The following is a 72,089-nucleotide window of genomic DNA, read 5'->3' as shown; positions in this document are numbered from 1 at the left end:
AAATAATGTGTAACTTGGCATAGAAGTACCCATCCTTTCATCATCAGGGGTTGTAATATCTGGCAAAACCAAGCAAAATTGAGACATATCTTTTTTAGAATGACATTACTAACCTGCTTGAAAGGATCGTGTTTTCGCATTTCTTTCTTGTTGTTACCTGCAAAGATTCCTGTCATGAAACTATGTACACCTAATTGATATGAAGCTCTGTTGTGATTCATATTAAAGTAAGCCTGGAACACAGATCCACGAACAGTAAGATACACTCACTGGAAGCCGTGATTCCAGAAACTTTTTTTTTTTTGTGTAGAAGGCAATTTATGAAAAGTGGAACTCTGATAATAAAAAAAACACCCCCCAAAATTTGATGAGGACTTGTGTTTGAACCAGGCCTGGAGGAGTATTTTAAGATTTAATTACCATTAATGAGAACATATTTCAAAGCGCCAAAGCTCTTTTTGGAGTTCAATAATGCATGGAGAAAAATACTAAAATGTGGAACTTCTGTCAGAGAGAAGTACTTGGGCTGGGGGAGTTTGGACCCCAGAGGCAAGCGATCCAATAGGTTAAAGGTCAGTGGAGAAGCCAGTGGCTAGACAACCCTCTCTCCTGCCCCACATCCCTACCCCTCTCATTAAACCATTATCCAGCATTCCAAATCCTCCTGCCTGTGCCAGCAATAATACTTGAGCTTCTGGCACTGAGAGAACCGACATAAAATGTGTGCTCAAAGAAGCAAGGCGGCTTCGAGAACCATCACCCAGCTTTATTAACTTCTTTAAATGTTAATGCAGTGGTGTTGAGAGGTGCTGGATGTAAAAAAAGAAAGAGGGAAAAAATGCATTTAGCGAGAATTAAGCATAAAAAGGAATTCTGAATCCATAATACGTAACACTATGCTGCCACTAGAATGGCCTTGCCCCAGCACCAAACCAAATCTCCCCATTCCTTCATCAAGTGTTGATACACTTCCTGGCTACTCCAACGTTGTCTGGAATATTCTTCAAATATTGAGTACCGTATTTTTCTGTGTATAAGATGACCCTATTTTGGGGGACCCCAAATTTAGAAAATGCACATATGCACTATCTGTCTATAAGACGCCCCCAGATTTTTAAGCTTATTTTGAAGTAAAAAAACAAAGTCTTATACACAGAAAAGTATGGTATCTGCATTCATTCATTTATCTCAAGCGTTTTCATATCCTGCCCCTCCTGCAGATCACACCACCTGGCGTTATTTGATTGAAATACCTGCTATCTGACCACTGATATTTATTATTATTATTATTATTATTATTATTATTATTATTACTATTGTTGTTGTTATTTTGAAGCACAGCACGTTCCTAGATCCAATCCTGTCATGGGAGGCTCAGGCGGGCTCAGTGACTAGGACTGCTCTGGCTGGTTCATAAGCTATGGCTACTTTTGATTGGTGATGATTTGGTCACTGCACTCTATGCCTTGGTAACTTCCAGATTATATTATATCATTGCAACACTACTAGTTTCACCTGGATCAGGGCTATAGAGTAATTAACTATCCATCCATCCATCCATCCATCCATCCATCCATCCATCCATCCATTAAAACACCTATATTTACAATTCTGTCTTCAATTGCTGCCTACAATTTCACCTGTAGGTGAAGCCTGTGCTGAGCAGAGGTGTCAAAACCTATGCTTGGTTTTACAGTGGTACCTCGGGTTAAGAACTTAATTTGTTCTGGAGCTCCGTTCTTAACCTGAAGCTGTTCTTAACCTGAGGTACCACTTTAGCTAATGGGGCCTCCTGCTGCTGCCGCGCTGCCAGAACATGATTTCTGTTCTCATCCTGAAGCAAAGTTCTTAACCCAAGGTACTATGTCTGGGTTAGCGAAGTCTGTAACCTGAAGCACCTGTAACCTGAAGCGTCTGTAACCCGAGGTACCACTGTATTGTAAAAATCAAAGACTTTTCTTAGTACACTGTCTTTTTAAATGACCCCTGAACAACCTCGACCTGAAACTCTTTATTTTGATTTAGAGAGCATCTTCTGAAACCTGGAGCAGAACAAATTGTGTATGATTTTTGCTTGAAGCTACAATAGATGATTTTCTGATGGCTGTGGGATAAACAAATAATTTTTAGAAGAGAATATTATCTCGACACCAAAACCGCTATTTAAGTCCATGAGCAAAAGCTAATGCAATTTACTGAAGATTTGTGGCTGTTTGCCAACAAGTCAGAATTAAAAAGATCGTAATAAATCACTTTTCCAAAGGCACACAATCTGAAATGCAGCCAGATTCAATCTAGCAGCACCACTGCTTGGACAATGCTAACAACACAAAAACAAGACAAATAAAATATTCATTGTTAAAACCAAAATGGTAACAAAGTCTGTTTTCTTTTTTTGCAATCAGTAAATTTGCCGTCTGGTTGTAAATTTGTCCTGACTGATGCAGGGCCCAAAATGTGGATGGATTTTGCTCCCCCTGTAAAACAACCATGTCCACCTGGTCATTCCCCCCCCCCCCCACAATTTTGTGAAAGGTGTTGCGGGATGAGAGAACATGCGCCCTGTTGACTCAGCAATCAGGCTAATGCTTGCTCCCTCTGATTGGTTATTTAGGGAAGAAGTGCATCTCGGTAAGGGCATCTGCATTCATGTGGACATCCACATGTGGAAATGCAACACCCCCCCCCCACTGTTTTATTCTATGGAATGTGCATTTGGCTCAAAAATGCACATCCTGCCCCTTTAAGTCTGTATTAAAGCTGTAGCAGGCAAAAAATATTGCCCTCTAGTACTGGCGAACAATGGAATAGCCACTACAGTGGCAATGGAAGTATCAGCTGGGTTATCCGAACAACAGAGAAGCCTTCTCGCTTCTTTCCTTTCCCATTCAGAGTGAGGCAATGGGGGCTTCATTTGCCCTCAGTGACAACACCACATAGCCCAGTATCATTAGTGATATGGCGCTGTAACATTATCATGTGCATTCTATAGACCCTGATTGGCTGGGATTTTCCAAAGGAAAAACCTTTGTCTTGTTTTGTTTTGAAAGGCCAGTAAAGCAGCAGGAAATAGGGAGCCATGGCACTGCAGCAAATGCAAAAATGCGCAAAATAATTGGGGGCTTCTGCAAAAGATAGGTGTGCAGCTGGGCCACCAGCCAAATTTGACAGAAGTCACTCCGCACCATTGAGGCCACCTGAGCCTTGAGTGACAGCAAAGGATCCAGGAGTACCCCAAGCTACGTACTCACTTCTTCAGAGGGCGTGTAACACCATCAAAGAGCAGATAACCTCCCATTTATCTGGTCTAGGGAACCACCCACTAACAGTGCCTCAGTCTTTTTTGGGTTGAGCTTCATTTTACATTGGTACCTCGGGTTACAAACACTTCGGGTAACAAACACTTCAGGTTACAGACTCTGCTAACCCAGAAATAGTACCTCGGGTTAAGAACTTTGCTTCAGGATGAGAACAGAAATCGTGCTCCAGCGGCGCGGCAGCAGCGGGAGGCCCCGTTAGCTAAAGTGGTACCTCAGGTTAAGAACGGTTTCAGGTTAAGAATGGACTTCCAGAACGAATTAAGTTCTTAATCAGAGGTACCACTGTATTGGCTCTTATCCAGTCCATTAAATGAACAATACATTTCCATTCACCATATTTCTTTGATTCTTGGAAAGTGCTTATAGTCCCAAACCTCCTGATTTGACAGCTGCTTTTACTGACAGAAAATTCTCAGAAACATGAAGGGGGAAGGTGGAAATAACAATAGTGGATTAACCTTTGTATGACTCACTTCTTCTGCTACTTTATTTCCTTTGTATAATTACACATTTCTGATATAGACACACATACAACAGTATGGTAATTAAAGTTCCAGTTGTTCTGTTAATCTCCCATTTACTTTTAACAAAAGAAAAATAAAACACACACGTAATTAGCTTAACTTTGTGCAATTAGTTCTGGAAAAAAATGGTAGCCTCTTAACAATTTATATAAATCAATAAAGCTGTGAAAAGTTGCCAGAAATTGATAGTACTCACTTTGAAATGATAATATTTGTTTTTTGCACATGCTTCCTATGCATGTAATGGCTTTTATGCAGATGAGGTATATGTGAATTCTGCAGTATTACTGGGCATTTTCCGGAGAAGTAAAGTTCTTGAATAGCCTTTTCACTTTCCTCAACTTTTTATTTATGTACTCTACTCCAATGCATGCTTTGTTTTGTGATAAATCTAACATCTGCTTTCTCAATTATATTTATTTTTTAAAAAACCAAAAACACCATAGTGATTGCTTTTCAGAATAATGCTGCTTTAGGACCAAGCTGTAAAATATGCACTAGAGGAGTTTTGCATCCCCCCCCCCCCATATTCTTGCTAGCAATTCCTGCTTGGCTATAATTTCATTTCATTTTTTTCTGTAGTGTCCTCCATTGGCAACCATTAAATAACTAGAAAAATCTTGCTGGATAATAGTTAAAAAAATTATTGTTTGTATCCCACTCTCCTACTAAATGTACACGGAGTGGCATGTGGCATAAGAATAAGACCATATAATATAATCACACCAACACAAGTACAGCTAACAACCCATTTCTAAAAGCAATCATAAGATATACTGTAACTTAGCCTTTCTCCAACTTGCATCCCTAAGTGTTGCTGGACTACAAGTCCCATCACTCCTAGTCAGCAGGCGATGTTGGCAGGGATGACAGAAGCTGTAGTCCAACAATATTTGGGGACCCAAGGTTGGAAAGTCAGTGATAGCCTAAAGCTGAGCTATCTGTCCTCACCTCATATTCATGGGACCTTTCATACCCTTAGAGCTGATGACTTGGTCAATAATCCATAATGAGACAGGTGGTGAGATGTTAACGGATGGAAGTGCTACTAAAAAGGTGGGAAGGAATGGCACAGATGATCTGCATTTGCAAGATATTCCAGGCCAGAAGCACAATGGTTTTCATGATGTCCTGTCTGCAGACAGTCTCTAACTTGATGGATTTAGCAGTTTCTGTTGCCAGATAAAGATCTCTTTTTGCTTGCATCTTGATTAATAAATGACAATCATCTAGCTATTGATCTCTGACATGAAAACAAATCAATCCTCAATGTGTAAGATACCAGAAGGCATGGACGTGACACTGTTCCTTGCCTGGTTGAGGCACCATGCCCTCAGCCAGCATGAGGGATGGGGGAGGAATGCAGTTCAGCTTGCATTGAAAAGTGAAGCTGCCCAGATTGAATTCTAACTGTTGGCACTGTAAACTAGCCAAGGGATGGTTTTCCCATATGTACCGGGAATGCCCAGAGGTAAAGGAATTCTGGAATAAAATCCTAAAGGTTATTAATGAACTGTTTAAAGTGAAGCTTTCAATAGACTTTGATTTCATGACAATGGGTATACTTGGAAAGACGGCTACAGAGAAAGGTGACCAGCTTACCTTCAAAGCTATGATATTAGCGGGAAAGGCAACGATAGATCTAGGTTGGAAAGACAGAGAAAAATGTGGAAGGTCAAGTCCACCATGACAAGGAACAGATGAAACCCCTATCTTCAATGGATAGAAACTACTGGAACAAAAGACATTTAGTGGAAACTAAAAACGCTATGCCAGTGGCTGAGGATAATTGTTTGAATCCTTCCAATGGATATGGGGGGTGGGAAGGGAGGGGAAGGAAAAAACTGTACGGGAAATTTAAAAATTGGAAGGAGATAATATAATGTATGTAAAAATCCCCAAAAAATTAAAAGAAAAAAGAAAGAAAAAGAAAGGTGAACCTGCCTTAATGTCAGACTTCAGGCAATCCGATCCCCCTCCCTCATGGGTGGCAGCCAGAAAAGGGAAAACAAGAAGTTCTTACCATGGTATTTTATTCAATATTCAGAGAGAGAGAGAGAGAGAGAGAGAGAGAGAGAGAGGGAGAGAGAGAGAGGGAGAGAGAGAGAGAGAGAGAGAGAGAGAGAGAGAGAGAGAGAGAGATATGATGCTGACTCTCAGATAATGGCGTTGCTCCGAGTAAAGTCCCACCCCTCTGTCTCTCCTATTTTACATCATCCCTGTGCCAGCTGATCTGTGCTTTCTGCCTCTGAGCTTTCTGTTCTACTACTCTCAATGCACTCCGGGTCCTGGGAGCAGGGTGGGGTCAGGAATGCTTTCCAAAGACACTGTGTCTGCCAGCTGTCTCTCCCCTGGTGCTTCTTCTTCCTGCTGCTCTTCCAATATTTCCCAGCTTCTCCCCTCTGCACCCTCTGAACTATGAACTTCTGCAAACCACTGTTCTAAATCTATACTGTTCTCCTCTTCTCGGGAAGGTTCAGGAATATGGTGGTGGTGGTCCTCATTCCTCCTCAGTCCAGTCTCTGACACTTAATCACACCTCCCCAAAGAAGACATGAACTGAAATGCAGCCATCCTCCCAAAATTGCACTTTTACAATGCAATTCTCCAGCCAAGTAATGTGTATAAAAAACCATATATTAGGGTAAAATGAGGAAAAAAATGCATCTAATGTTAATAATAACATACAAAAATGCATTCTATTAGGGAGGTAATATTGGCAAAATTGTGTCTAAGAGGCAAGATTGCATGCAAAACTGTGTATATTGGAGAAATCTGATACTGATGAAATTTCATGAGAACTTTTAAAAAACAAATTTGCAAACTAATGAGAAAATGTGGAGAACTGAACTTAAGACTGGGGGGGGGGGGTGAGAAAAGCTGAAATTGATAGATTTGCCCATCCCTCACAGCCACTCAAACCACACAGCTTTATTTCTCCTTGTTCAATCAGCTGATGAGCAAATGCCACATTCTGGATCTTGGGCTCCGCAGCAGCAGCAGCAGCAGCAGGAATTCTGGAGCTGAAACTCTCTGCTAAGCGTGGCCAGGAATTATCATTAAAAACATATGGGCTAGGAAGTTTCATGTGTCCTGCCTGCCAATTTGCTTGAATAGCAAGTAGTGTAAGTCCTCCCTCTCCTTGGTGGGAGGTGACGCCAAAAATAGCAAACCAGGAATTTGCTCATGTTATTTCTGGGATTGCACCACGGACCGACAGCAAAAGAGCAGCATAGAAACAAAGGAGGCCGGCGTTGGTGGAGAGCACTGGTGGGGCAGGTCCAAGTTTTGCATTATATATTTTTAGGAGACCAATGCAGTTGCCAGCTGTTAAGAGAAGCACTTTCAAAAGAATAAAAAATAAATCTAAGATGAACACACAAAGCCAACAGCAGACATCTGTACACGATGGGGGATGTGACAGACAGGCAGGATAACTAAATATTATCAGCAACTTGAAAAATATTATTAATATATTCACAATTCCAGGCATTTTCCAGAGTGACCTAGTAAATGCAGACATATAAGTGAAATTGGATCATTTATTGAAGGCACTTGTTAAAAAGAAATCACATCAGTACTAGATGAGAATTTTATTGTACTGCAAGGCTGGGCGGGATGGGGGGAAGGGTTTTACTAATGTACCTGAATAAATCCTGACATTCGACAGGGAATTTTGGAAATGAGCATAATATTTGGCCATTGTGGCTGTACTTCTGCCTCTTCCCCTCCTTTTTAACATGTAGCATCCTACGCATTCAGCAGCCTCTGGGAATATGTAGCATCTTACTCCTGATGTGGTAGCTGGACAACCTTTTGGGACCACACTATTGTTTTTTGAAATGTATTACATATTATGGGGTAGTTTTCTTCCTGATCACACACACATATTACATAAGTTGGCCTTGTGTTTTCTTAAAATATATTTTTATTGGGCTTTACATAACAAATTTAAATTCAAACATTAAACATCAACACCGTCATTTAGGATCCCCTGAATCCTTCGACTCCCCTCCGCCCTTCCATGGTTACCATTATCAATCTTTTTTCAACTGCTTCCCTTATTTTCTCTATATATTTTTTAAAAGGATTCATTGTTACCATAGTTTTTCATACATTACAAGCATTACTCAAATCCTGCCAAAGTTTTTTATTGTTTACAGTGTTCTCTTAGATACATTATAATCCCCCCCCCCCATTCCTTCTTAAAGTTCTTCTCTTCCTGGTTTCTGATTTTCCTGGTCAATTTTGCATAGTCCATCACCTTCATCAGCCATTCGTCTCTGGTCGGGACTTTATCTTCTTTCCATCTCTGGGCCAGTAATATCCTCGCTGCTGTCGTCGCGTACATAAATAATCGTTTCTGCTCTTTCGAAATCTCTGCACCTAAAATGCCTAGTAAAAAAGCCTCTGGTGGGTTTGGGGTTTTTTTACATATGTTGGTCTTGTTAATAAAGAACCCTCAAAAGGCTTGAAAGGCTCCAGGTTTCCTCAAAGGGTTTGAAATCACGGCTGTGAAAGATCAGTTTGCTACACACATCTCACATGCACCTAGTAACAACGGCTGTAGTTACCATTTCCATTACACTGTGAAGGATCCAAATACACACAACATGCTGAAACATTTATCTTTCGAGCTTAAAATATTTACACTTTGTCTGTGCCAAAGTTGATTTTTTTATTTTTTTAAGTGTCAGAGCAAAACCCGCAATTGTGCTTTGTTTTCTGTCATTAAGAGTGCCGGAGCGGAAGGAGAGAAGAACCTTCCAGTTCTCCTTATACAAAAACAAAGCTCTTTATTTGGCAATGCCAGAACAGTACACAAGCTGGCAACACTTTGTGTTGAAACCTAAAGAATGCCATGTGACTAGTTCCCATGCTCTACTAAGTTTGGAAAAACTGCGGCCGGGGAAAAAAACAAACTGCGAAGACTTGCAGACACGCCATGCATAGTAGAAAAATCTGCCGAAGCCGAAACTGTGATGTTAATCCAGATGTGCAATGTTTATGTGTGCTAAGTGTGACGCTTTGGTTTTGACTAAGGACTGAATGAAGAACTCCATACAGTAACCAAGGGTGATAGTGAAGTGTTGGAAAAGACTCAATAATGGGGTATGGAGAAGCACAGCTACTGCTTTGGAGGCAGGTTCCTCATGGACAACTATCAGTTTTTTGGCCACCTAGGAAAATGATCCATGGCTTAAGGGGCTGTGCATGTTTTTAGGCTCATGATTTTGGGAGTTCATCTTGAGCTGTGTTTTGTGTGTGTGTGTTTCCAACTTTCCCTTTCTTTGGCAATTTCATTCCCTGTCTGGAAAACAGAAAGCGCACCATTCTGTTAGTCTTCTTTATCACCCGATTTATTTGCAAAGCAAATTGCAAAAATGAGCAGGAAAACCACCTACAGGAGTCAAAAAAGATGAGTGTGTAAAGATTGCCATGGTGATCACTGTATGTAAATATTCATAGCCTGATCAAAATGACTTTTCCTGCTTAGCCCAGGCCCCCTAAGTCTGTATAAAAACGTGCTTCTGTGTCAGCTTATTTTAAGAGTAATCTGCCATCCTAACAGCTATATTCTTATTTTCTAATTAATTTAAACCACAAGGGGATAGGAAAAGTAAGCTAGCATCAAGGTACATGCATGTAGGAAACAGATGGCCACCCGATAGCTCATTTCCACCCAGAGGCGTACAATCCGTTGGAATCAGAATTTTGCAAGAGGGGTGATTATAACCAGATGTGATTAGCTGTAAGTGATACCCAGGGAATCTTGGCAGCAGGAAAGTGGGCTCCGCCATTTTGAGCTTAAGGTGCCCTTGTCAAGGCCAAGTGCTGGCTACGCACACTTCTTCTCAGCTACCAGACAGAGAGGTGCAATTAACTGTTCTGAAGTATATCCCTTCACTTGGGAGATATTGTGTTGCTCCCTCAGACAAGTACATAGAATGGGCCTGAATAAAACCAAGGCTGTATTAAGACACACAGGACTGGATTCAACTAACCTGGTGCACTATAGCAATGGGGTTTTCCTTCACCGCTCCTCATACCATGCACCCCTGCACCTCCCCCAAATCTGCTCTGGAGGGTTGGGAGAACCCTAGAACAGCACATGAGGCAGATTGCTTTCTTGGGCAAACAGATGTTTATGGTGATGGAACAATCTTCTTAGCGCTATGTTGAATTCCACGCACAATACCTTATAGGCACAAGGACCTGGAAGAAGCACCTTAGGAACTGATTTATACATGTGTTAATTGCAGCTAGAATTGAAGGGGAAAATCTCCAAGCCACCACCATAACTTTAGGAATTGCTCTATTCCACAGGCCACGGAATCCACCTTGGATGTTGGGTGGGGACCTGGACAATGGATATGGAGTAGACGTTGTCATCAACCATGTCTAGAACATCACGAAAGCATGTAGGCAGGACAACAACAGGGTATACTTAAGGCCAGATCTTTGGGCGTTTATGACCTATTAGCTGTTAAATACTACATTGTGTCTCAGTTCTAGTGCCTTCAAAATGCAAAATAGCTAGGTCTTGATGATAAATAAAATAATGGACTCAACAGTCATGAAATGAATGAGACATCCATCCCATGAGAACTGGCTGATCTTTTTACACCAGAGAAAAGAAAACAGTATCCATATCAGGTCACCTTGCCCCAATTCTATTAAAGGAATAGATTTTTTTGTTATAGAATCTGGTCATTGCACGAACCTCAAAAATTGCTTTCTAACATGGTGATGGTTGGGATACCTGAGCTGGATGGAGTCAAAGGAAGAAAATTCATAGCAATTTTCCAGCAGCTGGTCCTGAAACTCCACCTCTCTACATTCTCCTGGCTGGGGCCCTGAGCAGCACAAGACATCTGCACTTTTTGATCTCCAGCCCCAGTCTATTGTAGAGTTACATGTTACAGTGTGGCAGCTCTTGTCAGCAGCCCTTCCCTTCTTGATGGTCCTTGGTCTGGCTGCCCACAGTGGCTTCATACTTGACTTCTTTTGTATGGCAGGTAGCTCAGTGACAGTGGGGGAAAGCAGCATCCCTCAATGGAGCAGAAAGGAAGGGGAGGCTGGTTTTTCCATGCTTCAAGGTAAGTGCTAGGCATTTGTTCTGCTTTTGGGTGTGGCTGCCGGCAAACCTGCTACAGCCAGCCCCTTACAATGGGTCTGGAAACAAACCAGCAGCCTGTAGAACATGGGAGTAAATTGCTCTGTGAAGGGGATCCCACCCAACACCTCAGCTGTGGCATTTTGCACTAGCTAAAGTTTCCAAACACTTTTCAAGGGCTGCCATATGCTGAGTGCATTGCAGCAAACGAACCTGGATGTGGCTGAAGCATGTGCAGCCAGATCTTCTCTCCCCCCCCCCCCTGGAAAGGGCTGGTGTGTTAATCAAAACTGTTCGGACATCTTGCCACAGTTAGCAACCTGAGCATTGAGGACCAAAGCTGGACAAAGAAATACCCCCCATTCCAACTGCAAACCAGATCCTTCAAGGGGAGTGCAAGCCCAGTCAAACGAAGCTGCACTCCTAACTCCAGATTAGCTTTCATTTTAACAGAACCTCTGTTTGGTCCGGATAAAGCCTCAGTTTATTTTGCCCACATCCAGCCTATAACTTTTCAGGATTGCTACAACCTCTCTGGCATTAGATGAAAGTATTGTCTGCATATTGGTGATACACAAACCTACATCCCTTGAAACTTCCACCAGGGCCTTCATGTAGATATTTTGCTCTGGTGTGGATTGAAGTTTAGTGATTTTAATCCACTGCTTAATGTTGATTATGATCAACTAAACATGAACTCTGTACCATGAATTGAAAAAAAATGTTTAAAATAACTTTTGTAAAAACAAACAAACCCAGAAGCCTTTTATTAGGAATTGTAGGTACCGACATTCCAAAGGAACAGAAAAGACTTTTCCTGTATGTGATAACAGCAATGCGGATGCTACTAGCCCAGAGATGGGAAGAAGACAAAGTCCCTACCAGAGAGGAATGGCAAACCAAGCTGTTGGACTATGACGAAATGACAAAACTGACCGGAAGGCTAAGGAACCAAGACCAAAACTTCAATGAAGAATGGGGAAAATTTATAATTTATCTAGGAGACCACTGTAAGCAGATGAAAACCTTAGCAGGATTTTAATAACACTTGTAATGTAGCGAATATTATGGATAGTATGGAAAGATATAAAATGTGGACTATGAAATAATATGCAATTGAGAAGGTGGACAATAGGATCCATGGAGGGGAAGGTGGGAAGTCCAGAGATTTGGAGAAATCTCTAAATAGGGATATGTAATTTGGATTGTTAGAATTCTATATTTGTAAAATCAAATAAAAATTATTATATATGTAAAAAGGGAGGCTTGGGAGGTGGTGAGTTGGGGCGGCACCTTCCCATTTCATATCGGGTGATGAAACAGGATGGCACTGTCCTTGCCCGTCCCTCAAAAATGCCATCTAAGAAGAGGAAAGCAATTCCTGCAGCAGGGCACTTCCCCTCCCCTCCCCTTCTTGAATGTGGTGAAATTCTCAGCATGTTGTACGCTGAAAGAAAATTATGAGAAAATGATGTACCGGTGGTATTTGACTCCTAGTAAGCTTGCAAAAATGTATAAGACAAGTGCAAATATCTGCTGGAAATGTAAGCAAAAGGAAGGCACCTTCTATCATATGTGGTGGACCTGTAAGATTCGAAAAGCATTCTGGGAAATTATATACCGGTAAATCTCTGTCCACACCGTAATTTTCATCTGTGACCAAAATATGGGCCATGAGTATATGGAAAGTTTTATTAAGTGTTAAAAAGTAAATCCTAACTCCAAAAGGATTGACTTGGTGGGCAAAGACTATTTAGCTCCTTGGAGAATAGGCTTTTGAAAAGTCACCAGGCTCGAGGTATCGTCCTTCTTTCCATCATTCTGCATTTTTGTAGCTACAGTCTGGATTTTGTTACTGAGTGCTGAAATTTATCAGGTTTAGTCCACCCCATAGGTACAACTGAGCCTTTGGAGCCATGCCAGACCATCCATTAGCATCCCCTTGGCAAATAGAGTCTTGTACAGTCCTTTTTAAAAAAGAAAGTTAATCCAAATATAAGTAAGGGAAGGGCTTAATTACTACTGGTCATGACACTGCAAAGATTGGAATCGGTTGGATTTTAGATTTGTTGCACACTCTTAGTGACACGTTGTACTTCTCCAGGCTGTCTTGCTCCCCAGCGCTAAACTTTGCATGCTGAATTTTTGTGCTGGAATCTATTTATTTAATTGTTCTGTGATTGTTATTGATTTTAATGCCTTATTGTTTGCAGATTGCCCAGAGTGCACTAGTATTGCGTGGCATATAAATGTTGTTAATAAAGAAACAGATGAATTAACCAAATGAATTAACCAGAGTTTCCTTCTGATCAGCATAAATTAGTGAAGCGCTAGTGGAGAGCTAAAAGGATGAACAGTATGAACGCAACAGACTTATAGGCCAGGGATAGCGAAGCTGATGCTCTTGAGATGTTGGACTGCATCTCTCATCTTTACTAACTATTGGCCATGTTGCCCAGGGATGCTGGGAGTTGGAGTTCCATAGCTTCTGGACAGCTGAGCCATTCCTAATACAGGCTCTAGGTTGCATAATCCCATGCACTAGATTCTTGGCCCTGGAAATGCCCGAGGCTTTATAATATCCAGCTGCACCCTGTAACCGACAGTGCTGCAGCCAACAGCAGCACCATTTGCTAGGTCAACAAATAATAAGTAATGGGCTGTGATCTAAGCCTGTTTATTCTTGTCATCAGAATTTACAGGACACATCCAGAGGCCTTTGTTTTGTGTTTTAAAAAGACGACCGGCTGGAACACAAAGTCCAACCATAAATTTCACTGGTGACAATGCATGTCTTAAATGGAGGACAGCAAATCCAAAGGAAGAACACCAGTTCAGAAAAGCAAGATATCCAGCACATAGCACGTTTTTAGGCAGCAACTTGGTTACTGCTCACCAATAATATGATGCCTGCAAGTTTTTTTTTTAAAAAAGAGTATGCAAGTTTTTAGGTGATTGTGAATTTCATGTGGCCAGAGCCTTCACCACCAGTTGGTGCTAGCCTGCCTTCCAGCATCTCTGGAGTAGGACTTCTTCCCTCTGCTAGTGCCCAGCCCCCTGCCCCTCAAGGCGGGGGGAGCAGGGGGGCACTGGACACCTCTAGGAATGGCTGTGGAACTCACTCCCAGAAAAGCTTCATTCTAGAGCAGGGGTGGGGACCCTCTTCCAGTCTATGGGCCGCATCCCTTCTGGCAACCTTCTGAGGGTCACATGCAAGCAGTGGGTGGGGCCAGAAACAAAGCTGGGCACAGTAATCAATGTAGAAATTTCCTTTGTGTGGCAGGCAAGTTTTACACACGCTCATACACCCCTCTCTGTCCTCCTTCCAGGCAGGCAAGAGACATTGTTAGAAGTCAAAGACACACTCCAGTCAGGCAAAAACATTCAAGGAAGGTGCAACAAAGCACAGGGGAAGGTTGTGACAAGCAATGGGCAAATCTGACAATTTCAGTTTCTCCCTTTCTCCACATTTCCACATCAATTTGCTTTTTTTTTTTAAAAGGGCTTCATAAAAATTAATTGGCATTTTATTGCAAATTTCTCCTAATGTGCACATTTTTGTATGCCATTTTCCCCAATCTACACATTTTTGCAGAGCAATTTCCCCCTAAGATAATGCATTTTATGTATGATTTTCACTAATGTGTGCATTAATGCGTGCGCACACACACACACACACACACACACACACATATGCATTTTTGTACATATTACTTGCACATGTTCACGCATTGTTCACATATTGTTTTGGGAAGTGCAAATTAGGTATGCCTGCCTTTATATGCAAGCTGAGCTGAAATGCTCCTGCATCCCTAGTTCTGGCTGAGTGGGACAGTAGCCCAAGGAGAACCCCAAAGGCCAGACCGTGAGACTTGGTGGGCTGCATTTGGCTCCCTAGGCTTGTGGTTCCCTACCCTGTTCTAGGATGACACCATTTTGGAAGAAAGGAAACATTCTCTGGATGAGGAGGCCTGCTGCCATTTTGGAGGTACTGTAGTAACAATGCTTCAGCCTGCCTCATGATCAAACCAGGCTTGCCGAAATACGAAGTCGGTGATAAGAAGGCGTTTTAAAGCAGCATGGCACTCAAAGAGCTTCACGTGAGTTAAATTAATTGCAACATAGCATATGTATTTAAAACAATTGTTCAAAGAGGAAAAGGAGACGAGGCAGACAACAAAGATTGTTTGAATTTGACGGTTGTTTGTAAAATTATGCAAACTCAAACTAAGTCTTCCTTCAAAAGTCTACCCAGGAACCTCTGCAGCCTAAAGGAAATATATTCCAGGGATTTATTTGAGCTCCATTGCTTACTGTCATGTGGCTTTCAGGCACTCGTACAGGCTGCCGAATCTGGCCATATGATTTCTCCATTATAGCAAATCCCTCACTTCCTTTGACAAAAGTAATAAAAACCCAGACAAGGAAACTTCTTATGCTGTGCTATTTAGTCAATTAACTTTCCGCTGTCCTCCCCCATTCATCTCCCCAGTGTATATTCTCCAGGGTTTGCCCAGACTGGGGTTAAATTACCGAAGCAATGGATTTTCCATTTACTTTTTGGAGAGGCAAGTAAAAACAATTTAGTTTCTCATTCTTAGGTATCACTCTCACATTCAGTTCCCAGATCATTGTTTTACCTAGTCGCTTTAATTTTTGCTACTAAGTGAAGCTTTCCAAATAATTACCCTCATATTTTTTAGGTTGTTCACATAGCCCATACTTACAAGCGGGAGCATTTTTATTTATTATTAAGATTTCAGGGACTCACAAAAAGGTAGCAGCATAATCTGGAACAGGGTGGGGAACTTATTTCAGACTGAGGACCACCCTCCCTTCTGGGCAGCCTTCCAGGGCCACAAGCGTCGGAGCCAGAGGGGAAAGTGGGCAGGGCAATGAATGTTGCTTTTCCCTTCGTCCAGTAGGGCAGTTCCTCCACACACTCATTTCTACCCTCCATGCAGGCAAGCAGGAAGTAGTAGCATCAGAATTCAAGGACAAATTCCAGCCAGGCAAGGAGGGCAGTGAATGATGTGACCCGAGCAGAGGAGGATGGCTGAGGAAGGAATGTGTCCTGAGAGGAATCCTTAGGCCCATATAAAGAGGCCCGGAGAGCTGCATTTGTCCCCAAGGCCTGAGGTTACTCATTCCTGGCTTAGATAGGCATTCCTTGCTCCAGAAAGCACATTCTGGATCTTATTGCTCCAGAAAGCACATTCTGGATAGTCTGGACCAGCAGGAAGGTGTTCTGTGCACTGCAGTCTAGATTACAGCTGTGCTAGGCTGTCAACTGCCTGACAATAACAGACCCTTCAAGTGTCCCTAGTTTCCAGGGATTGTCCTGGATTTACAGAAGCCATCCCAGTTTCTGATTTGATCCCAGAATGTCCCGCTTTCCCTTAGGACATCCCTATTTTCTCCAGAGAAATGTTGGAGGGTATGCAATAATCCTGGAAGGTGCTAGCCACAGGAACATTATTTGCAGTCATATTCCACTTGTCTTCCCAAGTGCTCAAAGTGGTGTGAATTGTTATTTCTGATCCCATTTTATCTGCATAACAACATAATTAGGTGAGGCTGATAGGGACTGGGCCAAGGTCAGCCGGTGGGCTTCATAGCCAAGCGGGATTTTAAACCTGGTCCTCACCCGATAGGCAATGACCCTCTAAGGATTGTGGAAAGTAAGCAGCCAACCAACTCAGGGGTTGGTGAGCATCTCCTAGCAGTTCCAATAAAGGCTATTGATCATGGCATCTGCATCCTCTTAAGCAGAAAAAAATAGACATAACCTTCCACAAAATCGCCAATTAGTTGCTAATGCACACTCCAGTCCACTGGGAATCATAATGAGCCCATTATCATTGTTAGCATTGCAGCAAAATTGAAAAACTCTAGTGTAAATAAGGGCCTGCTCTGCTAGTAGGGAGGACACGGGTGGTGCTGTGGGTTAAACCACAGAGCCTAGGGCTTGTCGATCAGAAGGTCGGCAGTTCGAATCCCCTTGACAGGGTAAGCTCTCGTTGTTCGGTCCCAGCTCCTGCCAACCTAGCAGTTCAAAAGCACGTCAAAAGTGCAAGTAGATAAATAGAGCACCTCAACCCCAAAGTCATCCACGACTGGATCTAATAGTCAGGGGTCCCTTTACCTTTATGCTAGTAGGCACTGACTGGGCAAGTCATAGCAACAACATGGTCCCTGCTCCCCCTTCTTATGGCTCTTTAAAGCAGGTCTGCAGCAGACTGCCCTTCACACAGGGTGCATTTCTGAAGCAGGGAGCCTCCTGTGGTTGTGGAGGCTCATCTCAGGTTTTTGAACCCTACTTTTATTGAAGTTGCCATACTGATATCCCAACTAAAGGTTTTTCCCCCCCATTCCTTGGGGCAGAACAGCAAATGGTGCCCCCACTTCACTTCAGGGTCAAGGCACAGAAGACTCAAGGCTGGTCAAGATATTTTGGAACCTGAGGCAGAAAAGCCCACAAGGGCTTCTCCCCCGTCATGGTAGTAAAATAATAATATAACAATGATCAATCACATAACTAAGAATTTGTCACCATTTCATGTCACCCAAAATCAGCTGCCAAACACAGCTGCCTCCCCACTGCCATTGCATCCAATGGGAAGGAAAGTCTTTTTAACATTAAACTGAAGGAATTAAAAAGGAAATGGAAAACACACCTGACTGACTTCTACCCTGGTAGCCACCTCACCTTCCAACCTGGTTTTGGATTTGGTGGTCCATCTTCAACAACCACTCCCTTCCCTGACCATATGTGGTTGCTTTGCCCAGATGCAATCCTATATATATTTTCCAGGGACTGTAAGCCCTACTGAGCACAGTGCAACTTACTTCTGAGTAAGGATGCGAAGGGTTGCCCTTTTGAATATGCACCGAGTTAGGATGCATAAGGTTGCATTCTGTATTCTCAAAGCTTCCTTTCCTTTCCTTTTTTTTATCATGAAAAATACCGTATTTTTTGCACCATAACACTCACTTTTTTCCTCCTAGAAAGTAAGGGGAAATGTCTGTGCGTGTTATGGAGGAAATGCCTACGGGTGGCATGCCTACAGATTTTCCTCCTCTAAAAACTATGTGCGTGTAATGGTCGGGTGCGTGTTATAGAGCGAAAAATACGGTACATGAAACTTTGCCTCCACACTCAGAGGTTTTCGGTACCATCACCACAACTTCCTGGAGACAGATGCCAAAGCTGACCCATCAGTGGGTGCCAAGTGCAGGGTGCCAAGAACTTCAACAGCTCTCCATGACTCTGCCTTGTTCCCCAGACAGATCACAATCGCAAGATTCCTTTTTCATTTTGGTAGAAGCAAGAACGCACACACGGGAGATTGCCCCTTTGATTGAATATTACAGTGTTCGGTCTGGAAAGGCTTCATGCTAATCAGCAGCCTTTAAGAGCCTCTCTTTACCCCACCAAAGCAAGACTTGTACTTTTGGTCTTTGGTCATCAGCCACATCTGGAAGTGACACAATGTTCCTTGATTGGAGCCTTGAATGTTGGCTGTGTGCATTTTGCCCTCCTGTCAAAATGGGTCATTGTTCTTCTGATCACTTTCTTTTAGAAGCAGTAGGTGGAACACAATAATGAAACTGCCTAGGCTGAATAGCCCTTCTGTGTGTGCACTCTCTGCAGTGGGCAGCCATTAATCATCGACTACTCTGGGCTGCCATTGTGTCCATAACATGTTATTATCTGTGCCGAGGAAAAAGAATAAGAGGGAAGCTCCTGCAACGTTTCAAATTATATACTATCACCACCCCACCCTACCCTCCGTTTCTAGCATTATGGAGATAAATTATCCTATGCTAGCCTTCCCCAACCTGGTGCCCTCCAGATGTTTTGGAGTGCAATTCTCATCAGCCCCAGCCAGCATAGACTGGGACTTGTGGAATGGGAATTGTGCCTGCAAACATCTGGAGGGCACCAGGCTGGGGAAGGCTGTTTAGGCTGTGTCAGAAATTACTTGGTGTCGGTGGGAAGTACAACAGAATGTGGAAAGTTCAGAGGAGACATAGTGAGTTCTTCACTTCTTTTTCAGAGTTCAGGCAGAGCACATCATAGGACAATTCCAGATAAGCCATTCAAGCCAAGTTTTTCTTTCCATGTGCTTTATGGTCTGCAGCCCCCATTCCCCATATAGGACTCTCCAAGTCCAATTCACCGCTGACAATCATGACTTTCCTCACTCCTGATTCTGCTCATCTTCTGCGCTCTACATCAGCCTTCTGTGTCCAGGGCAGCTGTGTACGAGCTCCATCAGGTACTGTAAAAGTGGAGAATTACTCTCCACCAACCCTTCCCATGGTGTGCTACTTATGCTTTGGATAAGGTAGATCAGGTTGAATCAGCCCTTAAATTCTGGAGCAACAGACGATGGCTGCCCTTCTTTTCATAATAAGAGCAAAAAGTAGTATAAATATAAGCAGAATACACAATATTCCCAAATGAGAAATAGAAGGCTGGACACAACTTGTCAACCACTTTCAAGGTGTATGCAAAAATTAAAACAACTCAATCCCTATCAGTGGATGTGAGCCACTTTGAGTCCTGTTGGAAAGAAGAAGACTGGCTCATGCTATCCAAGAGAATAAATAGCAAAATGGCATATACCGTATTTTTCGCTATAACACGCACCCGACCATAACACACACATAGTTTTTAGAGGAGGAAAAAAAGAAAAAAAATATTCTAAATGAAACCGTGGATGTATGATTTTTGTGGTTCATGCTATGGCCACAGACATGTGATCTGATGGTGAGTTTGGGGTAGCCCAATACAAAAATCCTGAGGATCCATGTGGATCCATGCTTTGTAACCACGTTTTTGCACCATTGCAGCCCCAGGCAACAGTGGGTGTATGATTTTTTTGGTGCAAGCTGTAGCCATGGACATGCTATGTGATCTAATGGTGAATTTGGGGTGACCCAGTGCAAAAATCCTGAGGATCCATGTGGATCCGTGCTTTGTAACCAGGCTCTCTGTCCCTCTCTTCTCCCCACTAAGCGGCTCTTCTCCCGCTTTGCTGTTTCAAAGCGAGCAAAGCAAGCCACGGAGGAGGGAAGGAAGGGGAACCATGGATCCTCTGCTCACGACTGCAGCAGATTCCCCCGCCATCCGTAGGCATTCGCTCCATAACATGCACAGACATTTCCCCTTAATTTCTAGGAGGAAAAAAGTGAGTGTTATGGAGCAAAAAATACGGTAATCTAGATCAGGGTTTCCCAAACTTGGGTCTCCAGCTGTTTTTGGACTACAACTCCTAACATTCCTAGCTAGCAGGACCAGTGGCCAGGAATGATGAGAGTTGTGGTCCAAAAATAGCTGGAGACTCAAGTTTGGGAAACCCTGACCTGGATCCACAGTCAATGCACTATCTATGGAAGCTTCTTCTACTTAGGTTTGCCATGCTTATATCCATCTTTTCCTCCAAGGAGCTGGAGGTTTATGTGGAGATGGAGGAGGCTTTCTCTTACAGACAACTTTTCTCGAATGAGGTCCGCTGTCATTGCCCTCTCACCCAATGTGATTCAAGCAGTCTGTTCCGCAGAGCTGAGGATGGTGTCAGAGACTCATTATGTTGTAGGGATGGGGTGGCTCATCAGCAGAGCAACTGCATTTGTCCGTAGGAGACCCCAAGTTCAATCCTGGCATCTGCAGGGAGGGCTGAGAGTATCCCTTGTCTGAAACCTTGGAAAGCAGCTGCCAGTCCGTGTAGGCAAATACTGAGCTAGGCAGTTCAAAGTTCTGACTCAATCTGTTCCTATTTGGGGAATCTTTCAATAAAGCTGCTATTTGTTGCTATGGTTATGCATTGGGAAGTACGCTGGAGCAAGATAACTTATTTAAGCAAAACCCATTGGGTCTTCTCTGCAGTTTCCCCATATAAGACTTGTCTGCTTTCCTTGTTAAATTCCAACACACAGACACACACACCACATTATAGTGCTGTTTGCAATAATGAAGGAATTCAGAGACCTTGTACTGTTCGTCATGGAACAAGTGGCTACTGGGGTGGCCATGTGTACATTGTTCTTGAAATCCCTCCAGACCACAACTATTCACACAAAGCCATCTCTGCACATGATCTTCATTCCACAGCCTGTGAGGAATTTGTTAGGCCTCTCGGGATTTTCAGACATGTTACCAGCACCTGACTCGTCTCTGATACTCCATAAACTGTTGTTGCAAAATTAGGAAATGCCATGGCAGGTTCGCAATACAAGTCAGCTGTTTCCTAATTCTGCTAGGGCTTGGGGACACAGATTGTCAAATAGACGACGTTTGAGGTACGCATACCCATGAATCAGAATTATTGCCCTATTGTGCACAAGCAGATGAATGGAGAAAGGTAGCCCCACTCTCAATTTATGAGGAAATGGTTAAGAAATCTGTGAGTTAAGTGGGCCTCATTCTCATAATGTGATTGGAAGAGAGCTTCTTGACTCCATTGTCCAGATCTGACGTCTCCCTTGGATGTGGTGGGTTGTGGTTGAAAGAGACATGGTTGGAAATGGGGCCTGGCCTTTGGGTGGGAGATTTGGCCATGCTGGTGAAGACCTGTGACATAAAAGGAAGGGGACCCAGGACTTAGGAGAGAGGGGGAGAGGAAAGACAGGGTGGACTACCCACCAAGCTTGGGTTATTATTATTATTATTTGGAGGGGCTGCTGGCACTTCTGTCTCTGATGTGGAGGAGGGCACCATGAGCAATGGCAGGTTAGGGATGAGTGAGAAATCTGGCTCAGCTAACATTTTAATGCAAATCTATCGAATTTGCAGTTCCTGAAGCTGAAAGAAACAGCTATCCTTGGAAAGTTGCATTTCTTCAAATTGGTTTTTTGGCTATTTCTCTAACCAAGTAACATGTACAAGATGCATATATTAGGGGAAAGTATGCATATATTGGTGCAAATGAAATATGAAAATGTGTCATACAGTTTTAGGGGAAATTGCTTGCAAAAATGGGTGTGAGGTAAACTTGCATACAAAAGCATGTATATTAGGATAAATACACACTAAATGCTGACAGAGTTTTGTGAGGACTTTTTTTTAAAAGGAATATCACAAAGTGATGCAGAATGTGGCAAATAGAACTTAAAATTGGGAAGAACAAGAACCTGAAATGGACAGATTTGCTCATCCATATGCAGATGCAACCCAGAAGTCAAGGAAATATTCTTTGTTGAAGTACAATTTATGAAGACTGTTTTCTTTACTTTATTTAAATGTGGGTAGTCAGAGGATATCTGGGCATAAAAGGATCTTGACTCTTTCCAGCGGTTGGATAAGGCTTTTAAAACACACACACACACACACACACACACACACACACACACACACTTTTACTAAAAAGGGTGGTAATCACCTAAGACTTACTCAGAGTGTGCCCATTTAAATTAATGGGTTTAACTTAAGTCATGTATGTTAATTTAAATAGGTTTACTTTGAGTAGCACTAGTGTTGAATACCGCCCATAAAATTCCCTCTCAAAGGTAATCCAGTGGGGCGGGAGGACGGAAATAACATCATACAGTGGTGCCTCGCAAGACGAAATTAATTCGTTCCGTGAGTTTTGTCGTCTTGCGATTTTTTTCGTCTTGCGAAGCACGGTGTCGGGAAAGTTTTGGAAAAGCTTCAAAAATCACCAAAGTCTTTAAAAACCTCAAAAAAGGCTACCACACCGCGTTCTATGAGTTGCTCCTCGAAGTCAAGTCGCAACTGTATTAACGGTGTTAAGAAAAAGGAAACAAACTTGCAAGACGTTTCCGTCTTGCGAAGCAAGCCCATAGGGAAAATCGTCTTGCGAAGCAGCTCAAAAAACAAAAAAACCCTTTCGTCTAGCGAGTTTTTTGTCTTGCGAGGCATTCGTCTTGCGAGGTACCACTGTAATGTTATTGGATTGGGGTTGGTCTGAATGTTCTTCTGGGAACCCCTTCCAACTTGGTTTTGATTTGAAGAGGGAAACTAGGCTTAAAACCTGCCAGGCAGGGTTGTGCCTTAGCACTTCATCTGGCCTGGCAAATTCTATTGTTATGAAAACTGAGGTGATGAATTGCTGGGAATCCTCCAGTTGCTAAGGGGATTCGTTTTAACAAAAGCCAAGGAAACAGGCAGATATTCCTTCTAGGAGAATTGTACATGCGTAAAGAAACAGAATGGTTACAAAACAGCAGTAAAGCTCTGGTCGCATCCTTCCAAATGAGAGCAAGGCCTCAGCTATACAGCTGCAAATAAAACATTTTAAGTGTGTTGTAAAGTGCGATATACAAATCTGACACTAGATGGCGACAGTGAGTTATGGGAAATTCAATATATTTTTCAAAACTTTTTTTTAAAAGCATTTTCACAGCATTTTTTATATATGTGTAGATTCCACCCAAGCCTGGGCAGAGATGCAACCCTGCAAGCTCCCCACCTAGAGAATTAGGCTGAGCGTAACCACACATTAACAACACATGGAGGAGTGGGGAGGAAGTTAAGTGAAATTAAATCTAATTCCATTTTAAAAAAATTGGACAAGTTACTTTCAAGCAATTTCCAGCGGTTTGAATTCTATGAAAATGTACAAGTAGTGCCTTTACTTCCCCCTGTTTCTCTTGGATAGTTTAGGTCCCCCCCCCCCTACACAAGTGGTGAAAAGTGAGCAGGAATAGATAGATATGGAGTGCTGGCAAAACATTTCAGCCACATTCATTGCTAAGATTAGAGTCCCACTGTGGGAGTTATGGAAAAACATGCAATTCAGTCTCTCTCTCTCTCTCTCTCTCTCTCTCTCTCTCTCTCTCTCTCTGTGTGTGTGTGTGTGCGTCAACTGCAGTCAAGTAAATACCAAGAACTTCGTGACCATTGCTTTGGCAGAAAGCTGGACCTCAGTTTTAAGAATGTCCTTACTACAGCTGTGTAGGAGGTTCCCTTAAACATGTGGAATGTTTACTGCATACCAAAAGCAAGAGATTATGCAGACACGGGCATACGAAACACCTACTATTTCTCAACCGCATCTGGTGTCTGTGGATTTCCTTGTGCCGGTTCACATGGAAACACAAACACAGGCAGCTTTTCTTTCTTTCTTTTCTAGGAAATATCTATGAGTGCAGCCCCTCGAAAACAATGAAAAAGGACTTCCTACTGTTTTGTCAATTACAGGAGGCCTAGGCTGCGGCTGTCAAGTGCTGCTGCTGCTGCTGCTTTTGGGTTGGAGGCTGTGGGAGCAGCATGCCAAAGCTTATGACTCATTTACCCCCGCCAAACGCCCCCCCCCCCCACAGTATGGCTTTCCAGGAAGACTAGTTTCAAATTTAGAGGTTTCAAGAGAATTGTAGGGAAATGATGGAGAGGGTGTGCTCTGGTTTATCAGTTCCGACAAATTCCAGAGGTTCCCACCTGGGGAAGCTGGCAGGAGATTCACGACTGGCAAGGAGCGAGCCTGCACTGTGTCAGTGGCAGCCGGGTAGAAGTCAACATCGCACTGAAGGAAGGCCAAACAGGCTGATAAGATGCAAGTGATGACCGTGGGGCAGGGCGATGCCTGGGGAAATTAATTCACACTTGTCCAATACATGGGAAAGAACACCTAAAGATTAGCTACCGTGTTTTGAAGACTAGACCCCTGTGGCCCCACATGCCCTATACATGCAAAGCAGTATTACACTGCTTCAAACAATCATGGCTCCCCTCCACAAGAATCCTGGGAACTGTCTTTTTTTTTTCCCCAGGCCGCTGAGAGTTGTTAGGAGACCTCGATCCCCCTGACATTGCTGCACTTCCTACATAGTTGGGAATAGGGGTTGATTGTTAAACCATTCTGGGAACTGTAGCTCTCTGAGGGAACTACTCTCAAAGCAACAGGACCTATTTTACAACAACAACAACAACAACAACAACAACAACAACATTACTTGCACCCCATCCATCTGACTGGGTTGCCCCAGCTGCTCTGGATGGCACTAAACATTTAAAATGCTATTATACCACTTTAAGCAGTCATTGCTTCCCCCAGAGAATCCTGGGGAGTTTAGTTAAGTGTGCTGAGAGTTAAAATTCTCAGAGTGGTTTAACAACCAATCCCTCTTCTGAGGGAACTCTGAAAATTGTATCTCTGTGAGGGGCATAGAGGCCTCCTAGCAACTCTTAGCACATTAACACACTTCTCAGGATTCTCTGAGGGAAGCCATGACTGCCTAAAACTGGTGTAATAGTGCTTTAAATGTATAGCGTAGATAGGACCTGTTGCTCTAAGGATATCAGTTGGGCTTGGTGCTCATTTTCTAAGAGCACCCATTCAAGATATGATCATTTGGCTGTAAGGCAGTTTCACTGTGGCCCATCACTTTTCCACGAATGACACTGTGGCTGCCATTGGGATAGTCATTGTCATTAGGATTCCCATTTATACAAGGCGCCAGAAGTGTGCTGGTTTAAAAAAGAAGTTGCTAAGAGAGACTGCAATTTGATCGTGAAAATGCAGTAATTACCATTAATGTACCTATGTAAAGGCAGGGGGGTGAACTTGTCAGTCTCCCCCCTCCTCCTGTGTCCCCCCCCCCCGTCTTACTCACATAATAAAGTGCAAGTGACACATTATCCTGTGATTACAAATTCAAGCTAATCTAGGTTTCTTTTAAAAAGGGGGGACGACCCATTTTGCTCTAAATTAGACTGTACAATAGACTACAGATTCAAGGCTCAGCATTTGCAAGTGTTTTTGGCTGTGCACTGCAAGACAAACTTTTCAGTGATGGATTTTATTATTACGTATTTTTCTTAGCTCTTGTGTTCCTGAGGGCACATCCCATCACACACACATACACACACGCTTCCTTGTTTTTTAAACATTAAAAATTCTCCAACTTAGGCTGATTAAGACATGCATATGCTTGAATTATTTCCACTGAAAAGCACCCTTGCTTGTGGCTTTGGTTAATAACTTTTGGTTGGGAGAAGTCACAAAGTGCCATCAAAGACATTATCCAGTTCCACTGCCCTTAGTATCGCAAGATTGTCATGGGAGCGCTTGGACTAAAATTGTCAACCAAAAGCTTTACTTTTATGGCTTATCACCTCAACAGTTATTAACACTGGGCTTCAGCAAAACAAATAATTTAATTAGATAATTAATCTCTCCTGAATGCCCTCCTTTTTATGGTTTCTCCTTCCTTTTGCTCATACCTGTCTCTACTTCCTGCCTGATGCTTCACCCCCTTCAGATGGCTCTGGGCCACTCAACCTGACCTGCAGTGATCTGGAGCTGTTGCAGCCCAACTCAAATCTGACCCAACTAACTGAGCTGGAGAAACAAAGCTGACCAGGCTTGTCCTTTTGTTCTCTGGAGCGGTAGATCCAAGATGACCTCATGGTTTGAGGTTCAACAGAGAAGTGAGGAGAGGGAAATGGAAGGAAAGGAGAAACAACTTAATTTCAAAGGATAGATCAGCACAGAGATAAAAAAGACAGAGGATGGTTTAGGAATCCAGAGGAACCCTGCTCTATCCCTTTCTAACCACATGCAAACTCTTCTCTCAGCGAGTTGAGCTATTTTGTTTGTTTTGATTTTTTATGTTGTTGTATTTTATTGCAGCTCTATTGTACCATTTGTTGCGTGAATATGATATTCACAATGGTGGGTGGGTGGGCCAAAAAGTGGTATAAATAAAGCATAGCATAATTTGCCCGCACCATTACCACCACTAGACACATAGATCCATCTGACATCTATGTTTCGATATGGAGAGAGTTACTGAACACAGACTCCGTTCACATGCGCACATTCACACACACAACACTGGGTACTTTTAAAGCATGGTTCCTATCAAGTTTCTAAGATAACAACATTCTTCCCAACCTGTCGGGCTCATCTCTATATTTCATTTTAACAAAGAAGACTCCGCAAAGTCTGCAATGAATTGTTCCTTGTCAAAGTACCAGTACATGGCAGACATAATAAAGAGACCCACTCTGAGAATGCAACAAGATGAAGGTGGTTTTTAGGAATACTCAAATGCCTTGATGTAAAAAGATCACAGGAGAAGTTACCTGAAGCCTTAGGCTCTTGCATTTCAGTGCTGGAATAACTTTATATCCCATCTAATTGTCCACGGGACAATTTCAGTTTTGAATTTTGAAATTAATAGGCTTAGGATGATCTAATATAACCAACTCACTACATTTCTGAAATTTCCCAGTTCATTTCCCAGTCATAATTGTTGCTAAGTGAAGAGGCACCTAAACTTTGATGTGATCTTATGTGATCTGTGACAGTGGTCATGTTTGGATGCAACACTAAATCATAGTTTAGTGATGCATGAATGACTTGGGGGAAGTGCCACTGGGCAAGTGTAAATCCTTGTGTTGATGAGCTGTGTTAGTTGGATACCACCCATAATAAGAATGAGGAAAGGTCCTGCGCTGATGAAAGAACAAGAAGGAAGAAACATCTGCATTGGGCAAGTTGTCTAGAGATCAACACCTGCTGTGGATCGAGTACATTGCTGTAACTGAAAGAATCAGACAATTACTGGGACCAGACACAGACACTTTAAGGGACCCAATGCTTGAGAGCCAGCATCACCAACTTAGTATTCTCAGCACAGGATATGGTCCTTTCAGAGCCTCTCATCTGGTGAGGCCCTATGGCAAGTTAATATTTTCTTAGCTCTGGTTACCTTTCAGTGGGAAGCTTTGCTCTAAGGTGGGTAGAAGTGGAGACTCTGTAACCCACCAGATGCTATTGGACTCCAACTCCCATCAGCCCCAACTCCCATAGCCATCTGGCAGGGATGATGAGAACATTTAAAGGACCATAGTTTTCCCACCTGGGGGTCTAGGGACTTTGCTTCTGAGTGGGATGTTGGCGGGCTTCATTCAGCCCTACAGGCAACTAACTCTCTTTAGAGTTATTAGAATGAAAGGCTGGTTTTCCCACAACTTATGAGAACCTTTTTCATTTCAACTATTTTGTTTATTACGTCAACAGGCTTGTAGTACTCAAACATCCTCTTCCCACTTCCCACTATTATTTATTAAGGCTCCATTCATTCTTTCTCAGTCTTCTGCTGGAGTTTTTTTTTTTTTTTTTTAAAGTTACCCTCAGAAATTGCCATCAGCCCAGGAAGTTGAATTGAGCACGCCCTTGTATGCCAACATTCACTGACACCGTGACAGCTGGGAGCAGCAAATAGTTGTAAGTCACAGCCAATGCATGATTAATTGAGTGAGACTGTAAGGATAAGAGCACACTAATCGCTTTAGATAATGGCTCTCCTTCTACCAAGGTGATCAATCCATGCCCAAAATGGGTGGCGCAGTCCCAGTGCTAGCTAGATAACAGAGGAGTGACTTATCAGCACAATGGTAGCTGATATTCCATGTCACAGTCTGCTCTGAGCTACGTTTAAAGTAGAAGCAAACCATCATAAATGCAGTGATAGATCTATGGAAGTTGCATGTCTTTGCATGTGGTGGAAGTCCAATATGATAAACATGGGGAGATTGGCTGGGTGCTATATGACATCTGAAATTATTCAGAAGTATTTAGCATGAATAAGAATAAATGTGCATGCAGCCACATGTAGGTCAAAATCCTAACATCACATATACACTGATGGGGTCTGAGTTGACCATGATTGACCAAGAAAGAGATCGCAGGGTCACTGTAGATAACTCAGTGAAGTTCCTAAGCCAGTGTATGTCAGTTGTAAAAGAAAAGAAAGTTAATTCTACATTAGGAATCATCAGGAAATGGATCAAGTAATAAAACTGTTGGTACGTAATAATAATAATAATAATAATAATAATAATAATAATAAATAATAATTAATAATAATTTATTATTTATACCCCACTCCTCTGGCTGGGTTTCTCTAGCCACTCTGGGCAGCTTCCAACAAAGCATTAAAATACAGTGGTCTGTTATACATTAAAAGCTTCCCTAAACAGGGCTGCCTTCAGATGTCTTCTAAAAGTCTGGTAGTTGTTCTTCTCTTTGACATCTGGTGGGAGGGCGTTCCACAGGGCGGGTGCCACTACCGAAAAGGCCCTCTGCCTGGTTCCCTGTAACTTGGCTTCTCTCAGTGAGGGAACCACCAGTGTCCGGGCAGAACGATGGGGGTGGAGACGCTCCTTCAGGTATACAAATCCATGGTTGCTGCATCTCAGGAAGGATGCTTTAGAGCTGGAAAAGTTGCAGAAAAAGGCAATCAAAATGATCAGGGACTGGAACTACTGTACATAGTTGAATTTGCTGCCACAATGTGTAGTGATATCCATCAACTGGGACAACCTTAAAAGGGATTAAACAGATTAATTAAGTCAAAGGCTATCAATGGCTGCTAGTCATGATGGTTGCATGCTATGTCACAGCATTCTAGACAGCCTCAGATTGCACAGCGTATTGGAGGGCTGTAAAGGCCTGTCAGAGGACACAAACTAGCTCCAGAAAGAAAGTTTTTAAAATACGTACAAGAAAGAATGCACACCACCCAGCCACTTAGTTGTTTTAAGGTCACAGGGATAGCCACTTCTCTTATGTGGAATTACAGAGTAGGATTGGAATTTCCAGGACATATCTGGAATACTGAAGTTGGGAGCAGTGTCTGGGCGGAAATCAGGAAAATGTCTGGGAAAATCCGGGTGCATGACAGCCCATTTCGGCAGTGCCTTTTTTGACATTTACAGTGGTACCTCGGGTTACAGACGCTTCAGGTTACATACGCTTCAGGTTACAGACTCCGCTAACCCAGAAATAGTGCTTCAGGTTAAGAACTTTGCTTCAGGATAAGAACAGAAATCGGGCTCCGGTGGCACGGCAGCAGCAGGAGGCCCCATTAGCTAAAGTGGTGCTTCAGGTTAAGAACAGTTTCAGGTTAAGAACGGACCTCCGGAACAAATTAAGTACTTAACCTGAGGTACCACTGTCCTTTTTTTTTGCGATTTTGCCAAAAAAGCTCAACAACTTTTCTGTCAGGATTTTTCTCTGCTTGAAATATGGTAACCCTATTACAGAGGAAAGTGGTACCTCTTTCCTTCTGCCACACAAAGCCCCTGGACAGTTCAGTGGGCTTAATCCTCTCTGGAAGAGCTCCTACATTTCATCCACTTTGGCCAAAAGAGGAAAAATTATAGCTGTTTAAATTCCCCATTATAATGAATGGGGGAGCACAGAGTTTTGTTTATACAGAGTGACGTGGAACCAGAAACAGAGATCAAAGCAGAGAGAGAGCGGAGCAGCTCCAAAGCAGATTTTTTTAAAAATGCACAGATGCAGAGTAAATCTTGGGGGCCATGTACATGCCTAATGCATTGCAGTAACATCAAGGGATTTTATGGGGCTCTCTGCACAGAGGCAACAACGTTATCTTTCCAGGAGTACACTGCAGATATGTTCACAGGCAAACCCAAGGTATTACATTCCGAAGAGAAGAGACAGAGGATGAACAGAACCCATTCTTCTGGAACTGGCGTCATTTCATTGCAAATAATTGCAGCTCCATCGGTTAAAAGATTAAAGAGATAACATTTTCATGGCTAATTACAGAACAAGCCTTAACTCAGGCCGACACAAGTGATGTTAAACAGGTTGTTGTACTGGAGGAAACCCTCTTTTATATCCACCTACACAAGAGACTGGCTTCTAAAATTATATCTCCTCTGACCATATAGTAATTTTCCCAGGTTATGCAATGTGGGTTTCCCTGAAAATGGAAAGTTATGGGCATCATTAAGTTGCTTCTGCTCTTCTATTCTCTCTGCTGCAATTAACATGCAGGAAAGTCTCAAAAGATTTTGATTGTAATGAACCAAAATGTTCTCCTCTGAGAAGTGTCAGCTGTGACGTGTTTTAGACCCGCTCTTATCCAAAACTTGCTTGTTAGTTCAGGCGTTTCTGGACTGTTAATTGTTAAAATGCACTGCTTAGTGTTTTCTTTTGATGGTGGATATTTTATGGACAGTACACTTTTTCTTTTTATTTGTATTCTAGTCTTGTAGTTTTATAGAGGTTTCTGGCTTTGCAAACTCCTCTAATTAATTCAACTACCTGTGAATTAATTAATTAAACTAAATAATAAAATCATTTTTCATTTACTTCATATATGGACCATATAATTTGCAAGGTGACATGTTAATATTATAGAGAGAGACAGAGACAGAGAGTTTGTTGTTTTACAATATTTCAGCAATTCTTATAGAATACTAGTACTTTGCTGCTGGTTTCCACTAGGTTTGCAGGGAGAATATTAGCACAGATTGAAGACAAAGTGAAGGGAATTGGCAGTGTGCTATTAAGTAGCAAATTGCAGTCTTCTAAAGCAAAGTGGAAAGGATGATGAAATTATTGTTCAATATATTGTACATCTCTTCTTCATAGGATGGCAGTGAGGGAATGTATGGATGGTTGCACAGCTGCATGGTCTAGACAGAGGACACAAACCACAGATTTTATCCCCTTGCTAACTATGCTGTTCCAAATGGGCATTTTATATTTGACTTCCTTTAGTAATGTTTCCTTTTGAAATGTTTCAGATAAAATTATTTTTGTTAACTTTGCTGCATTCAATGCACATACTGTAGCTGACCTCCTTTGTAAAGTTTGTTGTTGCTGTTGTTGTTGAAATCTTTAAGGTAATATGTTAGTTTCCTGTTAATTATGTTGCTCTGAATGTATACTTTATTTTTCACTTTCTTCAGTAATGTTTTATTCTGGATTGGTTCATTTGATGTTTTAATTTAGGTCGCAAATCACATGGAGATTTTCTTTCTTTAAAAAGTGGTAAAGAAAGGAAATGATTAATAGTAATAATAGCCCGAAAGGCTATTCCCTCCCCCCCGTGATTCCCCCCCCCCTTTGTCCTGTGATCTTTAACCAAAGGTCAAAGAGGTTTCTTTGTTGTCTCCCAATTGATGTTTGTTCTGACTGAGTGGTAAACAGTGGGTTTTCCTGGGGAAAGTGGTGGGACAAAAAAAAGAACCTCTCCATCTTGTGACTAAAAATCATGGGGCAAACAGAAATGTGGATGAGGGAGCACAGTGGTACCTCGGGTTACATACGCTTCAGGTTACATATGCTTCAGGTTACAGACTCCGCTAACCCAGAAATATAACCTCGGGTTAAGAACTTTACCTCAGGATGGGAACAGAAATCGCACAGCAGCGGCATGGCGGCAGTGGGAGGCCCCATTAGCTAAAGTGGTGCTTCAGGTTAAGAACAGTTTCAGGTTAAGAACAGACCTCCAGAATGAATTAAGTTCTTAACCTGAGGTACCCCTGTAGTAGTCTTATAGAGCTGGGATGGGGGAATCTGTGGTCCTTCAGATGTTGTTGGACTCCAACTTCCATCAGCTCCAACCAGCATGGCCAATGGTCAGGAATGATGGGAGTTGTAGCCTAACAGCATCTGGAGAGCCACGAGTTACTTGAAATGGAGCCTCCCCCACAGATGCCAAGTGGAAAGTTGTTTAAAACCTGAGAATTCAGGGGTTAAGAATGTTCTACCAACCTCTAAAAACAGTGGCAGACACCCTTATGTACTCATAATCCTGCCCACCTGCTTTCAACAACTTCAGCTCCATGTTGGGCATTTCTGAAGCCTGTAACTTAGAGCAAGAAAATTGATATAATAACTGGTTTGTGGAAAGCAGAAGTAAATTTGGATCTCAAATGAGGGCTCATTAAGAGGTGTGTTGTCAGAGGAGATCTTCATTCTGGGGGCATGTGGTAGACCTACATGATGGTTACGTCTTCTGACTTTGGGTTCGAGGCACCAAATATGGGTTTCCCTTGGTTAAATGAATGAATCACCGCCACTTATACTTCCTGCAGCTTTACTGGAAAGATAAAGGAAGAAACCAGATATCTTCCCCCTTTTTCTTTGTGTCTTTATGTGCTCTCCTCTGCCACATGACTTCATCCTCCTCACTAGGAACTAGTCACAAAATGATGGGTGTGCAATATAATGGGGGGTGCAGGGTGGAGACGGATTTTTGGTACAGAAGTGTAACACTGCTTTGCCCTCAGAGTGAATGAACAACAGCAGTGCAGAACCTACAGAATGAATCATAGGACTGTAGAGTGGGAAAGGATTTTCAAGGGTTAACTGGTTAACCCCTTGCTCAGCGCAAGATGTCACTACCACTGCATCCCAGAATGGTGGTTGTCCAGCCTTTGCTTAAATGCCTCCTGGGATGTGGGGTCCACCACCCTCTGAGGCAGCTTGATAACTCATCCCATTCTCCTAAGGTTTAAAAAGGTAAAGGTAAAGGACCCCTGACAGTTAAGTCGAGTCGCAGATGACTCTGGGGTTGCGGTGCTCATCTCACTTTACTGGCCGAGGGAGCCAGCGTTTGTCCACAGACAGTTTTTCCAGGTCATGTGGCCAGCATGACTAAGCCGCTTCTGGCGAAACCAGAGCAGTGCATGGAAACGCCGTTTACTTTCCCTATTTATCTACAGTGGTACCTTGGGTTACATATGCTTCAGGTTACATATGCCTCAGGTTACAGACTCTGCTAACCCAGAAATATTACCTCGGGTTAAGAACTTTGCTTCAGAATGAGAACAGAAATTGTGCTCCGGCGGCGCGGCAGCAGCAGCAGGAGGCCCCATTAGCTAAAGTGGTGCTTCAGGTTAAGAACAGTTTCAGGTTAAGAATGGACCTCCGGAACGAATTAAGTACTTAACCCGAGGTACCACTGTACTTGCACTTTGATGTGCTTTCGAACTGCTAGGTTGGCAGCAGCCGGGACTGAGCAATGGGAGCTCACCCTGTCATGGGGATTCGAACTGCCAACCTTCCGATCGGCAAGCCCTAGGCTCTGTGGTTTAGACCACAGCGCCACCCGCGTCTCTTCTCCTAAGGTTTAGCCAGCATCTAGTCCTGCCTTCTGAAGCAGCAGAGAACATCTCTATTTAACCTTCTGCATGGCAGCCCTTCAAATGTTTGAAGACAGCTCTCACGTCTCCATCGCCTCTTCTTCAGACTAAACATACCCAGCTCTTTTAACTGTTCCTCAAAGAACCTGATTTAATGGTGGCCCAAATATCTGCAATGCCCCTCCTTTCCCTCCCCTTTGCTTTGTTAAAAGAAATCAGTAACATCTGCTTGCCAACAAGTTTCTTTCAATTAAATAATAATAATGTCATGTTCAATATATAATTTAGAGGTTGATTTAAGTGGAATTATATTGTAAAGGGAGGGGATGGTACCTCTAACCTTTACATGCGTTTGGCATGATGTCTGATGGAGTCAATGTGATTGGAGTCCTATTAAAAGAGCAACTCACCATGGGAAGGGAGCCTCTCCAGCATCAGTTTGTGCATGTCTCCTCTCTTTCAGACATTACACTGAACATACACAGGAGTGGGTACTATCCACTTCCTCCTCCTTCATGTTTAGGCGTATGTCTAAATGTGGCCACCACAAAGGAGAAGAGGGTGCACTTTCTAGTGAAACGAAAACAATCAGAGTTCTGAAACGTTTGAAAACCAAAAACTCAACAGCTGACAGCTAGGCCTCAGGATCATGCACTCAGCAGAAGCCACGTAGCATGTTCAACTTCCAAGGTGTGTTCGAAAACCGAAGCATTCACTTCCCGGTTTATGGCATTCGAAAACCAAAATGTTCGTCAATGGAGACATTAGAAAACCAAGGTACCACTGTACTGCGTCCATATGACAGTCCACAGCCCTAGATCAGGGTCAGTGACAAATCAACCATATTAATATCACATTATTTGCTACGGATGTTATTTAAAGTGGTGCCTCGCAAAACGAAAATAATTCGTTCCGCGAGTCTTTACGTCTTGCGATGTTTTTCGTCTTGCGAAGCATGGTCCGTCGCAACTGCACCTCTTCAAGCGGCTTTAAGAAAAAGCGCAAGACGTTTTCGTCTTGTGAAGCAAGCCCATAGGGAAATTCGTCTAGCGAAGCAACGCAAAACCGAAAAACCCTTTCGTCTAGCGAGTTTTTCGTCTTGCGAGGCATTCGTCTTGTGGGGCACCACTGTACTTTTTGGATAAATTACCACCTTTTGGAATATTACGCTTTGACTCTCAGGGCTTTTTCTTTTTCGGTGTGATGTATTAAATATATATAAAACTATTTTAAGTACGTGGCAAAATAAAAGTTTAACAACAAAAATATTAGTTTTGGGAAAGATGAAAAAGGGAAAGCGAGCACTGAAAACGTCAAAGATGAGACTGCACAAAACTCTCCAGCATCTCACAGATTTGTTGTGGACATCTGCAGGTCTCCCTGGCATTGAGAGTTTATAAGAATTAGACCCATGGCATCTCAAGCAAGCTAGGAATGTTGCTTCCAGGGGAGAGATCTCATTCCATTACATAAGAGGGCAAGAGATGGGGCAGCCTCTGCGCAGTGTCTTACACTATTGATTGAGGTGGTGCATTTTTGCTCTGCCCTTTTGAGGCAGGCGGTGCCTCATGAACCATACGTTAATACAAATGGTACCGATCAAACAGATTTTCAGGTGTGCTTTGAAAACAACCTCCTTTGAAGTGTGTGAGGATGGAAAGCTTTAAAATAACCACCAAATGTCATAAATCCTTGTTGAAATGCTGTAGCGCATGTGACTGTAATCCAGCACCATGTCAGGCACATGTCAGTCAACTGATTTCAGTGCGTCTAAGCATGCCTAATTCAGCGCAGGATTCTATAAACTACATTTGCAGTTGACCCTTTTCTGCTGGTTTACATTATCTGAAGTATTTGACCTACTCCAGGGTTTTGCACGGATGCATCTCTCAGAAAGAGCTAACGAGATTCAGTTCAGGCTGACTTAAATTTCCCAGCCCAGGGGTGGGAAATGCTTGGCCCTCCAGATGTTGTTGGACTCCCAACACCTATCAGCAAGCACGGCCAATGGCCAGGGAAGATGGGAGTTGTACTTTAACAATTTGAGATTCATTTACATGCTAGGTAAAAAAATCACTTTTTTTTTTGTCAGGCTTTTGGAGGATGATGGTTTAAGACATTTTAAAGTTCTGATACAGTGGTACCTCTGGATGCAAATGGGATCTGTTCCAGAGCCCCGTTCACATCCAGAGCAGAATGCAACCTGCGTGTGTGCGGGTCGCGATTCTCTGCTTCTGTGCATGACGTCATTTTGAGCGTCTGTGCATGCGTGAGCGGCGAAACCCGGAAGTAATGCGTTCCGTTGGATCTGAGAAAAGGACAACGTTGCTCTTTCTGAGAAATCTTACGCCACAGGCGGAAAAGTCTGATGGGGAGCAGCAAACTCTGGAGCATCTGTTGAGGGAGTTAATGCTACGAATTTCCACCTGTCCTCAAGCCTGTGTATTTGTAAATAGATGCAGAAGCCGTCTGTGCCTGAAGTGGTCTGAGTCATATTGGCCTGCTTTCCAAAGCAGGGTCTTAAGAGAGGCTTGTATTCAGTGCACACATTGGTTCCTACCAGATTTGATTTGATTTGTTTTGTTTGTGCTCTGATTCATCCTTCACAGCAAGGCCCCAATCATTCTGAAACTCTGAACATTTCTGGAGTTATACTGCTAATCAGAGCAGCCCATAGCGTACAAATCAAGATTAGTTGTACAGAATTTGCTTGGTATGCAGAAGGTCTCAGGTCCAGTCCTTGGCATCTCCAGGTAGGACTGGGAGAGACCCCAGTCTGAAGCCCTGCAGTACTGGTGCTGGCCAATGTAGACATACTGAGCCAGATGGACCACTAAGATAGCTTCTTATGCTTCTAGATGTGACCAGAGCAGTAGGACATGGTGTGAGAGCATGTGATGCAGCCACCTGACCGAAGCTAAGCAGGTCTAGGTCCTGCCTGGGAGCTGCATGTTCACCAACTCGAGCTATATGATGGAATAAAGGCAGGATATAAATGTTCTAAATAAAAAAAAATAATGCATCCAATTATATATCCTTGCTCTTCTGCACCAAGAAGATGCAATTGCCCAAAGCTCAGTAGTCATACAGAGCAACAGAAATGACCTCCCCACACGTTTTGAGCAAAGCATCTGGGTTCATGCTTGCTTGCAGCTCGCTGACATCAGCAGGGCTTCCCAGCCTGCTTAGTATGCAACACGTTTCACAGGCCATGATGGGAATGCTCAAAGTCAAGCGCATGTTGTTTTATGCATCCTATTGAACCAGGGACCTTTATGTCCGGCCTTCTTGACCACAATTCACAGGCTCACATTTGTCAAAGGAGATCTCTCTGCCTTTGTTTGCAGCACGCACACTCTTCAAAAATAAAAGATCCAGACTGCCTAATTCCTTAATATTTTAACAGCACAGTCTTTGCATCTGTCACATACTGATGAGTCATCGTGAGGAATTAAGTCCCCCTTTCGGGATTTCCAAGCTGCACTGCAGCTAGGAAGCCACTTGCCATTGTCTGTCTTATCTGTTATTCACTCAACCTGTGAATGAAGCTCAGCCCCTCATTCATATAAGCGAGACCTTATTTCTTGAATTAAAAAGGGGTGAAGGAGGGAGGGAAGGATCTCCCTCCCTGCGCTTCTGTCAGCTCTTTCTCACTCCACTCTGTGCTGGGAGAATCAATGCCACAATGATCCCCCTGGCTTTGTTGTGTTTTTTGAATATATAGAGGGGGAATTCCTTTAAAACTGCAAGTATGAACAAACAACCTCTCCCCTGCAAAAGACAGAGATGACAACTAGCCTAAATAACAATAATAATAAAATGAAGCCATCCCCGGCAAAGCGATAAAATCTTGATTATGGTGAGCTACAAAAAGATAAACATGAACTGCTGTTTATGCTAAAGAGGGCTGCTGTGTGAGTCATTGCTTTCATGATTCTATAACAAAGGCAAAGGGGTTCAGATGATGGGGAGAAGACTTTTTTCCAGCTTAAAAAAAAAAAGAACCCATGGATTTCTTTGGCACCCAGGGAAAAAATGGATTAGGTTGCATGTATACATGGTGGGTTTTTGGGGGGTGGGGGAGTGGGAGAGACCTTGAAAATGTAAATAGTGTAGAACTGCATTTTTGAAAGGTTTATTGTTTTGTTTTGAGAGTGAGGATGATGCTCACAATGCAAACATCCATTTTTAGCCGTTGTGATCCCAATGCTTACAAAACAAGCTTCAAGTTGGCTAAAAATGGGTGTTTGCGTTGCGAGCATTGTCTGTGTGTTTTAATTGTAAATGTCTGATAAAAACATTGTTGGTTTTATCCAGCACCCGAAACAAACATTTCCAAATAATTTAGCATACAGTTGGCACAGGGTGAGAATGAGGGACAGTGGAAATGAAACACAGTGGCTGGAATTTGCTGGCTGATAGGGATAGGATGGGGAGCAGTGGTAATAGTGGAAGAGCGACAGAGAGGGATTGAGACCCTCCAAGTGTCCCTATTTCCTAGGGATGTCCCTGATTTAGAGAAGCCGCTTCAGTTTCTCTCTTCAGTTTCTGATTTGATCTCGGAATGTCCCACTTTCCCTTAGAATGCCCCTATTTTCATCGGGAAAATGTTGAAGGGTATGGGGATCTGCCCCTGGGATTTGGCTTGGGGAGACAAAGCAAGTTTGCATCTTATACTCAGTGCTGTTTAATGACTATGTCCAACTGCTGAGAAAGAACATTTGATAATTTGGGGGTATGCTGTCATCACCTCTCTTTTTCTTTTTCATAAAATCCAGGAGCAGCAAGAATTCCTTTAACTAGTGACTGGGAGTAGGCTGGAGAAGCAGCGCTGACCTTGTCCTTGGCCAGAGTGAGGCAACCACACCTGCATCAGCACAACCAGATACCTTCATTTACCCCAACTACAGCAAGACATGTGTCTCCTGTATTGGTCTCTACAGCCACAGCAGGCGCTGTAAGTCTCCAACTGTTTGACTTGGTCCCCGAAGGCGCACTCTTCCATTGTTTCCCAAGGCACACAGATGCCAACCAACTGCATCACTACATTTCCCTGTGTCATTGGTGCCAAAACACACCACAACCAATGGCTCCTGCCCAGCCCTGTTTAGCAGGCTATCAAAATAACATGTGACATCCACAGTCCCCACACCAGACAGGCAAGTCTCCATGTCATCTGCAGCCCTGTCACAAACCAAGATAACTATATCACTGATTTATGGTCAAGCTGCACACTACCAGTACAATTCTGTTCAGCAATTTTGATCACAGTACAGATTTGGGTGGGAAAATATTACCAATGCACTCGCACACAGAACCAACAACGAACTTTCAAGCGCACATTTCCAGTGTTTTGGGAAGTATCAAAAGGTTTTTTTTGTTTTTTTCTAAAAAAACCCACTTTGGCCCCAGTCAGCTCTAAGCTTCTGCAATATTTCCAGCCACTACTTTTAAATAAGCCTCATTTATGGTGTTGGGTGTAGGCAGACATAGGTGCTATGAAGTACAATATTAATTGTGGTTCCTTGGGGGCATGAAACCTTTGGTGACTGACTGAGCAGTTCCATTCATATTCAAGTCTTTCATTAACATAGCCAGACCTCTCCACCTCCTCCACCCCCTGCTTGCATCTGCTCTCCTAATGTTTGCCTTACACATAATAACAGGTCCTTACATGTAAGATACTTATATGCTTCATCAAAGGTATATCTCAGCTGGAAAATATAGAACTATAATTTAGGAAAGCTTTTTTACCTTTTATTTTACAAAGGCCTTCCAGCTGGCCTCCCATTGTTACACCTGTAACATCCATTATAAGACTTGAAGTCAAATCATCCAATGTGTTGGGAAGAATTCAGCGTCGCACAAAAACAAATGTTCCATCAGTGCAAGCATTTCTGCTTCCCCAACAAAATGGTCTTCCTTCTCTTCCACCTTCCGGTCCAACTTTGGGGAGAGGGTGGGAAAAGCCCTGTTATGCTAGGGGAATCTGGCCCAGCAGATCAGATCCAGTCATTTGAATCTACCCAAAGCTCCATTTCTAACTGTAGCACTCTTAAGAATACGTGTGAACCTGTTGTTCAATTCCAGTTCCCATCATCTCTGACTACTGTTCATGCTGACAACATCTGGAGGGCCACAGTTTCCCCATCGGTGCTTTAGATGCCCATGAGCAAAGCATGGGATGACAATGACTTTCTCAGATGCGTTTCTTAAGGATCTGGTCCGCACATGGATATTCCATTTAGGTCCCATGGCTGACAGCTGTTGATAGACCTTGAGAGCAGCAAAGGTGTTGAAGGACCTAGAGACAAAGTCCTTTGCAGAAAGGTATAAGGAGTTGATATGTCTCAGGAATAGATGATTAAGAAGCGATATGATGGCCATCTTTTTTAAAAACTTGTTTTATTTTTCTGATACAACAGGGATGGCCAGTGCAGCATTTACAGGTGTCAGTGTGACCACCCATACCTCCTTTTAGCCCCCTTGAAAGGTCTCAAAAGTACACAAAAACAGTCACATGTGAGTATGACAACAATTTCTGACTTCACAGGGTGACAATCCCAGGATACTTGTGTTGTCTCTGAGTTTACACTCTGATATTAATCAGAAATGGAGAATTGATTGGGCTTTGAGGGGAGGTTATTCAAACTGCCAAACCCTGAATAACAAACATCAACAACAACATTTACATATTACATGCCCAAATCCCTAAAGCAGGTGTGGGGAACCTCTGGGTGGTATTCAACTAAATTTTACTCAGAGCAGAATCATTGAAACTAATCCACCTAACTTAGTCATGTTCATTAATTTCAGTGGATCTACTCTTAAGTAAAATGTAGTTGAATACTACCCTTTCCAGATGTTACTAAATTAAAAACCCCATCAGACCCAGCTAGCATGTCCAATAATAGAACAGGGTGGAGTTGTAATTCACCAATATCTGGAGCAAAAAAGTTTTCACCACAGTTGCCCTAAAGGTAACTTAGTTTCCCTTAAGGATGTGGACTCAGAAGATACATTGTTGTTGTTGTTTTTCGGACACCTAAAGGGGGTTTGACAGAGACATCACTACTTGTGACAAAATTCACTTTTGCAGTTTTCTTCTTTTGTGTGTGGCCAGATTTTTTTATAATTATTAAAACATAATAATAATCCTGCAAAACCTGATTGACCAGAAGAAACAGTGGGAGAAAAGAATTACATGTACTGCTGCATGCATGGAAACTGATGCCTCTCAGCCTCAAAACCACTTTCTGCCTTCAAAATGATTGCCTGGACCCAGCCTAGTCTCAAGATTTGTAAGCAGGGGGTAGAGCACACAGCCCAGGACAAACACAATAAGAATCAACACAGCAATCAAAGGACAGGAAGTAACCTGCAATACAAGCAGACCCTTGTTCCCTATCAAAAGATAGTATTTTATCTTTGTGCTGAGACAGAAGGCATTGCCAATTACGGTGAAGGCCTTTCAGCTGCAGTTCCCATAATAACAATCCATAACAGTCACTGAAGCGTCCCAGATTTATTATCTTCTTTTGCCACGACTTAGTGCCTTCCCTGAAACCAAGAAGATGTGATGATTGCCCGTGAGAAATTGCTAATGAAATTATGCCCAACGCTGATCTACCTTTTCTCAGTGAAGATCCTAACAGCGAGGCAATCTGTGCTGGAGACATCGTTCAGTCATCAGAGCAGAAGCACTTTGTAGGAAAGTACGACAAATTGCAGACAATTTGCTCTCTACTCTTTGAATATTCTGAGACGATTTCAAATACAGGAAAAGTCTGCAGAGAGGACGTTGGTGCTTCTACTCAAACACACATGGCAACACTCTGTGGTGAGAGAATCGAGACCAGGGTGTTCCTTTCCACATGATCAGTCAAAAGATGTCCCACAACACCTTGTCACTTTCCAAGTCCCTTTTTAATGACAATAGTGAGAGACAGCAATTGTTTTGCTGTCACCATAGCATTTGTTTTTCTGTGGGGCAATCAATAGCTATGACATGGAACACTCGCTTCCCTTTCAAAAAATCTAGCCAGATACACACTCCTAACATAAGAGGTGCTCCTGGAGATCAGTGATGGTGACTTAAGTAATTTTGCTGTATGTAGCACAGCCCAAATAGCAGGCCTGTACAAGGACCATTGCAAGGCCTGATTCAGCAATCTGGTTTTGGTCCTGATTCAGTTTGAGTCGATCTGGAGCCAGATCCAGAAATTCAAATCTTGTACTGTACTCCCATTCACTTGCAATGGGAAACAGAAATGGCCACAAATTTTTTGTTTGTCCACCTAGGTGCAAGGAATTTGGAGGCATGGTAGCCCGCCAAGAGGGGATTAAAAGGTAAAGGGACCCCTGACCATTAGATCCAGTTGTGACCGACTCTGGGGTTGCGGCGCTCATCTCGCTTTATTGGCTGAGGAAGCCAGCGTACAGCTTCCGGGTCATGTGGCCAGCATGACTAAGCCACTTCTGGCGAACCAGAGCAGCGCACAGAAACACCGTTTTCCTTCCCACCGGAGCGGTACCTATTTATCTACTTGCACTTTGACATGCTTTCGAACTGCTAGGTTGGCAGGAGCAGGGACCGAGCAACGGGAGCTCACCCCGTCGCAGGGATTCGAACCGCCGACCTTCTGATCGGCAAGCCCTAGGCTCTGTGGTTTAACCCACAGCGCCACCCGTGTCGCACAGCCTAAATAGCAGGCCTTTGCAAGGACCCTCTGTTCCAATGCAAGGCCCGATTCAGTGACCTGGTTTTGGCCCTGATTCAGTGATCTGGTTTTGGCCCTGATTCAGTTTGAGTCGATCTGGAGCCAGATCCAGATCTTGTACTCCCATTCACTTGCATTGGGAAAGAGAAACGGCCACAACTTTTTTGTTTGTCCACCTAGGTGTAAGGAATTTGGAAGCATGGTAGCCCACCAAGAGGGGATTAATACTACCCAATTTCATATAGGTAGCTCCAGAGAGAGGCTCAGGCAACCCAGTCAGATGGACTGCATATAAATAACAAAATAATAATAATGAACAGTTCCTTCAAGCAGGTGATAAACTGTACACACACAGGGCCTACAGATACAGTCTATTGCACCCCTCAAAAAGCTGGGCTTTAGTTGAGATGGACAGTGAGAATTCATATACGGCAAGAGTGAACACCTGAGGAACAAGTTCAGGTGTGAGACTCAGATGCTTTTGTGATTACCTGGGAAATTACCTAAAGTATCGCAGACTGCCAATCTCAGTAACCCCTTAGCTCCTCAAGAATTATGTGCTTATCACTGGGAAAATGCGGCTGTCTTTACTCTTGTCTCTGTTTTTCTGTTTTTTAACCAAGTGGCAGCTGTATGTCTTATCCACACCCCTGGATTGGAAGCACCTCTGAGAGACTGGTGAAGTCTTGTTTGTGTTGTGCTGGTTGAATGAAGCTGGTATTATTATCTGTTTCTTTATATCCGTTGCTGAGATGGGCTGGCAGCATTAATAGGTTCTGCAATGATTCATGGGCTTAAACTCCTAATCCCCTCAAGAACAGGAAATGAAAGCCAAGAAGAACAATACACACTGGGAGATAATATATTTAACAGTTACGTGCTCTGTTCCTTTGAAAAGCTCAGAAGCATATTTAGCTTCCTCCTGTGGGATTGCCTCAGTATTGTTCAACGACAGTGGCTAGCGTCTGAAAACAGGGTCAGGCAGAACAAAGTGCATAGCTGTCAACTTACAGATTTGAAAATAAGGGACCAGCAGCCTTGAAAATAAGGGACCAGCAGCCAAAATAAGGGACCTGCAGCCTCACCTGTTCCAGGCACTCCAGTCTTCCTGTCCTCCTGCAGTCTGGTCAAACTCATGCTGGTAGCTTCGAGAACACTGTCCAACCAACTTTGTAACCAGAGGTTCAACTGAATAGAATCTGAATCACATGCACCACAAGGCCTATGCAGCCTCAACTTAAGATGGCTCCCTGGCCTGGCTTTGCACTGCAAAGTTTGCAGCAGCACGTGCAACAAAATGGCGTCCAGCATTCAAAAGCCCCCTCAGCTTGCATTAACTAGCCACACACAAGGCATGCAAGCTCCACCCGCCAGTCATTCTTAGACTTCTTATTGGGTGAGCAACACAGCCAAGCAACACAGTTGGAGCCTCCCTCCTCCCTGGCCGGCAGGGAGGGAGGGAGAGGAGCTGCTTCCTTTGAAATTTAAGGGACATTTAAGCGACATCCATCAATAAGGGACAGCAGCGGGACATGGCGCTGGAATAAGGGACTGTCCCTTCAAATAAGGGACACTTGACAGCTATGAAAGTGACTGAGCTTGCATGTACACCATACATTTAAAGCACCCCTGCAAGGAATCCTGGGAACCCCTCTCAGAGCTACAGTTCTCAGCACTCCTAACAAACCATAGTTCCAAAGATTCTTTGGAGGGGACAATATGCTTTAAATGTATGGTGTGTACACAGCTGGAGCTAGTGAAATCAAATTTATTTGTTAAAACCATTGGTGCAATCAGTCAAACAGATATACATTTTAATATAGCTGATCCACAGCACACTGAATCCCATTTTGTGTGGTAAAATGTTTGTCTGATCCATGAGGTTGCTAAAGGAAACACCCACACGTTATGGATGTATCTGAAGAAGTGTGCATGCACACAAAAGCTCATACCAATAACAAACATAGTTGGTCTCTAAGGTGCTACTGGAAGGAATTTTTAAAATTTTGTTTCGACCTTATGGATAATGTATTTATCTCTATCAACCAGCAAGTAACAGATTTTCTTCCTACTGTTCAAAAAAGGAAACTGGACAATCTCTATCAAAAACCTTTTCCCGGGGTTTAATACACAATGAACACTATCTTCTAATTCTCCCTGGCCACATATGTGGGAATGAAATTTACAGGTGTTCTAGCATATCTTCCACCCAGAAATACTGTAGCCAGTTTATGGTATGTCATTTTAGGAGTGAAACTTAATTTTTGCAAATTTCTTCAGTTTTAAAAATATGCTTTTGGGTATGAAGAATTCAAATCTGCTATTATTTTTGTGACTGGACAACAATTAGCTCGGTAAGTCTACATTTGATTAATAGTAATAGTAATAGTAGTAGTAACAACAACAACAACAACAACAACAACAACAACAACAACATTTATACCCCACCTATCTGGCTGGGTTGCTACAACCACTCTGAAGACTGTTTTCAGAAAACCTTTTTTAAAAATAGATTTTTACCTTTTAAAAACGTCAGGTAAATACTAAATAAGAATAATATATAAATAATATAAATAATATTAATATACAATATAACTGCAAGTGGGATAGCTGAGTCAGTAGAGCATGAGACTCTTCATCTCGAGGTTGTGGGTTCAAGCACCACCTTGAGCAAAAAGATTCCTGCATTGCAGGGGGTTGGACTAGATGACCCTCATGGTCCCTTCCAATTCTACGATTCTGTGATTCTATGATTCTACATGGCAATCATTCTTATTTATTTTTATGCAATTTTACACATTATATTAATTTAACCAAAATATCTTTTGAATTCCCAAGTTGTGTTGCAACTTTTTAGCACCCCTCATTTTTGGAATTTGAAAGTTGACAAATTCAACACACCTTGCTGGCTTTCAGCAAGGTGAGCTCCTGTCACGATGGCATACAGTAATTATTCTTTGTAACTTGATTATCCCAGAAATCCTGGCATACAAACCCCAGCTTCCTTTTGTATGTTTCTCCTTTCTGTGCTCTCAGCAGTATACAGTGGTACCTCGGGTTACAGACGCTTCAGGTTACATACGCTTCAGGTTACAGACTCTGCTAACCCAGAAATAGTACCTTGGTTTAAGAACTTTGCTTCAGGATGAGAACAGAAATCGTGCTCCGGCGGCGCGGCAGCAGCAGGAGGTCCCATTAGCTGAAGTGGTGCTTCAGGTTAAGAACAGTTTCAGGTTAAGAACTGACCTCCGGAACGAATTGAGTACTTAACCCGAGGTACCACTGTAATATTCAAGCACCGGGTGCCTGATGCTGAAACTCTGGCATCCGACATTCCGGTCTTTCCCCCCATTACAGCCATGATTATGCACAATTGTTTTGCATAGACCCTATTGCAAAATTTTATCCATTGAATATGCATCTTGACAGCCTTTGGAAAAGCAACCTCGTGGCTACCACTGTTTAGGAGATAACAGACTAAAATGGAGGGGGCACTGAAGGCATTGACAGCTAGGTGATACCTTTGCCAAGCATGAACATTTGGATCTGTGTGGTAATTACATTCCAGCAATAACTCTGGAAGAGCTATGAGGCCAGCAGGCAGGGCTGGAGAATAAGGCACAAACGCCAAGAGCGGACCGGAAAAAGTGTTACTAGGAAACGAGTGAGGATTGTGCTCATAGTGATTCAGTTGGGCTCTTCAGAGAAGTACCAAATGACTAAAGCCAAGGGATTCTTCGAAATATATGTTTGGGTTATAAACATTTCCGGCAATTTAATTAACAGGAACATTATAAGGACATTTAAAGCAAACACAGCAGGGCCATCTGAAAGAGGGTTTCAGATTCTTCCCGGCTTCACCAGATGTCTAAATCAATGCCTGCTAAGAGAGGATGTGACAGTACCACTTAAAAAATGGAATAAAGGCAGTGGCTAGGAAAGAGAAGGATGGAGATCCCACACACAAGGAGGAGAACCCCTCTCTGCAGAGGGGTAATCTTTCAGGGGCTGCATGCTGACAGTGGGTAGGGCAGAATTCAATAGTAGGTGGGGTGAGGAATTCCCTTTATTCCTGCCACCCTCGCCTTCTCTGCCACCCCCTTCCCCTCATTGCGCTCTACGTGGGGCTGCCTTTGAAGGTGACCTGGAAACTACAACTAATCCAGAATGCGGCAGCTAAACTGGTGACTGGGAGTGGCCACCACAACCATATAACACTGGTCCTGAAAGGCCTACTCTGGCTCCCAGTACTTTTCTGAGTGTTGGTACTGACTTTTAAAGCCCTAAATGGCCTTGGCCATTATACTTGAAGGAGTATACTTGAAGGAGTGTCTCCACCCCCATTGTTCAGCCTGGACGCTGAGATCCAGTGCCGAGGGTCTTCTGGCAGTTCCCTTGCTGCAAGAAGCGAAGTTACAGGGAACCAGGCAGAGGGCCTTCTCGGTAGTGGTGCCCGCCCTGGGGAACGCCCTCCCATCAGATGTCAAGGAAATAAACAACTATCTGACTTTTAGAAGGCAGCTGAAGGTAACCCTGTTTAGATAATTTTTTAATGTTTGATGTTTTATTGTGTTTTTAATACTCTGTTGGGAGCCGGCCAGAGTGGCTGAGGAAACCCAGCCAGATGGGTGAGGTATAAATAATAAATTGTTATTGTTTTTGTGATTGCTATTGCTATTGCTATTTCCCCCTACTTGTCACTCACATGAAATGAGGCCCAAGGGTCAAGTGTTGCAGGATACCAACCTGTTGTGACACAATGCCTTATTACACAGGGTAGATCTCCATATAATGCAACCCTGCTTCAGCCAGTGTGTGTGTGTGTGTGTGTGTGTGTGTGTGTTTAAGCTGGAAACTGCTCAGGATTAACGTCAAGGGGGGGGGACACACTTCTCAGTCAGCACTACTGACTTGGGGCCTTGCCTACGGATCTCTTGAGAGATGTGCCTTGTTAACATTCCACCTATTCCATCTCATCACCACACTCCCCTTCCTCCATCCTGTCCCCCTCCCTCCTGTTTACTTTCCAGCTGTGCATATATCACACACACAAACACACACACACACGCTCTCTGCACATTCCTTCCCTGACACAGTGTACACAAGGTCTCCTCCCAGAATGAACAAAACAAACGCACCCTTCCTGCAAACAACACTGTTGGAACAGAGCTGTAAGGCCTCCGGTGACAAGGCTTAGACAGAGGCCACTTGACTGCTTATTCAGGAGGTTTGTCAGGAGTCAGAAGGCATTGGTTAACAATCCTTTTCTTCCTTGAGCCTTGAATCAATGGAGAAAAGCTGAGCTGTAGGATGTTTCACTACTTCTGTCCAGAATGGTGACTGTAGAAACTGTTAAATCGTTTCTACACTGTGACAATTACAGTGGACGCTCAGGTTGCAACCGTGATCCGTGTGGGATGCATGTTTGCAACCCGCAGCATTTGCAACCCGCGTCTGCGCATGTGCGAGTTGCAATTTGGCGCTTCTGCGCATGCGTGACCGCAGAAACCCGAAAGTAACCCGCTCCGGTACTTCTGGGTTTTGGTGGTCCACAACCCAAAAAAACACAACCTGAAGCGTCTGTAACCCGAGGTACTAGGTTGGGACTCCAGGTTCAAACCTTGGTGTCTCTAGGTACGACTGGAAATATCCTCTGCCTGGAGAGCTGCTGCCTTCCAATGTCAATAATACTGAGATATATGGACTGAGATGGATTGACTAATGATCTGACTTGGTATAAGGCAGGCTTCTATGTTCTTAAGATCATTATCTGTGGTTTTTCATTTAGGACTCATCATTTGGGCGACTTGGGTTTGGACTTGCCCAACCTCTCTGCTGTTTACTGTTACTTGATGGATTTACATCAAGTGATCTTCTGATCTAATATAGATTGATGGATTCTCATCATGTTATATTTTGATACAGTCCAGAAACACAATAAAATGTATTTATTACATTTATATTGCACCTTTCCCCCCGCAAGGAACTTGAGGTACACCTCCTCATTTTATCTTCACAACCCTGTGAAGTGGATTAGGCAGAGACTGATCTATGGTCAGCCAATGAGCTTTATAGCTGAGTGGGGATTTGAACCCTGGTCTCCCAGGTCCTAGTCTAAAACTCCAACCACTATGACAAACTGTCTCTAATTCCACAAGGAGACATGGCAGTAGAGTTGGAATAGACCTGGGACTCCCTACTTTCCTGATTTGTAAGGAGCTTCAGGGAAGCTATTTATAGGATGGGTTTGTTTGTTTGTTTGTTTGTTTGTTTGTTTGTTTGTTATGGGAATTTATACCTCACTCTTCAGCAAGTTCCCAGGGTGGCTTAGAAAGAATCATAATAACAAGAACAACAGTTAAAAACACAAAAAGTTGAAAAACAACAAGGTTTAAAAGAGATAAAAGCAACTAGCAGAGATAAAACAAGCTTTGTGTCAAAAGGTGGGATATCTCAGTTGGTAGAGCACGAGACTCTGAATCTCAGGGTTGTGGGTTTGAGTCCCACAATGGGCAAAAGATTCCTGCATTGCAGGGGGTTGGACTAAATGACCCTCTTGGTCCTTTCCAACTCTACAGTTCTATGATTCTATGAAATAAAAAGGTCTTTGCCTAACACTGAAATTACATCAAAGTAGGCAACAAGCAGGTCTTCCTGGGGAAAGCTTTCCACAGTCAGGAAGCCATCACTAAAGAAGCCATTTCCTTAGTAACACTCAGGGACAACCAAAGAAGAGTCTTGTTTAAGATCTTAAAGTTTAAGCTGGTAAATAGTCCTTCAGGTGCCCTAATCCAAAGTTGCAAAGGCTTCTAAATGTCAATATGAGCACCTTTGTCCCTGGAGGCTCAAGCAGTCTTGGGGTGACAGAGTTCCACTGTGGGCACAGACTTGTGCCTTAGGAAAAAAAGTTAATTTACAAATGCTCATGGTGAGCTGAGGGGAAGTAATTGTACAAACATAGGCAGTTCTAGTCTATAAACAAGGACTATTCTTTTCGAGTGCAAGGAAGTCAGAACCACTATTAATATGAATGTTGTTCTTCTAACGGCCAGAATCTGCATAGATAGAACAATATAATTGTGTTATAAGAACTTTAAATTGAAGAACATGAGCATGGTTCTTCCTCTTCCTTCCCTTCCCTTTTTCCTTGTGTGTAGCTTTTTAGATTGTGAGCCTGAGGGAAGGCACTGTCTTAGTACAGTGGTACCTCGGGTTACATACGCTTCAGGTTACATACACTTCAGGTTACAGACTCCGCTAACCCAGAAATAGTACCTTGGGTTAAGAACTTTGCTTCAGGGTGAGAACAGAAATCACGCAACGGTGGCAGCGGGAGGCCCCATTAGCTAAAGTGGTGCTTTAGGTTAAGAACAGTTTCAGGTTAAGAACAGACCTCCGGAACGAATTAAGTACTTAACCCGAGGTACCGCTGTACTATTTTTTGTAAGCTGCTCTGAGAGACCTTTTGACTAAAAGGTGGGGTATAAATGCTCTGAATGACTGAATGTATGAATAATATCAATCAAGCTGGCTGCTTCCAGTCAGGCTGCTCTTTGCAGCCTTTTCCAGCAAGTTCCAGAATATGGTTATTTTCTCCTTACATTCAAACAGCAGAAGCGGAGGTGGGTGGGAAGAGAGGAGGGAGAGATTCTACCTAGTTGGGGAGCATGTTTACAATATTTACTTTCCTTCAAGGAAACACAATCCGATTCTGACCAGCAGCTTGCTGAGATTTCAATCAGGAAATTATTGCTCTATCCCCAGATGCATGAAGTGGATTTCCACTCATATGCAGAACAAATCATTCATATATACTGAAGAATTTGAAAAGTTGTTTGTGTAACATAAAGCCAGTCATTTAACAAAGAGAATAAAGGAAACCACAGCACTTTACATGGAGGAGAGGAAATGATCAGCAGTCAGATCTCAAGTGCTTAGGACTTGCACAGCCATATGTAAATTTAGCTCAGTATTGAAACTGAAGCCCCCTTCATATGCTATCTGTGTGAAGCAGGCTCCTCACACGGAAAGAGCTGTGGGGCCACACTACTAGCTTCACTGTCACTGTTGTTGGACTCTCTCCAACCCACCACCCAGGTATGGCACATCTTTGTATAGGAAAAGCCTTTGTACACAGAGATCTGTTTCCCTTATGAAAACCTCCATGCATGATGCATGAGCTAGGAATGGACTGAGCAGCCTCATTCAATCCCATTTCAGTTTCACCGACATTTTACCATCCATCCTATTTCCTACAGATTTTTTGAAAGAACACATGCAAAGTCCACATTTAAATGATACATATTTTGTGCGTGCCCTTTTCAATACTCCCTCCATAAAATATTCATTTTAAACGTAAAATAAATTCTTTTTGTGCCAACCTTTGGCGCATTAGAATTTCATAATGCAAAATCCAACTGGGAGTTGCATTCCAGTTCACCAGCAAGGTAGGGACTATGGTATTGGGTCACTCCACCTCAAATATCTGCTCCATTTCTGGTATGGGTATTTGGGAGTAGAGCTTCAGAATCATGTGATATCAGGGGCAGGCCTAATAGCCACACTCCCCACTCTTCCATCGATGCAGGGAGTCCCCTTCATGTGATTAATATGTGAAGCAGGGTAATGTGTCTGGAATACCTAGTTAATCCATTCATTCCCACCTCATTCTTTAGGATTCAGAAGCATCTATTTTAGGAATGTCTAATTTCTGACTCCATTTCTTCTGCTGTACTGTAAATGACTTTTTCATTCATCTTGGTATCACAGCACATGTGAATGTTCATTGCAAGGTAACAGAAAAGGCTTACTTTGTGGTTTAGGTAAAGGTCAGATATGGCATGCATGCGAAGGATCAACGTTAGTGCAACTTTTGTTTGACTAACATATGGTGTTGTTCCCCATCTCCCACCCCCGCCAGCTCCTGAAATGAAATAGAGAAAAGCAAAATGGGAATTGGCAGATATTAAGAAGGCTTCAGTGAATTAACAAATTACGGTAATGAAAGCAGTTATTTTGGGAGAGATCACCCAGTGAAGAAAGTATAAACCGATCCATTCTATTGTCGTAGCTTTATAGTCCAAGGAAATTAGCAACTGACCCCTTACAATTAAAATTAAAAGCTGAAAATTGCTCCTTTGATAAGTGCCAAGCCTAGTGTCAGAGTCCAGAAAGGCAGGTTGGGCATTCCAGGACCACGGATAGCTACAAGTGAGCAACATGCTCTGGCAGAGGTTGAGAGTAGTTTGAGGCCTTTTGAGCCTTAACCTCCAGAGTATGTCTTCTAGGTATTTTAAAGACCTGAAGATGGGCACTCCTCCCCCCTATGCCATTGAAGCAGTGAGGTACTGGGAGAGACATTTGGTTCTTCAGGCTCAGGAGCCCATGACGGTCCTGGCTCTGGTCCTATAGGCCCTGGTGGCATAGGAGGCTCTTCTGGGGGCTCAGGTACAGCTCTGGTCTCATTGAAAACCAGTCTTTTCAATAGGCTTCCAATAGTCCCTGACTATTGACCATGCTAGCTGATGATGGGAGTAATAATTCAAGATATCTGGAGGGCACCAGGTTGCTGTAAGGTGTCTCCTTGAAGCCTAATTCTCTATGCAGAGACACCTTACACATTTCACCACGTGGAGGAGACATAGTGGAAGTTCCACTTCTGATATGAGAGAAGTCTAAGTTTTCCCTCATTTTTTTGGTTATGTGTAAATTCATTCAAATGGATATCTTTGTCAAGATGAGGTGGTGATTATGGAGGCAACAGCTCAGACAGATTTCCCATGGTTAATACTGAGCAGCTCACCCAATCTTCCTCTCAATTATGTTAGCTCACACCAGGGCAGGACAGTATAGCATTCCTACTGACTGACTCATCGCCTAAACTCAGTTTACATGAGAGAAGGAGAGAAAGGGGGGGTGTCACTATGGCAACAACAGTGACAGTTCAAGTGACAAAAGGAGGAGGCAGCCAGGGTTGCCTTTTCCTTGTCACTGCAATATTTATTTTCAGAGTGCTATAGACTTATATTTTAAAAATGAGCATCTTATGTTTCCTTTTGGGGTTATTATAAAGCACCTCAGCCTGGGATAACACCAACTTCTGTTCCTGTCTCAATAAAGCAATGCTTGAACAGAGTCTCTTTGGAATTCCTGTCATCGAGTGCTTCACGATTCCCACCCACCCACCTGCCCCTTGACCACCAATGTACAATGCTGGATTATGATTTTTAAATGAATTCATGTGTTAGAACCAAAAACAACCAAATGGTATTGCTACACCACTAGCCATGGTTACACGGAAATCTCAGAATAGCAGGAACAAAAAAAGTTAATCTATTGTTTCGAAAGCACAAGGCTCCTTTCAATTAGGGGAAGGTCTAGTAGTCACTGTCAGAAATCCAGAGAGAGCCCCTTCCATAAAATTGAGCCATATTTATTGTTTCCAAAGAAGTTGGTGGTAACTGTATACTTCTGTCTTTCTTAACCAGTAAGATAAAAGCTGTAGGATACAATGAGTAAAACAGAAGTCAACATTACAGGGACAGGCAACCTTGGTAGCTACAGGGTTGCCACACAGGCAGAGGGTGGGTCATTTGCTACCTTTCCACCCCTCGTGTCTTCAACCAATCAACTCCACGGCTGCCATCAGTACCATGAGTGGAAAGGGAAATAGAAAAGAGCATACTCTGTCACTTTTACCACCATTCCCCTAGCTCCTATGCTTGCGAAAGAGATGGCATTAGCAGCAGATCTGACAGGATGGAAGGGGGTGGAAGCCATTGTCTCAGCCATCTCTGAGGCTGCCTGCTGCTATGAGTGGGAGGGAGCTGGCAAGCTGGGGCCTTCCCTCACGGCTTCCCCCGCACATCATACTAGATTAATTCCATAAATTAACATGAGCTGTTAGGTAAGTAATCAAGGAGTTGGTCCTGAGATTGTAAAGAAAACAAAAAAGTAAAAAAAAACCATGTCCCACCATAGTGATATTCTCACTCCCTAGCAGTTAAATGAAAACCAGGATGTCAAATGGAAAGGGGGCAGGGAGTATGGAAAAGGTGATTAATAGGGAAATGTTGAACCTCCAAAAAAACAATAGTTCTTTCCCACTATTACCTGAGAAGCAGAGTCCAAATCTTGTTATTTGGAGCACACCATGGGCACAGATGGATTTCTCCATACCAGTTCCAAAACGTAGGAATTATGCAAAGTGTTATGCTCCGTTGATACACACATGTACATCAGATATCCCTTTCCAACCATAGCTACTCTGAGAATCCATGTTGTTTGTAAGAATTCTGGGAGTCTAAAAGATGGCATGTGTGAGACAGGGACCCAGGACAACCGGCTCTAAATGTTAGGTGCATTGAGTTATTCCTGAAATCAATGCTCTACTTGTGCTCTGCTGTGTTTTTGAATTCCTCTCACTTGAGTGGGATGTAGGTGTGCAGAACTTTACCTAGACTGTCCCTTCCATGAACATTGTAAAGAGCCCTGACTTTAATAGACTCATTTTCAATGGTCTTATCTAGACATATTGAGGCTGCATGAGCACTTTGCATCTTGGAATCCATAAGGGTCAGTGCTCAGTGTGAGAACTAGCCAATACTGAGCTGGAAGGAGTTCTTTCGGCATTCTTTCAGTGCTTAGTGGCAGTGGACTCCAAATGGCTGAGCGTTATGAGTAGTCGAAAAAGGTAGTCGAAAAAGAACAAGAGTCTCTTTCAGGGCTTCTTTTCATGCTGCAATTTCATGTGCCTTGGGTTGTGGTTGACAGTCAGCGTAACCTGAGTCTGTGGAATGTTTTGCGAATAGACTTTTGAAAGCTTATAGAAAGGACGTTCTGTCTCCGGTCCAAGAGCTGAGTGATCACTGGAGTTGCGCTTATCTCAACAGGTGCACTTCAGTTTAAGGACAGGCCAGATGGACCAGGCTTTCCACTTCCCTTTCAAATTCAGCAAAGGCTAAGTCCTAATTCCGTCCCCCCACTCCAGTAACAAATTTGTCCTTTACAACACTAAGGGGAATGGGAATGGCTTGCGTTTGCTGCTCTTTTCATTACGAAGAATGATAGAGCTGTGTACGTCTGCATGTTTCATTACTGTATATGTCACGTGTATGGGCTGTATCATTTGAGCTGGTAGAGGCATTTCAAGAAAAGCAGAGTGCATTGGGTGAAAAAGAACACAGGGATTGATGGCATTTGGATTTGGGTTGGTTCTTAGGTGGAGAAGGTTAATAAGCCTGTTTAGAGAGTTGTGTTATCACAACTGAAAAATTGGAGGCACAGAAACATTCAAAAAATAAAGCAACATCTTGGTTCAGAAAATGAAAACAACATTTTATTTTCTTTGCCAGTCATAAGGGTTAAAGTAGGTCCAAATCAATAGAAGAATCTTCTGCACAAACTCATTGAAGCAGAGGGTGGGACCCAGAAGTTACACGAAAGAGCAGCTGAAAGTTAGGATGGAGGAAGGCCAAGAAGGTGTTTGAAACTTGCTCTGTGAAAAGGCCACAGAAGCAGTAAAGAGAAAGAACAATAACCTTAATATGTTCAGATCAATAAGCAAGAAGGATTAGGGTGGGACAAAAAAGAACAAAGCTTTGAAACCCACCTTTGATCTTTCTTTTGATGGATCCAAAGTGCCTCGATAATGTGACTTTTACTGTTTATGTTAAGCTGGACACAGTTTGCTCATTGGGAAGGTGGGCAATGAGCAGTTGGCTGCTGAAAAGCCATAACTGCTTGCCAGACTGGAAGCTACACCAGGAGGGCATGGCTTCAGAGAAGATAGGAAACGGAGTTGGAACTTGAAACAGACCATAGAAGTTTTATTTAGGTTGGGCAACTGATTTTAAGATTTCAGAGTGATGCACTATGTTGCTTTGGAACTCGCACTGCCTGCACTTCCTTCTCTTTGGCTATTTAACCCAAACACACAAGGGCCAAGTGTTCCCACGCACACTATGTGCACCTGCTCTATCCCTGACTTTCCCATGTTGAGTGAGATCTAAAGGTTACTTTGAAGTGCATTTTTCCTGAACACCAACAGAGCCAGGTGCAAAGCAGAGGCTCTGTGAATAGGGTGCCTTTGAACACATGCTCAGTCCAAGTTACAAGAAAGGAGATTCCAACTAAATACCCATAAGAACTTCCTGATGCACAGAAGGCTACTTCTCTAGTTATATCTGAATCACTCAGGAAGAATCCACATACCTTTACTTGGACCAACGAAATTGTCACCAAATATTAAGCAAGTTTTAAGTTCCCCAGAACTCTTTTTCAGGATGGATTTGAAGCAAAATCTATCTATCTATCATCTATCTATCATCTATCTATCATCTATCATCTATCTATCTATCTATCTATCTATCTATCTATCTATCTATCATCTATCTAATCTATCTATCTATCATCTATCTATCATCTATCATCTATCTATCTATCTATCTATCTATCTATCTATCTATCTATCATCATCTATCTATCTGTATATAGTGTGTATGCGTTGGGTTGAACATGATGTTGGAGTCCAAAAATCTACACTTTGAAATGTAACTGTGTTATAATTAATGTCCTGGCTCCTGCCCAAAACCAGTAACAGGTTCAATTGCTTGCAAGTAAAGAATTTTTATCATAGCATTCTAATTGTACACACTCAGAAGCTAGAAAATAGAATAATTTAATCCAGGTGCTTTTACAAGGCAAAGGGTAACAGAAATAAGTCTGGCCAGGAGCAAGGGCTAAGGTTCAGGAGTCCTAGATTAGTGACTTCCAAGACTGCAAGGGAGCTGTGAAGTTGTTCCAACAAGTTTTCCCACCTACGCACCAAACTTTTAAGCAGAGTCGGAGAAGGCCAGACTACTCACAAGTGTCTCCATCCCTATGGGGATTCCTGGGTTGCAGGCAGGCACCCCACCTAGGAGGTTGAAACTCTTCTCTTATCTTGATGCATTGCCTCTCCTGGGAGACAGTGCTGGGCCCACCTGCCCCTCTGAACCATCACCCTCTGTCAGAGCAGGTTATACCCCTGACCCCTCCTTATCCACCACAGGTGGGAAAGAGGCAGTCTCTGGGTCTCCCACATCCTCAGTTGATCTGGTGATGTTGATCTGGGGGCTGTTGGGGGGTGGAGAACTTGATCAAGAAGTCTCTGCTGAGTACCCCCCATCTTGTCCTACTCCCATGCCAAGTCCTCATCTTCAAGTGCCTCCCACTCTTGGTCTGAATCAGACAACTCAGAGAGGGAACCATGGCAATTAAGTGCAGGAGATGTTACACAGACAGAATTAAATTAATCTTTGTGAGGTTGAAAGCAGATTTCAGGAAGTGTTGAGAGCTGATGGGGGGGGGAAGGATAGTGGTTGCTACCACATTTTAAAAAAATAAAAATCCAGCAATTACTTGAGACAGTCTTCAGGACTGATTTTGGAACATATAGGTCCTTTGTGAAGCAGGGTAGAATCTGTACAGAGGCAGCACTCTACGGACACTTGTTGGACCAGATCTTGTCATTCATATGAGACAGTGGGATATTTCCACATCCGGAATGAGGGAGAAATTCATCTCAATTTGCATTTAAAGGTGAACATACTTCATCCATAGTTTTCCAAAACAGCATGTGAACAGAAACACAGCCACACTTCACAGCCACAGTTCTCCACATTTTGCAATGCAGTTTTCTCCAGCCAAGTGAGGCATACAAAATTATTGGGCAAAATTCCACGCAAAAAAATGTGTACATTGAGAGATATTCACACTGGAATGCTGATGAATTTTCATGATAGCTTTAATCCCTGCCCCTCCCAAACTGATATGGAAATGTGGAGAAATAAACTTAAGAGTGGAAAAACGAGAAACCAGTAATGACAGATTCACCTAACATATTCCAAATACAAGAGTATCTCAAGAGAGTCACCCTGCCTTGTTAAAACTGATCATAGAGTTACTGGACTCAAAAATCTATTTTATATGCTTAAAGTCTTTATTAATAAGCACGAGTAGCCAGAAGGAAAGGGGGTGGGTGAGAAAGAACACAGAAATCACAAGGTGTCAGAAAAAGCCCGAAGACCACCAAACTATTTGTCCTTAAGCGGCTTGCTGTAGGCATTACACAACATCCAGAAAAACAAAAACAAAATAAATCTAGATTACAGTGTGCTACAAGCAGGGAGCAGGCGGCAACCATCACACAGAAGCCTTCTGCACAACAGGTATAAGCCCATAATCATATGATGATACATGGTGTTTACCACTGGAACCAGAATGCCGGCCTTGATCTCGGGCTATGAAATTATCACAGTAAAAACACACAGCTTCTGTTCCAAAGTATCTCTCTGTTACTCCTATTACTTTTTAAAGGTCTCTGTTGAACTGACACTGTCAAAGCTATTCCTATGGTTATCACACCAGCAAATGGAAAATTTCCATACAGTTATACATATTGGTGGCTTTTGTGATAGCTCACTTCTAAACTACCACCTCCAGAGTTTTGCAGTGCTAGCAGCAGGACAGAGGCCAACTCTGTTAGGCTTCTCTTAGGAGTTATCAGGCGTCTCACTTGTTTCAGAGACCTAGTTCAAACTAAGGACCATGGTGCCGCACAACAGTAAATTAATCAACGCAGAGTCTTCTTTATAAACAGAATAAAACTTTTACTTGAGAAAATAAAGTTGTTCATAAACAGCATAGTTAAAGAGCATACACAGAGTGCTCATAACAGCTGTCTGACTCTTCACAGAGGCACAGTCTTACTTAGTGATTTACTAGAGTCCTGGAGCCACTCTGTCTGCCTTAGCTTTACATAACAGCAACAACATCTCTATTCCACAGACTACTCCATACTTGTTTTTAATACTTGATTGGGAGCCGCCCAGAGTGGCTGGGGAGACTCAGCCAGATGGGCGGGGTATAAATAATAAATTATTATTATTATTATTATTATTATTATTATTATTACACAATCCATACAGCTCCATGACTGAGGCCCATAGAGAGGCTGGCTACTTTTTATAGGGAGAATGAGTCATTGCCCAAGATGACATCGCCCAAGTCACAGTAGCTTAGCAGTTTGCTGTTAACAGTTAGCAGTTAGCAGGCTTGAATGACTGTGTAGGCCTTACTGCTTCTGCTCTCAAGAACCTTTGTCTCATGACACATGAAGTCCCCATGTCCCTCTAGAGGCAACCTCATTTCTTTGAAACAGGAACAGAGGGGAGAGTGTAGGAATTAACCCCCTACTGGCTGGACAAGATGTCCACGTACCTCCCTGCCCCTAAAGTCCAAAGGTTGTGCAGAACCGCAGCAAGTAACAGCTGGCTATGCATCATACAGACCTAGCAGGGTCAGAGGAAAATGACACAGCCCAGGGCAGGCTCAGGTCAGTCTGAAAACAGCAGCTGAGAGTTTGAAGGGACAAACTTTTAAGGGAGTGATGTGCTTATGTTCACTCATTTTAGGCACCAATCAAGAAAATGTAGCCCAAACAAGATGTTAAGAATAATCCTCCAATCAAATCGATTTCTTTGAAATTATTTGAATACTAGTTGTCAGGATCTCTCTCTCTTTCAATGCACTTGCAAAATTTGGCTTGTCAGCTCTCTCTGGATGAATACAATATTAGCTATTCATTCACAGTCTCCTACACTTGTTTGATATCTCCATGAGAAATAAAATTGGGGATCTATGCCGACATGTTCTTGGGCGCTATTTTTATCAAAGTTTAGCTGTACATTTTTAGCATTGCCCAAAAAACCCCACATGATGCGATGTGGAATTTCCACAGCTTCCTTTGGTTTCACTGCTCTTTCTTATTGAGTGATTACAACAGGGATGGCTAATGTGGTACTTGCAGGTGCCAATCTTGACATAGATATGGGGTCACCAACCCAGCACCCACGAGCACCAGTGTGACTGCCAGTACTTCCTTTGGCACCTGGAAAATGTTTCAGAGATGGTTTGCTCGTCCTGCTGTTTACACTCGTTTGGAGTCTTAAACATGCCTTCATTTTGTTGGATGCCAGGATTGGACAGCACTCATCAATTCTGTACAGAGAAGTGTTGCAAAGTATGAGTGATTGCAGTGGTGGCTAATATAAGTGCCTTTTTTCTCATTGATGGGTACCATTTTGTGATCTTATCTCTTTTCTGCTTTTTAAAAATAGGTTTCAGCCATTTGGGGTTGCACCACCCCATGACAGCCTTTTTGCAATGGGAACCTACATGACTTTATCAAGTTTCTAACTGTGCCCACTGGCCCAAAATTACATATTCTCAAAAGAGCCGTCCATCAGTCACTTTAATAGCAATGATTTCTATAATGGGAGAAGCCATACCCATGGGACTTCTGCTTCCCTCAGAGCTCCTAAAGGGACACAACCTCTATCCCCTCTCTGCTAAGAGATGAATGGCAAGGGACTTGCACTGCAACCTCCCCCTTTTCTATTTTGTCACCCTTTTTCAAAACTCCTTCAGGGAATTACAATGATGTCTTGATGTATACGGTCGGTGCTTGATTCTTGCTGTCACATTGTTAGGCAGCAGTGCTAATGCCTGCAACTGGTAACTACATTGGTACCTTGGGTTAAGTACTTAATTCGTCCCAGAGGTCTGTTCTTAACCTGAAACTGTTCTTAACCTAAAGCACCACTTTAGCTAATGGGGCCTCCTGCTGCTGCCGTGCCGCCGGAGCACAATTTCTGTTCTAATCCTGAAGCAAAGTTCTTAACCCGAGGTACTATTTCTGGGTTAGCGGAGTCTGTAACCTGAAGCGTATGTAACCTGAAGCGTATGTAACCCAAGGTACCACTGTACTGGTGTTGGGTGGGTCACATGCTACGTTTTCACCCAGGGAGGTGGAGCAGTAGCATGGGGATTTACCCCTACGCCATGGGACCTGACCACAGGGAAGCAGCGGCAGTATGCGTAAACTGTGCCTGAGTTTCAGTAGTTTACCATTCTGCCTCCTTCACCACAGGAAAATAACAAGGGTTTAATAAAACTAAGGAAGAGTCTAAAGAAGAAGCAATCATTGTATCCAAAGGAAAATAAGCAAAGGATATGCATGTTCCAACTACAACAAATAATACCATGCAGACGCCTAGTAAAATCAACTTGAAATGCAGCAACAAATCCACCCCTGCAGGGAGAGGGCAGGAGAAGTCGTTTAAGCTCTACTAGTTACCAAGTCATGTAACAATCAACACATTTCCCTGCTTTCATGAAATTGTTTGCGAGCTTTTCCTGCAGCATGAAGTTGCTCGGAAGTCATTTGTGGGAAGAAACATCCTCCATTCACATCTGGTTTCAGTTCAGATTGGAACCAAATTCCTGTAGCAACTAATAGGCCCATCCCAGTTCTGATTCAAAGCTGTTTACTACACACACACACACACACACACACACCTCTAAAGAGTTGAAAGTGGTCTACAATAGGAAGCTCCTAGTCAACTCTGGTGGACTGAACACAATGTGCTGTTTTGCTTGTGATGTTTTAGTATATCCATAAGCTATTGAGCCAGGGTATTCTGCTAGATAAAAGTATAACAGGCTTGAGGTCAGGCCAGGCCTATCTCCCTCTCATAAATGGAATGGAGAAATCACAGCAGCCCATTGTCTTCCTCTTGTCTTGGCCAAGGTCTTTCACAGTCTTATTACTTTATCATTTATTTAAGTCACCCTTCATCAAATCAGATTTCAAGTCCATGTGTAACACACTATCCTTCCATAGAGAAACATAGCACCCACAGATTTCTATGAGAAATGTTTATGGTGTTTGGGACAGGAATGGGCTTCAGTGACTACTAGCTATCAGTGGCAACCAGACACTATGGCTATATACGATTTCCACTCTTGGAGACTCTGAATTCTGGTTGCTGGGAATCACTCCCAATAGAATGCGTACAACCATTTTCTCACACTGACTTCTTAGTGATGATTCCACATCAGGCCAGGCTTTCTATTTTTCATTACTTTATAGTCCTTCCCATTATTAATTAATTATCCATTCATTTCATCCAGCTCAATGCTCCCAGAGCTTTTACCATAGAAGCAAAACTTTCCCCAAGCAATTCACCTTCGCATCTTCTTTCCTTGTTCTTCGTTGACTATGTTAACCTAAAGTACATTAAATTTCCCAATTAGTAATCTATGTTGCTTCTGTCTTTTCCCACTCTTGAGCTACCAATATTCTTGCTGCCGTAACATATTAATTCATTTCCTGAATCTGATCCAATGCCTTCCAGATAACTCAATAAGATTCTTATTGGTTCAATGGACTTCTATTCCTTTCATTCTTTGGTGACAATGACAATGTAACCATCATATTTGGCTGCACAGTGATATCATAAAGGGTGAATAAAGTCATCCCACTACTCAAGTTGAACAAGAACTGAACCTATTTATTCTCTGAGTTGTATACAATAAAGATAAAAAGGTAAAGGTAAAGGACCCCTGACAGTTAAGTCCAGTCGTGAATGACTCTGGGGTTGCGGTGCTTATCTCGCTTTACTGGCCGAGGGAGCCAACATTTGTCTGCAGACAGTTTTTCCAGGTCATGTGGCCAGCACGACTAAGCTGCTTCTGGCAAAAACAGAGCAGCGCACGAAAACACCGTTTACCTTCCTGCTGGAGCGGTACCTATTTATCTACTTGCACTTTGACATGTTTTCGAACTGCTAGGTTGGCAGGAGCTGGGACCAAGCAAACAGAGCTCACCCCGTCACGGGGATTTGAACTGCCGACCTTCCGATCAGCAAGCCCTAGGCTTAGTGGTTTAGACCACAGTGCCACCCGCATCCCTACAATAAAGGTAGAAAAGCTATAATGCAGATAAATTTAGGATGGATAAGGCTATCAGCAGCTACTAGACACAATGGCTATGTTCTGTCTCAACATCAGAGGGTGTATGCACCTGAATGGCAGGTTCTGGGAATCACAAATGGGGAGAGTGCCATTATGCTCAGGTTCTGCTTCAAGGGTTTCCACAGGCATCTGGTTGGCCACTGTGAGAACAGGATGCTGGACTAGAAGGGCAATTAGCCTGATTCAGCAAGCTCCTTTTATGGTTTTTGTTAAAATTAACTATAAAATTAGAAAACTTGCTTAAAATGCCTGCTGAATGAAGAAGGCTGCAAGTTCAATGGGGAGGGGGCTTGTCTGGGAGAGAGTTCCACAGAATTGGGCCCACAATATGGAAAACACAGCTCCTGTTGGCTATGAGCTGTGCATCTGGGCCATGAGGGATTACTAACAGTGACTCACTTGAAGGCCTCAGTGATAGGGTAGGGATATAAGGAATCAGGTGGTATCAGTGCTCCCTGACTTGTCAAATGTCAGGCAGCAGAGAAACCAACCCTTACAACAGGTTGCCAGGAATGGATAAGACAAGGAAAAGTCCTTACCATCTGCTTTTATTCAATATTTACAGAAAGACGCTTGGGAATGTAGCCTCTTGGAATAATGGTGTCGCTCCAAGTGACCCTCTATCCCCTTTTCTCCAATGTCCTCATTCGTCACCTTCTCCCCTACGGGTGGCACCGAGGGCCCTTTGATTCTGAGCCCTTTGCTCTACTACTTTCAGTGCTCACCGGGTTCTGCGAGAAGGGGGTTCTGGAATGCTTTCTAAGGACACTATGTCCATCAGCTGCTGCCTTCCTGGTTCCTCCTCCTCTTCTCCCATTATTTCCCAGCTTTCCCCCTCATCTGCCTCTGAGCTGTGACTTCCCTCACACCCTTGTTGTAATTCTGCACTGTCTTCTTCTTCTCTGGAGGGGTCAGGCTGGGGAGGCGGTCTCCACCATTCCTCTTCTGCCTAGTCCATGGCATCAAATGACACAATAACAGTTTAATTGTCTGTCAGCATAAGATTTTTGTCTCAATCTCACCGTAGTCACACACGCACGACTAGTTCTTCGGACAAAATGGGGATGGGGGTGTGCATTAGGGTGAACATCAGAATGTGTATCCCCATCCACATTTTGCACCCCCTAATCAATGACTGAATTGGGGTCAAGGAGTGTCATCTTCACTACGTTCGCAATGAGGAAATGTTTCCCTCCTTCTTGAGGAGCGTATTTTGTGCAACACAAAAAATGTTTGCAAAGCACAACCTGTCACTGCGGTGTTTACAATCCAGAGACTTCCTCCAATTACTAAAATTGCTTAAATTTTTCCTTGTCTTCCAGATCTTAGCACTTTCCTTGCTGATAGGCATATCCAATAAACCGTCGGCACAGAATGACAGCTGGTGCTGCCGCTTAACCTGCTCCATAACCCCAGCACTAATACTTTCTTCCTCTAGAAATTCCAGACAGAAGCATCAGCTGTCCTGACAGCACAGTTAACCTCATTTGAAAGCTTACTTCCTCTTGCTCATGCAATCTCTAGCAGCAGCATCATATTTGGGTGGCTTTGTTTGAACAGGGCACATGTCTCCTGTCCTTCCCCTGAGGAGGTCTGTCTTGGAATGTGTTGCTGAGCTGTCTTTCAGCAATGTGCTGGCATGTCCACAGCAGTTGAGGAGTCCTTTTCACGTGGAGGAGGGATGCAGAACCTGTGGCCCTACAGACTCCAACTCCCATCAGCCTCAGTCAGTGTGGCCAATGGCCAAGGATGACTGGGGCTGTAGTTCAGCATCATCCAGAGAGCCACTGGCTCCTCTCACTCCTGCTGTAGAATGTCGGATTCCAAGAGCACATGGTCCAACTCATCCTTAGCAGTGAGCAAACCTCGTAACCATTGGAATTTGGTTTTCATCACAATAGCAACCAAATATTTGCTATGTTACTAGAAACAGCAGGCATGGTTCCAGGGGTCTGATTTCTTGGAAATGCATTTGTCTTAACCATTTGAACTTAGGGTGTGTCCACTCTGCAGACTTAAGACTGGTTTAACAACCCTTTACTCTCCCCAAGGGATCCTGGGAAATGGAGTTCTACTTGGACGGCTCTCAATTTTCAGCATAATTCTCGGCACCATCACTACTGTATGGTTCCCAAGAAGCTTTTGGGGAAAGACCAGATAGCAAACCAGTTAAATCTCTCTCTCTCTCTCTCTCTCTCTCTCTCTCTCTCTCTCTCTCTCTGTCCCCCCCACACACACCTGCTTAATATGTATGTACAAGGAGCATTGCTCACCAACCCCATGGATTCCTCAACCCCTGGCCAACCCCCAACACTTTTCCAACCCCAAACTACTCCATCCTCTCACAGCTCCAAGCACCCCATATCCTCAAAGTGCCTTCAAACCCTGCATATCCTCACAGGTCCTTCATGTCCTCCCACCACTGCTTTCCCCCCTGCCCCCAACCTCTGCTGTTGTTTAAAGCTGTCATTTAAAAACCTAGCTTCTTCTTTGCTCCCCTCCCCTGCCTCCTGACTTCCTGCAAATCCAAGATGGCAACGTCAAGATCATCCCCAGTGGGAATGTGCAATGAGAACCTTACACACATGTATGCACACATGTGCACATGCACACATCTCATGCCTTTTGTTCTGTGAGGTTTTAGAGGGATGGAGGTAGGCCTTCTATCTGGCTGGCATTTTATCAACTGGCCTGAACGTGCAGTAGTGAGGAATTAGTCCAATCATTACCTTCCTCCTGTGTAATGCAACATGGGATATTCCTGGATCGTAGTGCTGATCTAGTGGGTGGGGTGAGAACCGCCAGCAACAGGGAAATGGGGCGGGGGGGGGAGGAAGGTCTGGAGGTAGCTGAGCTATTTGAAAGGAAAAGGTAGCAGCCCCAAATATATAGAGGCTGTTGAAAAGATAGTATTGCGATTGCTTTGGACAGAAACAATATACCTGAATGAACTGAAGTTAGAATAATCCGTGCTTTGGGACTCTGCATAAGAGAAAAATCTTTAAAACAAAATTGAACCCTATCCAGGGCAGCAAACAGTCATAGCCTGATAAATTAAGACTGATTCTGCTTCCTAACTTTGCTTTTATTCCCTGATTCCCCGTCCCGTTCCATTCTCTGTCTACTATAAATTTCTTGAAAAAACGCAGCCAGCGTCCTTCCCTGTATATCCACCCCATACCTAACATGGTGGGTGCCTGCCTGTAGGAGCTGCTGCAACACAAACAATAGTTAAACTTGTGAATGACAAATGGGGAAAGTGCAGTGAGGATGGATTATGCGGTGATTTGTTTTCTCTGGATTGCCATTCTTTCCCCTAGAACAAATTTGTACATGCTGCCCTCCCCTCCCAAGAAAGGGGGGGGGGAGAGAGAGAGAGAGAGAGAGAGAGAAGGAAACAATTAAGATTTGCTGCCCCAATACTTGCCAAGCGGCAAAGCACTTTGGATTCCTGACTCAGCTGGCTTCGAGCCCAAATGGAAGCCATTCCTTGCAGACAATGATGTCCTGCCAGCTTCACAATCTCGCAGCAGGAAAACACACTAAGTCTAAAGAAAATTGATGATTTTGTGCTTGTACTTGCAAAAGCTCCATTTCAGGAGACGGCGGGCTCCGGAGAATCCCACGTAAACGGCTTGAACTTTGGCTTGCATACCAGTGCACAAAAAGGAAATGACAACTGCTTACAGTCACTACGGGAGGAATGAGGATCCCACTCTGCTCCTCGCCTTGTTTGCATTGCTGTTGTGCTTTGTTTGCAGAGCATGACCAAATGGGGTGTGCCGTCAAGCAGCAGAGAACAGCCTAGAAGAGGTCAAGCATGTGCAATTTGCACTACCAACTAAAAGCCAACTCACAGGGCCAGGGCCTGTATTTTAACCCTCACCTTGCTGATTTGCACAATACCCACTAGTCTGCCACTTGCCATTACGTGAACACTTTGTGGAAATCAGCGAGCTGTTATGATACACAGTGACAGGTGCATTCAGGGGCATAGCAGGGATGTTCCACCCAGCCTTTGCAGCAACGGCAGTGATTTGTTTAGAAGGGCGAACAATTGAGGAATATGTCGCAAAGGTGAGAAAGCCTCAGTAACTTTTTTACAGCTTGAACAACAGCGTTGAGTTGACTTGCTCAAGAGCGACATTATTCTTGAGCAAATGGAGGCCACCCATTTCTCTTTGAATTGTAGCACAGCAGCCACCATGGGTGAGGTGACATTTGCTCTGTTGGGGGAAGGGGTGCTTAATTTCCTGCAATATTCCCCCCCCCCAAGCTGTCTTTTCCAGAATTTAGAGAAGGTGTGTTTTAATTCCTAACATATTCCCCCCCCAAAAGATTAGCATATTCCACTGCTAACTGCGCAGGAGACTATGGACATTTGTTTGTCATCATTACCATTATTATTTTATTTATACCCTGCCCATCTGGCTGGGTTGCCCCAGCCACTCTGGGCAGCTTCCAACACACACAAAATTAATAATAATACATCAAACATTAATACTAACAATCAGATCCTTTACAAAAAGTCACAAACTTAAACCAAATAAAGCAATATGCAATAATGCATTAGAATCCAACAGTAAACACTAAAATTAAACATCAGCAAGTAATAATTAAACAGTTTACACTTTTCAATTACAATAATGTATTACTTATCCATAATCGATAAAAATAGCAGCAAATCACAATACATAAAATACCACTAATCATACAAAACTATGTAAAAGGATTAGATTAAGAAACAAGGACACACAACTTATAAAATTATTTAAAACAAAACACTATCCCTGAACTCTCCTCTGCTGTTCTCAAAGTCATGGTCTGGGAAAGGCTCCCGGGGGTGGGGGGTGGGGCAAGGCTGGTGGAAGCCATTGCCTGCAGACAGTCGCTCTCCCCTCAGTTCCTCCTCTGGAGCAAAGCAGGTCATTGGTGTTAAATGAATGTATGTGTTTGTCATAAGTGAGTACAGTGGTGCCTGGCAAGACAAAGTTAATTCGTTCCGCGAGTTTTGTCGTTTTGCGATTTTTTTCGTCTTGCGAAGCACGGTGTCGGGAAAGTTTTGGAAAAACTTCAAAAATCACCCAAGTCTTTATAAACCTCAAAAAAGGCTACCACACCGCGTTCTATGAGTTGCTCCTCGAAGTCAAGTCACAACTGTATTAATGGTGTTAAGAAAAAGGAAACAAACTTGCAAGACGTTTCCGTCTTGTGAAGCAAGCCCATAGGGAAAATCGTCTTGCGAAGCAGCTCAAAAAACAAAAAACCCTTTCATCTAGCGAGTTTTTTTGTCTTGTGAGGCATTCGTCTTGCGAGGTACCACTGTATACAAGTGAATGACCATTCTCTAGAGCTCTTAGGGTAAATGTCATCAGAAGAATTTGAAAACAGAACCTCTATGCAGCTTCTCACATTCTTGGAAGTGGGTGCTCTTATAGAGACTCTCTGTTCAAGTAGGAAGCCATATTGGTCTGACGCAGTGTGTATCTGAAGAAGTGTGCATGCACACGAAAGCTTATACCCAGAACAAACTTAGTTGATCTCTAAGGTGCTACTGGACAATTTTTTAATTTTTTTAATTTATTATAGAGACTCTCTGTTTCATTGGGCTGGCACACACATAGTGAGATTTAAAAACATTAGCAGCACAGTCCTACACATGTTTACTCAGAGGTAGGAAGGGAGAGATCAGTGTGTATCTGGTTCATGTAACTTTCTCAAGCATTCTTCTACACACAGTACATAATGACTGGAGATGGATGAATCTATCAGTTTTGGTTTCTCTCCATTTCTCCGTTTTCCAACCATAAGTTCACTTCACATTTCCATATCAGTTTGCATGAAACAAAGAGCATTCATGAAAATTCATCAGCCTTTCAGTGCAAATTTCTCTCAACAGACATGTTTGCAAGCAATTTTTCTTAATATAATGCATTTTTATATGCTATTTTCACTAATATACCCCAGTACAGTGGTACCTCAGAACTCGAACGTAATCTGTTCTGCAAGACCGTTTGACTTCCGAAACGTTTGAGTTCCAAGACGTGGCTTCCGACTGGCCAACAACTAGGTTTTTGCACAACAGAAGCTGCATTAGACGTTCATGTTCCAAGGAACATTCAAAAACCAGAGCACTTACTTTTGGGTTTTCGGCATTCAGGAGCTGAAGCATTTGAGAACAGAGCCATTCGAGTTCCAAGGTACCACTGTATTTGCATTTTTGTACACATTACTTGACTGAAGAACTGCACTTCAAAATTTGGAGAAGTTTGAATTTTGAAGAATGGCCATTTCAGTTCACATATTGCTTCAAGGCAGCCTTTCCCAAGCTTGGGTCCCCAGATGTTGTTGGACTACCACTCCCATCATCCCTGACTGCTGCCCCTGCTGCTTAGGATGATGGGAGTGGTAGCCCAACAACCTCTGGGGACCCAAGGTTGGGAAAGGCTGTTTCAGGGAGCGCAAATTAGGTTGGTTATCCTTTAAATGTGAACTACACCAAATTTCTCCCCCATCTCTAAAATTTCACGTGTGGAATTGGCTTCTTCCTGATTTGGTAACTCCCATGAACTTAAATGACTTTAAAAGGGAATTAGACAAATCCATGGCAGATATAGTATGGGGCTGCATACAATCTGCACCACAATAGCCTTTTTCTGTTCAAATGGCTTCTGGGTTTAATCTGAAGATGTACCAGTCAAACAAGCACTGAGGGGATGCTTAGTTGAAAAGTCAGAATATATTCGTTAAGTTTTCTAATCTCTGTGGTAGTAAATATAGTACAGTTATGCAGAAACTGCATGTGCTTCTGAATGCACCACTTTCTGCTTTTCAGTGACTTTTGTAGTACTAAGTCAACTTTGGCTCTTTTAATATTATTACCCTTGCTATTATCCATGGCTGTAGTATCTGAACTTTGCAGTGTGGCCGAATAAACTATGATGTACTATCCCACACTGTGCGAATGCTTTTAGAGCATTATGCTTCATTCCCATTACAAAATATACCTCCAGCCTTCAGAGACTCAAAATTATCAGGGGTTTATTAAAAAGCAAATAAAAAAAAGAAACAGTTCTGTGTGGCAGTCCATAAAGTTTCTTATTATCCCCTAGCTTTTTCTATCATTAGATGCCAAAGTCTGCATGAAGACTGGCCGTTTTGTTCATCACACCAAAGTGGACCTTGCCAAGGGCAACTTGGGCTATTGCCACTGGAAGTGCTGCTTTGCCTGCTCAGAAATCAACATGGTATGTTAGATAAGCAAGATATTATTCTGACCTACTTCTATGAAAGGTACTTTGGTTCCTTTAAAGGAAACGATAATTACAGAGTGCAATGCAGTGCCTTTGCAAAGAGCTCTTGTTGTTGTTTTATAAAGACCACATAGACAGCAAGATCAGATCAATGCATACAGACAAAAATGGTATTTTGTCAGTTACATCAATTTGATGTTACCAAAGAGACGGAACATTAACAGGAGCAGGAGCGCTGGAGAGGCTGGCAAAGAAAGGGGGGGAGCATAGTGGACACAGGAATTGCATATCTCGCATCCTAAAGGAACAACTGTAATTGTAGCATACAGGGTGAGATGAGACAGTTAAAGTCTGGATGGAGCTGGAGATGAAGCTACCTTTAAATTTCAGCTACATAACATAACAACTACATAAGAGTAGAAACATGTGAGAGAAAGCTGAGCACTTTGCTGTCGCAGCTGATCTCAGGAAGTTTATATTCCCTCTTCAGTTACCCATCTCTAGACTCTTGGTGAATCCCAATTGGCTCAAATCTAGCATTGATATAAACACTTTGCAGAGACAGTTCCAAACATCTGTAGGCCCTAAATTTGGTTCAGGCAATACTTACGCCCATGGGAAGAAGGGATGGCGCTGCCCAAGAGCTTCCCTGTTAACTTATTGCTCAGAGTGAAAAACAGCCTCAAAGGAGGCGATTGGTTATTCCAGTTCACATGGCTTCCTAATTTGAAAAGGTTCCAGCTGGACATTTCAGTTGATTATTTGTATGAGGTTTTAGTTGATTAATTGATCAAGCAAATGAATATGCATGTAAGAACAATGTTTCTGGATTCAAAAGTATCATTCTCCTGTTTTTAGGTGACACAAACAAAGGTCATGGCAGTAATCACCTGATGCGGCAGGGGGAAATTATGTGGGTTGCTCTGTTTAAGATGGTTCTTGCTGTCTGCAGTCTGTATAAACACCTGTATTAAAAAAAATATCCTGTCTGAATAACTGTGACACTATTTGGTCAAATCAATATTTTTAACTCTCTAATTTAAACATTGCATCCCCTCATTAACAATGCCAAATGAATTGCATTGCTCATACATATAAGCATTTGTTCAATTTCTCCTATAATATAGATTTCGATAGAAGCTCACCAAGAACAGCAAAAGTGGAGCTGTTTACACATTTATTCCACTACAGCAGTAAGATCACTGTTGTACAATTCACACACGTCGGACTTTGTGCTGCCATGACATTCATTTGTAGTGTCAATGCAAAAAGTTGCTGAAGCAGTGTGCAATAAAATGAAAGACGATAAAACGGAAAATACAAAAAAGGAACACCTCAAAAAGTTAAAGACAATTAAATAATGTCTACAACTGTGCAGTTATTACCGTATTTTTCGCTCTATAACACACACCCGACCATAACACGCACGTAGTTTTTAGAGGAGGAAAATCCGTAGGCATGCCACCCGTAGGCATTCCCTCCATAACACGCACAGATATTTCCCCTTACTTTCTAGGAGGAAAAAAGTGAGTGTTATGGTGCAAAAAATACGGTAATCCATAAAATGGCTGGGGCACACTTCGGGAAAAGGTAGAGAAGAGGAAGTTCAAGTCAACTGCATGCCCTTTTCTTGCTCTTTCTGCAGAACAGGTATGTAGCGAAACCCATATGATCTCACTACAGGGGTGCTGCAGGTGTTCCTGTTGTGGAAGTGGCACTGGAATCTGGCAAAAAGAAGGAATGTATGTAAACAGCTTATATCATTAGTAGGATTGACATAAAAACATGCAGTAACCTAACCTAAATAGAATATATAGGACAACCAGTAAATAGATTTGAATTGGATATGCAGTGATAAAAGATATAAGTAACCTCAGAAAGGGGGTTACTTATAATATCCTAATGAAGGTGGAGTCTCATGGAGCAGGCTGACGTAAACAAGGGTACAATGGATCCATGAGACCACGAGAGAAAGGTCTTACAGTTTCTCCACAGAAATTCATAGATGACACGAGGCCCCTTAGTGTTTGCTTACTCATATATACCGTAGCATGAAAGCCCACCAAACTGTAAAAAAATCCTCAGGGTCTGCCATACCCTTCAGAACTTAACTACCATCTTTATTTGACATCAGAAGCAGCATGTTAAGGTTTTATATGTCTAAAATCAAAATGCCAACTCTCCACCCTCAAGAAACCCTTTTCAGTAGTATGTTGAAATAATCTGCAATGTGTAGCACTCCTGCAGTCCTTCTGAATTAGGACCCTCTTTTCATGTTTCAACAACTAATATAAATATTGAATACAAAGTGAAATAAAATGTTTACACATTAATGACTAACTGTATTCAGGTTATTGTGAAAGTTGTCATATTGTCTTCTTTTTTCCCTGCCGTTCTTGGAAGCAGATTAAGT

General features: G+C 42.9%; 1 long non-coding RNA gene across 1 annotated transcript; it reads right to left on the bottom strand.

Moving 5' to 3' along the window:
• Positions 1–28,823: 28,823 nt before the first annotated feature.
• On the bottom strand, positions 28,824–66,025 carry LOC308471426. Its single transcript, XR_013982957.1, has 3 exons — positions 66,003–66,025; positions 62,963–63,085; positions 28,824–29,152 (listed from the first exon to the last, which is right to left on the bottom strand). It is a non-coding gene; the product is annotated as an uncharacterized lncRNA (long non-coding RNA).
• Positions 66,026–72,089: the final 6,064 nt, after the last annotated feature.

This window comes from Podarcis pityusensis (genome assembly GCF_964106645.2).
Source record: "Podarcis pityusensis genome assembly, chromosome: 2".
Classification (NCBI taxonomy): Eukaryota; Metazoa; Chordata; class Lepidosauria; order Squamata; family Lacertidae; genus Podarcis; species Podarcis pityusensis.
This window is presented reverse-complemented; position numbering and strand designations above follow the sequence as displayed.